Here is a 60,948-nt window from a genome sequence, read left to right as displayed (position 1 = left end):
CTTTATTAGCCGGAGTAGCCCTTTTAACCAGCTGACAATTGCGGGAATGGGAAGAGCAGCCATTTCAAAAGGCTAATATTAAATAGAGCACGCTAGGGAGCAGCAAGGAGGGAGACTACCAATGATGAATTATAAACCGGGGTGGGGGGTGGGGGGTAGGGGGTAGGGTGTGTTCTGTTTGACAGTGAGAGTTAATATTTCTGATTAATTTCCCTGGAAAGAATATATTTCTCTATTTCAAACTCTAAACTCATTTGAAAGCTAAACCCTTCTATAACTAGGATGCTGGCTAAAAATTGTGGACCAAACCCATGCAGTTTCTTCAGGACGGGTTTGCATAAAATATTTGAGCATGTATCTGCCATAATCAGGATTAGCAACATTCTTTAAAAGTACTGAAAACTGAGGTTACCTAACAGTATGAAACCTGCGATAAAAATCACAAGTAGTAGTAATACTGTTTTTTTTATTTTTTCAGAAGATTACGGGAAACCAGCATCTTTTACAGCAAGTCCAAATAAATGCCCCCTGAAAATAGCTGTGCTGGCAGGTAAGTTTACAAAACTGGATCTCCCAGAAGAGATTCTGCAATAATTAATGGAAGATTGAAAAGTTAGTTGTTTTATCAAAATAGACTAGTTCATTTCCATCTGCACAAGTTTTGTTTGGAAGGTATGTCAGGACTCTCTGATATTCCTATACTTCAGTTCTCAGCTATTTTTTCATGTCTTTGGCATTAAGAGTGTCATAGGATAGGAATATATATCTAGCAATCTTTTGCAAAACGATCTGCAAAGAGCTTTTCAGTTTGGGAGTCTATGAAAGGTCTGAAGCTTAAAAACATAACAGACTTTCCTCTTTAGGAGGATCTTCTAGAGGTCTTCAAGATCCATTAATGCTGCTTTCACAGGGACTAGTCAGATTGTGACCTGATTTTACCCACATTTGATTTGCAGCACAGCTCTGTTGTTTCTGGTAGGAATACTGCTTTGAGTTCCTGGTTGGTGCTCCAGGTCCAATTTTCACAATAGTTAACATCGAAGATTGCGAAGAATCAATACAGGAAACTTTCCTGGGAGTTTGGACATTTCAATTCATATGAGTTACCTCTAAAGAGGGACCAACCTCCTGGATCAAGATGTGGCCTGGACACCTCTGTGGGCAGAAGGAGGGGGACTGGGGCACACAGTGGCTAGTCCCTAATTTGGGTGCTTCAGTGACCAGGCTGGCGAGGTGCAACACATGTTAGCAGCTCAGTGCACATGCAGCCATAGTTACTGGAGGAAATGTGCAGAGATTTCTGAGAACAGTGTCATTTATCTTCGTGCAGTGAAAACACTTCTTCGGTATCAAAAAGAGCAGAAATACTATTAGGAATGGATGGCAATTCTAAATATTATTTCTAGTTCACAAGTTTCTGTAAGTGGCAGTCAAATCCTCTGAATCTGATTTTCTTCTTGCCTACAGCAGTTTAATTCTATGGATTCAACAGTTTCAGGGTAGAAATGAAATCAAGAGAATCAGGCTCTTGATCAGAAATGTTCTCCTTTTCTTCTGATCTGTAATGGGAGAAGAGATCTGCAGCAAGAGGTGTCTTGTATTTATCCCAGTTTAATTGATGAGTAATTCCAAGTAAGTCAGAGGAATTGGGCTGGTAAGAGATGGAAAATAAAGGTTGGGAGTGGGGGTTCACACTTGTTGTGAAAAAGGAAAATTTTTATTACCTTTCTACCAAGGAACACAGCTCTTACTTATGATCTATCCCCCCCAAAAATTAAGGCTTAATCCAAGTGCAATGAAAAGCAGGTCGATCGAACATTTGGCAACATCCTTTCCAGGAATTCAGGCTGTAGTTTCCTCCAGGGAAGATCTCCTGTGAATGATTTACACTGGGAAGGAAATAAAAGCAGAAATCAGATATACTCCTTTTCTCTTATGGGAATTTCTCTCTCTCTCTCTCTCTCTCTCTCCCCCCCCCCCATATATGTAGTATAGTATATATACACACACATACGCACATACACATGCACACATACACACACTCACACACTTTCTCCAAAGCAACTTTAAATGTGTTAAAATTTTAATGATAAATGAAACAGAGAGAAGCCTTTCCAAACACCAGCTGGGTGCCATGACCAGATGTTCTCCCTTTTTATCAGGGTGATGCCTGGTTTTCTGTATAAAGTCCTTGTGCCTTGGGTATATATTCCTAGATAACTGAAATGATTGAGGGTTTCACTTCACTATTCAAGGTTTTTGCCATTTTTGAAGCATTTGCTCAACATTGATTCTGATGAAAACAGAGCAAGTTCTTGTCTTTGTAGCAACCTGGTAGAGTTAAAATTAGCGTGATGAGGAAAAGTTGGAGTGGTGAAGAAATGTGAATAAAGGAATGTACCCAGTATCACCGATGATTTTTACTGTGCAAAAAAGTTTTTGACACTGGTTCAATGTTATGATAAACTCATTTGGAACATCAGGTTGCCAGGACAGAAATTTCCTCCAGTGATATGCAAACGCTGATGTTCAGGCACAAGCTGGTGATCTTGATACCAACATGAATAATTTTTCAAAATTACGTTTTTGTGAATAGTTGAAACCTAAAAATGTTACCATAAAAATAAAGCCACCTTACATATTGTATATGCCCATATTTAAAGCTACATTTTATGCCAAGGCATGGAAGGAAGAAACATATGTGTCAAAAGAATAATACAGAAAAAAAAAATCACCTGAAGTTAGGATTGGAATTTTGAATCCTAACATGAGGAGTTACACATCATAAGAAATTTCAAGTTGCCACAAGTCTTGATACTAAGAAGATATAACAAGATACCTCTCTACTACACACACACAAAATCTGTTTTAATTAAGTGAAGGGGTGTGAAGGCAGATTCAGTGAAATCAAAACAATTCTGAAAAATTTCCCCATTTGAGGATTTTCTCGAGAGAATTCTTGCAGGTTAGATTACAGAAACATCACTGTTACATTTACATTGTATGTTTTTGTTGTAGACAAATGCCCAATCTTAGAACATTGTCTTTGCTAAAAAAAATGTGAAAAGAAGGATTAAGTTCTTCTACTTTCAATACCATGGAAAAAAGATGAAATAGAGTGTTTATTTCTAAAGCAATTGGTTGTGAAAATGAAAAAAAAAAGTGGCATATTGGACAAATTTAAAAGGTTCTTGCCATAATCTAAATACATAGATCTTTGGTTCTTTGTGAGATAGTGTTAAGTATGTCTGAATATATTCCTTATTTAATATCATTATTTCTTTCTTCTCTATCTTGGATAGAGAATTATCAAATACAATTTACCTCAGAATATTTTTCTACTTCAAACGTGTGTAAAGTTTTCTATGTAAACAGCCATGATTACTAGTATCTTCAGCCAGATTCATAGACAGCAGAAGGAAAAGCTCCTGGCTTTTTTCAGCTAGAGTTATCCTCAGATACTATGTTAACATGATGTTAGTTCAAATATTTTATTTATTTTTTGTTAATATTTGAGATGAGCCTGAGCTAGACCACGAATCTTTACATGATAATCTATTTTTAGCCTTTCAGGAAGCCCAGGTTTGGACAAAGGTGTTTTGAGTTCCCTGCTGGTTCTGTTTGTGTTTGGCATGTAACAGAGAAATGCTCAAGAAAAGGAAAACAATTCAGCGGCATTAAAATATTCATTTCTTTAAAAGATGCAGGTTCATGGAAAGCAGGTGCCTAAGAAAAAAAGCCAAATACAAAAAATAAAATTAGGCTTTCAGAGAATATGTGAGCTCCCTAAATTATGCTGACAGAAGGATAAAGAGTTCCTCAATACCTGGTGAAGAGTTGCTGGCAGCATTCAACTAGCTCTGTGCTGTTGACAGGGAAATCTGTGGAGTTGAAGGCATTTCCTAACAAGATGTGGCAAGGAACTTCCAGATCAGGGACAGTCAGCATTCCTGTGAAGTAAGTAACAATTTTCTTAATGAGTAAAGAAAAGGAAGACAAGATTTGGGGATGTCAGTCACTGGGGCATGGTCAGATGAAACATTCTGGCTGATACGAAATCAACCCTCCGAGATGGTTTTGTAAAGGTGCAAGATTAAAACCCTTGAACTGTGTGATTTTTAAAAAATCCAAATCATTTTACTGAACTGGATTAAGGAGTGACCACAAACATTTTTTTATATATATAGAAATTAAACTACGGTAGCCTGTTACACATCATAGAACAGTTTGTTTTTCTGCCCCTTTTAAGGCTACTAGAATGGTATGCTAATAGCTTTCTCACTGCTGGGTCAGTGTGCTTTCATTATCTAAAATGGAGCTATGGTGCGTTAGGAGTGCATGTAAATACAGGACCTTTTCTTTTGTTTTAAATTGAGATAGTTATGGTTTATTTATCTTTGCCTTGCTAGATGTTCTCCAAAATTTCCCATAAAATTTCCATTACTGTATTCATTGCAGTAATGAAGACACAAAAATATCACAGTGGCAGCTCCTTCTTGTACATAGTGTTGTGGAACCCGGACACATTTTTAATATGTTCTTATCTTAATTGGGGTAGTAGAAATTGCTTGGCTCTTTTACCTTCTTCTGGGCATAAGGAAAGCATTTGTCATGGCAGGAGCGGGTGGAATGTAATTTTCTTTCCAAAACAGATTTTATTGTTTTGGAACGATTTCCCAGTGGCTGTTCACAATTTTATTCTTAAGGCCAGGATTGTGAAATGACACATTTTAGTAAGACTTCCTGATTCCTCAGTTATACAGACTAGTGTCATGTATTAAAATATTATGGAGGGCTGAGAGACTAATGACATTTCAAGTGTACTAATGCTATAACCTTCAGAAAATAGTGTGGGCTTATCCTTAAAATGTGTATGTTTCTGTTGCTGCAGTGAACCCAAAGGGATAGGGAAGGTGTGGTTAGAAACAGACACGCTGTTTTCAGCTACATGAAGCACCAAGATCTTTCTTCATTGGAGGAATACGAGTGCTTTAACCTTCATCGTGCAATTCTGCACATCACAATCTCAGAAAAGAAAGCTGGGAAATACTGGGGGTAAATTTTACTTGCTGAATCATATCTGGTCAATTAATTAATCTTTTGAATCATTAATATTATGTTCTTTTTAATTTCTTCCCTAAAATGGCTATTGCATTGTGACTTTTTACTCTCTCTTGAAGGTGAGACTTTGAAAATGAGGATCTGCTGTTGGGTCCCACCTTAGGACAGTTTCATTAACTTAAATGTTCTATGGGAATACTATCAGCCCAAAATATCAATTTAACATTAAGGCAAAAAGTTGTTCAGCTTCCCTCTCGCTCCTTCTCTGTTACACCCTCCTTTCATTCCACTTCTCTGTTTCTGCTCCATAATTACTTCTGTATTTCTGTAGCCAGCGGTGTGGAGGAGGGACTGTAACTCATCTATAACTTGTTCATGAGTCATGTATTACACACAGACTAACAAAAAAAGAAATAAGACATAATGGAAGAAATAAAATAAATCTTTTCATATCCCAGTTTTCAGGAACATTTCATCGCATATTGACTTTTAATTCGGCCAAACCCGAAAACACTAGCGTGTGAGTGACAGGAGCTGCCCAGACGCGTCTCTTGCACCGACGCACTGCCATCCTGTGGTCACTGGCTGTAAGACACCAAACTTGGGTACGGTACCTGCAACACACGCTGTCATGAAACAGGTGACAGTTCCCGCAATCATTGCTCTGAAAGCACCACCAGCTATCTCTTTTTTTCTTGAGGGAGCAATGCTTGCTAGGAAGAAAATTAAAGTGTGTGTCAAACATACATACATACAGATATAAGGAAGATGAACTTGCCAGCTCTCCCACCACAAGAGGAAATTCCCACCCTGCAGTTTGAACCAGGAGAAACAAGGAGGGAAAGTGAGACATTTTTAGTGGGCTTGCAGGCTACCAATGTTGGCTCTTTCTGTTAAGAAGGTGGCTTGTGTATAAAATGTTGACTTCTGTTTGCTTTGGCAGTTTGCACATCTGTGCTGGCCGATGGTGGCTTTCAGATGCAAACCTCAGGCACAGCACCGGGTCTGGCCCCACGGCTGGGTCCTGCTCCTCCATGTTGCCCCACTGCTGACACCTCAGAGCCCACCTGGGCTACAGGGTGAAGGTGTCCGCCAGCAATTCTGGCCACCCAGTGAGGAACCCAGATGGTGTTTCAATTTTTTTTTTTCCCTTGAGAACTGAAAAGCGTTTTGTTTTTTTTGTCCCCCCTTTCCCTATAAGCCTACTGCATATATGTGACCTTTTTACAGGAAACAGCCAACTGGTCTTTCAAACCAGCAGGCTACAGGTTTGCTCCCCCTGAAGCCTGAGTGCTGTAGTGGCTCAGGCTCACAGTGTGAGGGCTGGACAGGGAGGCCTATTGGCTGGGCTTGGTCCCCTCCCATTGCCCTCAGCCCCTCTCCCAGTACCTCCACGCCAAAGCCTGCGCTCCTCTGGGAGCCCTTCCATGCACAGCTGGATGCTGGGTGTTGGCAGAGCAGGTGCTCAGCCCCTAACGCTGCTAAGCTTCACCCACAGCCTATTCCTTTGGGTGTTTTCTTTGGTATTTGCTTGCCAAATAAATTGTCCATGAGAGGTGTTCTTACTCAGGCCTCCTATTACCAGTCCCAGAGAGCCAAAGTTGGCAAACCCACAAAGAGCATAGGTGGCAATAACTTCAGAGCGAACCTGGAAAACAAACACACACCCTGTTGAGTGGTTTGAGACAGCCCGTCCTGATTTAGAAGTCTGAAAACATGGCATTGTATAGCTCAGGGCTCCGAGTACTGAAATTGCTGTTTTGCTTGGTGGCTGGCCCAGTGTGCAGCTTTCAGCAACGTAAGCTCATTCTCTTGCTGAAAGGTGCAGGCTTTCATACCCACTACCCATATGAGGACTCATAAACCATGTGATGGTTTTATTTTTCATGTGTATTGCTGTGCCTTGTTGAATTGAGTACAAGTAATTAAAGACAAAAAATAATTCTTATCTTACTAGTGGCAATTTAGCTGCTGTTTTTTGAAGGTATGAGTCAGAGAGCTTTAACTCAGCTTGTTGTTCATAGCTGGACTGCCTCTATAACACTTGGTTGAAATCTCAAGTTTTGTATGTATCCCTTACTACTTTGTCCCTGAACAAGCAGAGGGCTCCATGTGCAAAGCTGCTCTGTGTGTGCTCCACCCTGTGCACAGAGGAAGAAAAGGGACATGGGTCTCCCAGAGAGTGGGTGCTTTGATGTGATAACAGGCAGAGGGTCATTATGATTTTGGAATCCCCATTAGCGGCTTATTTCTTTCCTGGCTTCAGCCACCATCCTCCCCTTGGGCAACACCAGCTCAGTCTGGACCTCAGAGCAGCGACAAGGCTGGATTGGCCTTTGCCCCCATGGAGGGACCCCTCACAGGACAAAAAATTACTTTGGGTGAAGTCCAAGGCTACAAACCTTGCAAACCTTGAGACAAATGTAGTTCAAACATTTTGGGAAAGGGGGCAACATGTCTCAGCAAATGGATTTTTGCCCCCATGGCAGCTCTGAACTCCTATTTACTGTGTTTTAGGCTTAAGCTGAAGACACTTGAGTGAGTGTTCTAGCAGGTTTCCTGTTTATTAGAAGTTTCTCTGTTTCCATTTCTGTTTTATGAAAACCAATTTGTAGATATTTTCAATCACTCTGCACATATGCAGGAAAATGCTTTTCAACTACCCACTTTACCTGCTTTTCCTAGAAAAGGCTTTGTGTACTGTGATTTCCCTGCTTTCATTTGCACTTTCCTAGCTCTGAAAACAGGAAGCCTTGTTATTACTGACTCAGGTGAGGGAGTTCATAAGACTGCTTGTTTGCTTGCTCTGACTGAATATCTGTGCCTGGATGTATTAGAGAGTTCTGAAGCTGAAGAGGAATTAAAAGTGGAAGTCAAGCGCACTCTCACCTGAACTGTTGTGCCATAATTAAAATCGTTACTGGGCAATTTTTACTGATGTTATGAATCAAAATTATTTTTATATCTCAGAGTTTTTTACCATGGAAGCTTACACAGCTCTATATAGGTATTAGAAGTTAAAATGAAAGTTTTATACGACATCTAAAAAAAAAAAAAAAAGAAAAAAGGTGAAATACAGTTGATGGGATCTGAATTTTAAAGTTGACTTCCAGATTTAAAAAAAAAAAATCACTCATTCAGGAGTTTAGAGCCATATTGCCCTTGTAGAATGTAGTGTGACTATAGAAGGTCCATCTAGCCCAGGATCCTATTTCCAGGATCCAGGAACTCTGGATGCTTAGGCAAGTGTGTGAGTATTTGATCAGAGCACTTGGCTTTCTACCTCCACTTGTGAGATATGTTCTGGTAATAAGGAATGCAAGTGGTCAGGAACATGTTTTTGGTTTTGTATGTAAAGCAAGTATCCACAGCATCACACCAGATCAAATGAAGATTAAAAGCTGTACAAAAGGATGTTTCCTAATTAAGGGTCCTCTATAGTGACAGTTTGTATTGATTTGAAGAAGAAAGGCCAGCGCAGGTGTAAAGCCAGATATCATGGGTTTTGTTGCCTGTACTTAGAATGAGGACAAATTCAGCATAAGCTTGCAAGTGGATGCCAGATGAGGGAGCAATCATGGCTGCAAAAGTCAGCCTCCATCCCTGCATGCACTTTGCCCCTGTGCATACACCCAGCATGCCCTTTGTACTGCCATCCTCTAGGTTTCTTCCTCAGTGAATTGTGGTAGGAATTATGTATCCTGTTGGGTGAATCTGGGTGGATGTGTGAATGACAGGTGGGCCCAGGCTTTGGCTGGAAATCCTCGTGCAAACTAACTTTCATTAGCAATTGAAAAAAACTGGTTGGACTCCGTGCTGCAAGGGAGGTATATGCCATGTAATACATGTTTTGTGTTACTGCCCTCTGCACAGGGGACAATAACTTCCAGGAGAGGTGTGCCAGTAATATCTTAAATGCCATCAGCTAAAGCTTGCTGGATGCCTCTCTTGAAGCTTAATGCTTGGCTAAACCTCTGCAGGCAGGAGGATCCTGCAGTTCTTGCCCAGGATTTTCCTGGGAGAGTATCTCATAGAGAAGTGCTGCCTAAGAATGAGGTAAGAAGAAACTCACTTTGAAGACAGCCTTGGAGTACGCACACTCTCCTGTTCCCCAAAACTATGCCTTTCTTTTGGTATGTTTGAGATAGCTAGTGTGATGACAGTCATGGCAGCCTTACAAAGCAATGCTGCATTTTCATAATTGAACTCTGTCACTGAAAAACACACTTTAGAGTAATATGCCATGATTATCCCTTTGTGGGATTAAAAAATAAAATGAGTTTCAGCAGAAAAGTATTAGATCCAATAGATCTGTAGAATAGAAAATGTTACTTACAGTCATATATTGTTTCACACCATTAATGTACATGCTCCCACCCTTTTGTCGGTTGTGAATCAGTTTTGAGAGGCGCTCATAAGCCACAAATTCATTGAAGAACGTTTTGTAACCTAGTAGTCCACCGACAATAAAACTGTCTTCCCAGTCTACCCCCATCATGAAAGAGAATGGCATAAAGACATAAGCACAAATGTTCTGCAAAATATATAAGACAAAGCAGGTCAAAAGATATGGTTGGTCAAAGAAAAATGGCATGTGATAAGTTCTCTAAACTTAAAATAAGGATGGTTTCATTTCAGCAGAGGAAAATTGCCCTTGAATTCTTACTGCCAACATGTCTGGGAGACTGAGGGTTTTTAATAGTAAGGTATGCTTGAATAATTTTTAAAAGACTAACCCAAAATCGAGATATAACAAAGTAATTAGGTATGTCCCTAATTTTACACCTAAATTTACCTAAAGTAAACCAAAAGTTTCTATGCCTTTTTTCCGCAGCAATAGTTTCAGATTGGGCATAGCGTTTGAAGCAAAGGAGGGTTCAGTTAAAAGAGCTGGTGAGAGAATTGAGAAGTCTGGTTCTTCCGCTGACTAAATAAGGTGTGTTAATGAACATGTTTAATTACAAGGTTATTGGACTCCAACTGATGTAAACAAAAGACTTGTCTCTGCATAAAGCTGTGCATCTGACATAATTAAAGCTGTACCTTTTTTCCTAGCATTAAAGTTTTTATGTAAATTAAAAAAAAATCCCATATCACAGAATAGCTTATTTTTATAGAAGAGAGAAAATAGCTCCAGCTGTGAAAGGGTTTGAATGTTTAGTGAATGTAACTGAGGTGTTTAAGCAATTACTATTCCTGTTTGGTTTCTCTGCCCATAAAAGGCTAGAGGTTAGTGTCTCTCAAAAGTGATGAATGGCTGAATGCAGCTTGTCTGTGGGTCTCAGCTCCTTGTGGGCTATCTATCTGTCTGGGCTATCTATCTATCTATAACTCCATCCAGCAGTTACTAAAATACCAGCCCCTGCATGAGTGTGGCTGAGGTATCTGTACTTGTGCCTTTGCTCTGCTGTGGGTTTCTGTGCAGTGGGGTAATCTGTCAAAGCTGTGCAGGGTAATATCTTAATTTTGCTGAAGCCACATCTGCTATGAGTGTCTATTCACTTCTGCAGCACCTTTATCACGATATTATATCCGTGTTTCACAAGGCACTTTTATTAGGAGCTTGCAAAACAAAAATCCCAAAACCATTCAACCAAGATTGTTGCATTGGGTCAAAAATGATGTACTGACCTCGGTTAAAAAAGAAGTCCTGTTTAAAACCTGTTTGCTCAGTTGAGTGATTTGGGTGCAGTTTTAGAATTTAATTGTGTTGAGAACTAAGTGGTATTGAGTGTGCGTGGGTTCCTGGCGAGTCCGGCCTTGCCTCAGTGTCCTTATCTAAGTGAAGCTAGTGACCATTAAGGACTTGATGGGGCTCTCTGGAGCTAAAGCCACTTTAATGTTTGCACTGAAGGAGATGTTAATGTTAATGTAACCGACAGATTTGCTGCACTGCCAAGTCAGAGGAGGCAGGTATTAGCATACAATGCTCTGCTGGTTAGCAAGAGCACCACGGAGGGAAACTATGCATGGACTAATGGGTACAGAAATATTTACATGGCAACAATTTTCCTTTGGCTGTAAAGATATTTTTCAGGAACATGTACATAAAAATATATATTTTTAGGTCACATAAAAAAAAAAACCCATAACAAAACTTAATTTGAGAAAGACAAATTATGCATGTATATAAGCTGCATGAAGGACCTGAAGACCATACCTCAAAGTTCAGCTGTGGGTAGTTGAACAGATTTCCCACCCAAGAGAGGGCTGAGTCAAAAAAAGCCAGCAGGGCAAGGAAGGAGATCAGATTCACGGCGATGTTCGCCACCAGCAGGATGGAGGTAGAGGCACCTTGACTGGCTGCTTCCAGCAGGTTCTTTGATTCACTTTATCAATGGAAAGAAAACCAGAATGTGAGCATTTTTTCATGTCATTTTTTGGATGTCATGCCAACATATGCAGGATGAATTCTGGCACATTGGGGGTTGGGCAAGCTCTGGATCAGGTCTCAGTACTGTGACTGCCTGTGGCACCACTGGGATGGGGGAGTGGGCACTGCTCTTCTTGTAGGCAGCCCTTGCAGCAATGCCTGGGCTGTTCAGGAACATCTCCTTACAAGCCTTTTTGCTTTGCCTGTCATTCTCAAGTCAAGTGAGTGTCTCTGCAGATGTGCAACAAGTTCGCTGCTGTCATTGTTGAAATGATTGCTCCACCTTTGCTTTTGTATGTTTGCATTTACAGATTCGTTACAAAGCAAAGACAGCAACAGAGCGAATGGGAAGACCTCTTGGTGGCTCACCTCAGGTAGGCATTTCCCTCTTTCTTTGGAGGGTTTATTGTCCGGCCCAGGTCCTTGGCATCTCTGTGCCTGTCCCAATGGGTAGCGATACCTCCATACATCGTAATGGGGGGCACTGCACCTGAATTCACAAACTACTAATTTGGGGTATATTGGTGTGTAATTAATTTATTGCTTGCACATCTACCATGTACTAACCCTAAAGCTTATGTGTGAGGAATTATTTTTCCAAATCTCATTTTTGCATAAGTATTACTATTAACTAGAGCCTAGGTCAGCTTACCCTTTTGCCATTTGTAGGCCACTCCTCAGAATTACTGTAGGCTTTTCAGTTTCAGGCCAGAATAGTTTGGAGGTGGCTAATGATGCTGGTGCTGACATCACAGAAGCAGTCAGCAGGTGGGAAGCAGAAACCTAGAATGCCAGGTAACAGAAAATATACTGTGATAAACACATCATACACAAACATGGAGGAAAGCAATTAAAATTGTTAGAAGCTTGGATGATTTTTCTACAGGAGGTCATTAAAAAGTTCACATTGCTCCTAAGGAAGAGAAGAGAATGAGCAATACAAGAGAAAGCCAACTGGAGACAGGAAAAGTCTAAGTAGTGAAAAGTATGGAGTAATTTTTTCAAGAGGCAAACTGCTTCACTCCTCTCTAGTGGCAAACCAAAAGGCAAAAGAAACAAAAAGAACCCCAAGTCCATCGAGTGCAGCTGGGTGTAGCAATAGCAGAGCAGGTGAGTGTGAGCCAGCCTTCCTTAACACTCCCTCTATGCCTTGCAATGGCAGAAAATTGTTTTTGTCCCTTGACCCTGTATTTAAAAAAAAATTTTACATGGCCTAACATAAATTTTTCTATTCCCCTTTCACCCCTTCTTCCACAAATTTCAACACAAAAGAACTTCTTTGCTAACTTCTGCAGTATTTCCATCTCTCCTTTTCTTCTCTTACTCTCTCAATCTTTTTGGCCAGTCCTCCCTTCTTGCCTCTGCCTCTCCACTGTATTTTATTCAGATACAGAACTAACATATTTATCAACGATCCTCCAATGACTCTGATCATAAATCACATCTTCAGCCCTGTTTTTCTGGCTTTGTGCTGCCAGGCCCTTAGCAGATGAGACGTTTACTACCCGTATTTGTACAGCATCACTAGGACCTCAGTTGCAAGTCAACTCAGCCAAGCTCACATGGCTACCAACAGTTCCTGAAGGACTTTATCTATATCACTGCCACAGAAGTGGGAGGGTTGATCAGCTAGTATACTCCACATGTCAGTTCATCTGGACTGCAGGAAAGTATACAAATCATTCATTTCCTTGCAGCTATGGCAGGAAGTCTCTCTGTAAAATTTAGGTAGACGTTTGTGCTACTTAACAATACCTCCAAGATCAGATCATGGTATCCTTTTTACTGTTGGAAGACAGGGGATTTTTGTGGTTAATTCCTTCAGAAAAAAAAAAAGATGACAATGATTCAGGTATACTTCCAAAGCATTTTACCTGGGCTTCTATACTTAGGTGATTTCAGATAAACAGTATATTTTCCAGTACTCTCTCCCCATCTTACCCCCAAAGAAATATATGCTCCTAAGACACTTCCAGCAATAGTTGAGAATCCGGCTGTCATGACTGCATGGAGTTCAGATCTGGTGATGTATGGTAAGTAGGGCCGAACCAGGAGAGGAGACTCTGTCTGGAAGTGAAAAACAACTACCAAATTAAGAACTTCCTAATAAACCCTCAGAGATTTCTTTTATTAACAGGACAGAAAAATAAGTGGCTGCATCACACTTTCTTAGGTGACTTTGACTAGTTAATCTTAGTGCTAATGAGTGCTCTGAATATTAATAGGTTGGGGTTTCTTTACTCCAAGAAGGAAAATTGAACCAACATCTGTCTTGTTTGAAGACAATTCTTGCCGGTTTACCATCTCCCCCAAAGGCCCAACGAAATTGCCAAGAAATCTTAATCCAGTTCTGAGTGAGTTGGGGACAGCCACAGGTCTGAGGTGCAGGTAAGCCTGTGCATCAGGTGAAACATGCATACCAGCCACTATGGACAGCCTAAAGCTCTCAGCCGCTCTGGCATGTGTGTGAGCACATCCTGGAGGCAGTGACATGCAGAGGTGCTAGTTTAAAACTTGAAGCGGTGCGATACAGTGATGCACCACTGCTAAATAACTGATCAGCTAATGTTGCTTTTGGGCTTGGATGCTACTTGGTGATCCTTCCACATTGCTTTGAAGCCTGGGACAGACGCTGCTGTAGTGTGAGTTTAATGGTTTTCCCATTAAAGTGGACTGTTAGACTCTGTCCCATGCTTTTTTGGCTAAGGCCTTGGACAGCCAGCCCTGGATTTTTGTTTTCTGCATTGTCTGTCTCTCCTGACCTTGCCTGCCTCATGTGCCCTCTTTTCACCCTATTTGCCTTTTCAATTGAAAAAAACTTGAAATTGTTATTTCTTCATAGCCTTGGAGTAGTCTGGTAGTCAGTGTAAGGGAGATCTATCACCTACATTTATGCTTGACTTCCCACTGGAAAAACATATGGTTCCCAAAACCCACCCCATTTTGCATCACTGCCAACATATGAATGTACTGGAATTCTGGAAATCAACCACCAGTTCTGCTGTACAGGAGTCCTAGCTTCATATGAAATGATGATTTTTTTATACACAGGTGCTCGCTGAGCAGCAATATTTCACAATATTCAGTAATCCTGTGCTAGCATGTTTTTCTATGCTCCAACTCACCTGTCCCACAAATATGTTACCTGCCGCTACCAGAGACTCAACAGGAGTTGTCCCCATGAAAATTTGCATTATCCAACCAACCTAAAATGATTAAAAAAGAGGAAAAAAAAAAACCAAACCACATTGGTCTGCTCATTCCATGCACTTCTTGAATTAATCATGTCAATATAAGAGTTCTGAGACACCTTACAATATTTCCTGAGTTAATTATTTCATCTTCAAGATATGGCACATTCATTTAATAGCAGCATGTTAAAATAAGCCAGAGGAGGAATAATTTAACAGAATTGAAAGTGCCTCAGCCTCCTGGGGACTAAATTGTTAAACTAAATTAATCAAAGCAGATATTTTGATGTGTCCTTATTACTTATGTACCTGTCCAAAGGGACCTGGATCATATGAAGTGAAAAAAATGTGAAATTTAGATTAAGGCTAAAAATGCCTTGTAGAAATTTTAGCACACTATTTCAGCTACATGAGGTTTGTGGTGCTTATATAACAATCCTGTGAATGAGAAGGACAAAGGACTTTTTAAGGGTATCTTCAAATGAGCTTTAACTACCACCATGCAGGAAGATCTTTTCCCTCATATGAGAAGTTCATTGGGTGGATAGGGCAGGAAGTGGACTTTCTGTGGATTTGCTTTTATCTTAGTGGACACTGGCACTGGACCTAGGACCTGACAGAAATGAGCATGAGGTGAGGAACCAGCCTCTGATCTTATTCTGGGGATCTGTGATAGAAAGGTATATGCAATTGTTACTGCAATGTTTACTAGAAAGCAGAAATCCACTGTCTGTGGTGTAACCTCCATCCTGCACTTTGGGAGCTGGGAGAGGGGCAGGCAGAAAGGAAGATTTAAGGAAGTATGGCATCTGAGAAACGCTAAAGCTAGCCAGGCAAATCTAACAATTACTGTGACATTAGCAATAAAACCACATTGGGGGGACGAAAGTGTGCTATGTGATGCCAATTAGGATTTTGCAAGTGGTAACATTTGGAACTATTTCCAGGTTAAAAATAAACAACTACTTTTCATATGTCTACCCCTGAGCAGCTTGGTCAGGGCCAATGCTGCAGTTTGGCTGCATGTGTTCAAGAAGTGTCCCGTACTAGGCAAATGAGTACCTACTGGCAAAAATCCATACCTTTCCAACGAGCCACTGCATGAATCCAACGTGGTAAAGCATAGACATCACTGTACTGAAGAAAACCACAATTGGCAGGACCTGATTTGGACACACAAAATCACGAACATTTCTAGAGTGGTTTTCCTTTCCTGGATTCTGTAGGCCATTTGATTTTTGAAAAAGAGCCTCATGTTTTTGGAGATACACTTAAAGGTATTGAAAACACGTCATTAAGTTTACATTCATGTTGTAAAATTTTTAACCTTCTAGACTCGTTATTTATGTTTGTGCTGGGATTAACTATTTTTCATGTATCCATATAGTTTTCTAACAGGACGGCAATAGTTTTGAAACCGTCTGGTTTAACATGATATACATTAGTTTATAGCCATGTTTAAGTCAGCTCAGACATTTACTAGGCAATGGCATCTATGAAGACTTGGATACGTACATCTGTAGACTTTGAAAACCATGAACAGAAATATATACAATGGGACTGTGGTGTAGAATTCAGAGCTCAACTTCTCTGTGTCTATATTTAAAAAAACACAGTTTAGACTGCTATATAAGCAGAAGTTGAAGAGATTTTGATTGGGATTGTAGCTGACTGGATTTCACAGATCAAGGACAGCTTCCTTGGAAAGCCCATACTGTGTAGCTGCCTTTTAATAACACACTATAGAAAAATCCTCTTTCATCCTGCTCTATTTATAGCATTGATTATAATGCCAATGTGGAGTATTCAAGAGCTTTGTAACCGTATGGAGCGACAGAATCTGCTTAAAAACAAATTCACAGATGTATACTTATTAAATCCAAGAAGTGAATATGTCTCTTTCAGTGGAGACTGAAGGAAAAATATTTTCCTTAAACATATAATTTAGAAGAATTGCATGAATGCCTAACCCACTGTCTGATGGGTTATTGAATGTGTTGTTTTTTCATCCTGAATAAAACTAGTATCACTTGATTCTCAAGTATGTTAAACACACAGGGTCTCAGCATTTCTATGCTAGTATACAGCAGGAAGAAAAATCCCCCCAAAAGGTCCAAAATCAGGCAGACAGATTACTTACAGTTAAAAGAGTACCACTAACACTAGAAAGATTTTATGTGTGTTCAACTGAGGGCATAATGCATTATATATAAAAGCAAGGAACAGAATGAAAAAGAGCAAAACACTTCGTTAGTTCAGACCTTTTGAGTAAATAGAAGCTGTGCCTTTCTAGAGGAGAGCTAGTGCGATCAGCAATTTTGATAAAGGTTTGGAAACTCAGATGATCAGAACCTTTTACTGAAAGGAGAGAGCGCAATTCACAGATATCATTGTGCTCTTCAAAAAGTTAATACACGGCTGTTTTCTCTGGTCCTTTTAGTGATCCTCCAGGGGTGGTTTGCCATGCAGTGATAGCAGAAAGTTAAGTCCAGTAAAAGTAACAACTTTCTGCCCTGCCATTTCCCCTCCCTGTTCCTAAGCATACCAGAGAGGCATCTGGCTCCCAGCCGACTCCATACCCTGGCACAAGTAGAGGCCGCCGTGATGCCTGTAGGGAAACAGGTCTGGAGAGGCAGTGGGCAGACAGGCAAAGGTCAACTGTCTGTACTGGGTGGTAAAAACCATAAGCTAATGTCCTCCCATCCTTCATTCCAAATGGATGAGAAGAGCTCTCAGATTTGAGAACTATGGTTTGGTTTTAGTTGAAGGAGCAAGAAGACAATGTTCTGCCTACACTGGGTGACTGCTGGCACTCTTCAGCCTGTTTCTTGTGCACATTCCTCTGAAAATACCTTAAACAACTTTAAAAAATGCTTCTCCATTTTTGCAGTTGTAGGCATTTGTGGATGAAGCATTCATCTTTACAAAACAGGGAATTTGTTTTCCAGTTGTGATCATTTGTGCCTTGACTGCATAAAGAAGTTGGGGACTATTTTATGACTAAACCCTTCTGCTTAAAACCCCAGTGACTTAATGTGGTACCTATTATGTTATGTCTTCATCAGAAAAGTGTAGCAACCATTTAATAGGTAAGTAATTGTAATGATTTGTCCAGGCTAGCTTTTATCTAAGGCATAACAAAATCACATGGAAAACACTGGCAAATTATTACTCTAAAATAAGCAGAAGGTAAATAAGCTACTTTCAGGACATCGCGTTGGGTTTTCACTCACGTTGTCTGCAGAGGTAAACGCAATGAAAAACACTTAGCCTGAAATAACTAGTTCAACTGAAAAAACCAGAACTCTTTTACAGAAAGGCTCCCCACGGTGTTAATACACTTAAGTCTGTGGTTTTGAAACTTGGGAGAGAGGAGAGAACAGCCTCAGGAAAACTCCTTCTGTCCCATGTCTATATGGAGTGGCCACCTCCTCTCCACCAGCCCTTTGCCTTTGCGCTGGGCCCACGTGGGGTTGCATGTTGCAGGTGGGGTAAGAGTGGGAAAACTGATGCAGGAGCGACTTCTCCTGTTCCCCATCCTCTCCGTCCTCCTCTTTGTGGTGCCAAAACCAGGGGAGTAGGTGGCACAGGGTCAACAACGTTAGAGAGTTCCCTTTGAGGGTCTTAGGGCTTGGGCAGCAGGGCATGCGTGTCTGGGCAGCACCTCAATGGCAAAGAGCTGTGCAGAGGCATGGGAGAGGGAGGGGAAAGTTCTGGTGGTGCTCCAGGGTCGGGCACCTGGCGAAGCACCCAGAGGGCGAAGGGAGCCCAGGCTAGGAGCAGGTCTGGGGAAAGTGGAAGGAGCCCAGCCTTGCCGGAGCTGTGGGTACAGGACCTGGGGAAGTGAGGAGAGGAATAGACCATGCAAACCTTTGTATTTGAGGAGGGGTCTGCAGGGCTAGGGAATTAGGGGAGACAGGAATATGTACATGCAGGCAGGACTGTTAGGAAAAAAGGAGGCACACGGACGATCCAAGTAGTCTGAGAACAGCTTTCCTCTGTAACTATGGGGCTGTCGCACACCCTGTGTGTGCAGGAATATATGCACAGCAGGGGGAAGTCATGGTGGAACATCAGCCTTCCTTTGTTGATTAAATGTGAAATTATTTGGAAATAAAAGGTCAAGAGTTCCCCCTTTTCTTTTTCAAAAAACATGCACTGATTGCATGAAATTGCTTTTAAGGAAAGAAAAGCTCTTGAAACTCATTCTTCTGTCCCATGGACACCCAGTTCTCTCTTTCTGCTGTAGTGCCCTTATTCTCTGAGCGCAAGGTACTCAGATGCGGGTACTCTGAACAGGGGGTGACAAAGAGATTGTCTCCACCTTGCTTCTGCCATTAAAAAATTCACCAGTTTAATCTGGATACACATACATCATAGCAGCCTGTAGGTGGAGACAGCTGTCAACTCTGACAAAAGTGGAAAGAGAACCACAAAAGGAAATATGACCGGTAAATCAGATGGACCTCAGGTGTAGCAGAAGCCTACTCCTCAAAAAGAGCTGGCGTGTTTCCATATGGGAGGAGTGGATGGGTCCTGCAGTGTAGTTATACCTGCACAGTTAAACTATTAGAATTATATGTCTCTCTGTGGACAAACTGGTGTAGAATTTTAGTCTCCAATACGTATAGCTCCTGATACCTACTACATACCTTTAAATAGTCAAGTTTTAACTGATGAATAAATTTAATGAGTACTCTGAAAAATCCTGCAACATTTAATGGAGAATTGGCATGAAAGAGCTCTTTAGAATTACATTTATGTGACTTACAAACATTGCAGTTAATGCTTCCCATAATAAAACCTCTAAGAAAAGAAATTATTTAATTGATTTTTTTTATAGACTGGGTTATTTCATATGTATGATTAATTCTGCAATATGATTTGACCTTACTGAAGAGTTACTTTCCCGATCATGGTTATTGCCTATGCTACATGCAGAGCAGGGAGTTGAAATTGTTGGCTGCTCACAACTCCTCTCCCATTTGTGGCTTGATATTCAGCTTTTTCCATATGTTCCTTTAAAGGAGAAGTTGCTATTGATGTTTAAGGAACATCCTGGTTTCAGACACTCTTAAAGCCTGACCTTCAAAGCAAAGCCTTTCTCAGGGAGCCTTAATCCTCCTGGCATAGAAAGGAAGATACTGATGTAACAAAAGTCTAATTTCCTGCTTGCTCGAAGCAAACTTTGCCTTTCGTAGTCAACAGGATAGATGACTTAGTACTAAGATTTTTTTTCCAACTACTTAAGTACTTGGGCATGCTTGTTTATGTGGGCAAGTGTTTTTTCCAGAACTCTGAAACTTTGCATCTGCATACACAAATACGCATTTAAAATAACCCAGTTAATGCGTGCAAATGCATGTATTTATGACTAATCACTGCTTCCAAGGCTATGTGCCCAAAGGCTGTAGTGGGACTGGTCCAAACGCACAGTGGGTGCATACAAGGGATGTGTCTGCTCTGGTGACTGTGTTCGTCTAAGTTACCAGAAAACTGAGGTGTCCCTGCATACTGCTACATGCAGTGTGGATACAATTGGGCTCTGACCGTTTTCTGCGAAGACATACCCTATCACTTGTCTACTCTCTTTCAAGATCTAAGTCGAGATGGAGAGGTTTCTCTTTTAGAGGGTGCTTTGAAATATCTTGGGGCAAGATTTGGACAGCTCAGAGCTGCATGCAAACCTCATAAAATATCTGAAAGACACAAAAAACCACTTTTGACCATCTTAATCTCTAAATAAATGACAAGTGTTTCAGGAAGGAATAGGCTGACTGTCACTCACTGACATTGGAAGAGAGAAATCTCTTTCTACAGGAAGAGCAGATGGAGCATGTCTGGCATTGCTGTGCACTTGTCTGCCACTCTGTTTACCATATATATTCCTATACCAAGACATATGCAGCTCTGAAAATCAACTCATGAGTTTTGCTTTCTTGATTTCCAGTGTGAAAACAACCTAATTGTCCCTGTTATACTCTTCTAGAAATTCCACATGTCTTTTGCTGGCTTATCCCATAGAATAAAGCTGATGATAGGTGTATGCATACACAGAAGCAAACTTTTGGCTGTCTGGTCCCTAGTTATGGCTTTAGTCAGCAAAGTATTTTGCATTACCACTAAGACATTAAAAAATCACCTTGAAAAAATCATATTCGTAAGGCATTCTGGAAAAACACAGGAAAAATAGCATTGGGGGCGGGAATTAAACCATTTCACTCCCAAAATATGTAATTGTGAATGAAATTGTTATTTGAGTGGTCAATAGAGTAAAGGTGAGAGGGAGACTGGAAAAGTGAAACAAAAGGTACAAAAATACTGCAATTAAAATATGATTTATATTTCTTTCTGAAATGGTTCATTTTTTTCCCCCTCTAGGATGTTCTGACTATTCTTAGTAGAGCATATTTTACAGGTTACATTTTCTTTCTTAAGTACTGAAAGAGCTAAGTGTGAAGAATATCCAGTTTGCAATACCACCTCCAGAAAAAAAAGAAGATAAAAGGTGTGTAAGCCCATGGTCAGGTGTCTGAAATACCAGACAGAAGAACGGTCTCTGACAAAGTCCTGATACATTTCTCATGGTTGCTTTTTTTTTTTTTTTTTTTTGCTTTATATGTTCTTGATTCCAACCTAAGCGGGTATTACGGCATGGGCTACGTGTGGGAGCAAAACCAGACAGGGTGCTGGTGCGGGTTAGAGAGCACAGAGCACATAAGCTGTATTCCAGCAGTTTCCCAACAAGGTCTCCTAAGGGAGCTGGGAAATCTCGCTGGGAGCTTATTAATGTAATAATAATGTAATGTAATTCTTCCTGCTTATGCATGGGCAGCTCCGACCTCTTCTACCTAGTATAAGTATGCATCTAGGATTTCCACTTCTACAGGGGCAATGTCTGTGAGGCAGTGGTCTGCACAGCACTTTAGGATAGAACAGCATAGCATGGTATAACGCCTTTACTTGTTGAGAGGTGGGTAAGATAGTTGGAGGTAATATTTCTTTCAGTGACCAGGTAGGAACCTTTTAACCTGTTCTTTGTATCCCAAAGTTCTGTCTACTTGTCATATATGTTGTTATAATTAGACTAAATAAGTATAACCTAACTCAGTGTATGGGCTTTATGAGGTTCCCAAATTTTCTGTTTGGAGTGTCACACAGTAAGGAATAGTTTACCTCTTAGCTGATTTTTCTGGTGACTGCACTGGTATCACAAGACATGCAATGCATTTACTTCCCAGCCATACTGTTCCTTTTTCTGTTGTCTATATCTGCCACATACAGTATGTATAAAACCTGTCTTACCTTAAAAGCAAAAAAATGATCCGTATATTTCTCACCGAACACAAACTTAGCACCTGTGTCAGAATACTCCAGAAAAGTCTAGGGACAGAAAGCAGAGAAAGTTAGCCATAAGCTCTGTGACAAAAACTAAGCAAATACTGCTAGTTGTCTTGCAGAGATCTGGTGAGGTCCAAGGAGCTTGTGCTCTGCTGTGTATGGGTCCAGGCTTCACTGACTGTGTCTGGCTGAACTGAGGGTCTCTGGTCTGCTCTGCCAAGAGGGCAGGCTGCTTCAGAGTATGTAGATAAACAGCAAGGGCATAGGGCACATTTTCCTGCAGTACCCAACATGATAAAGGCCAAAAGCCATACTAAAAGAAGAATTTATTTTTTAATCCTGATACTATGGTGCATTTCTACACTCCCTCTCATGCAAATACGTGCAACGAAAGATACAATTTAAAATGGAGCTTTAATGGTTGAAGTAATGAGTTTTGAAAGGAGTAGCCAAAAGCTAGTCTAAAAAAATCTTCTGCTTTTTAATTCTGATATGATGGTGCATTTTTACACTCCTGATGCCAACATATGCAATTAATGATAGTTTAAAATGGAGATGTAATAGCTAAAGTAATGAGTTATGACAGCAGTGACCATAAGCCATACGGAGCTAACAAAAGGGGGCACCAGACCCACTTCAGTCGGAGACAAAAGGGGAGGCTGAGAACCTGGTGACAAAACCCAGATGACTCCCACTGCTTGCAGATTAGCAGCCAGACAGACGTCAGACCTGTGCCTTTGCTCCCGCGCAGAGACAGTACATTCTGCACTGTCTTGTTTTAAATGCGCTTAATTATCTGTACTGTGAAGAACAGCTGTGTGAATAGTATCCCTGCGGTGAAAAGTCTGAATGTCCTTCAGTGGGTACTCTCTGATCTACATTTTGGATTTCTCTTATTTATTACGTTACAGTAATGGACTTTTTAAAAAAACTTTGTGACTGCAGACTGCCTGCAGGGGTACGTAAGGATGGATCCTGTCCCCTCTCTAGAGATCCTTTGCTGCTTGCAGCTGTGGATTTTGCCATCTGTAGTTGAATTCATTTTCTTATATGTTGTGAGAACTATGAAATACCCCTGGGGCCAGGACTGTGGCTACTCTGAAGACAAAGGTGGTTCTGCCTTACTAAATCCCAAGGCTTTTCAGCATATCAGGTTAATTGGAAGGATACTTTGGAGTTGGGCCAGGTCTAAGAGTTTCTGTGAGTGCCCTGGCACAATAGCGGTTTTGTGTTTGGAGGGTGCAAGTTTTAATTCCAGCCCAAGGATGGTAAAGCCATTAAGAAACAGAGTCATTCTGGCCATTATTCATCATCCTGTTCCACATGGTCTTGTATTAACTGGACAAAAAAGAAATGAGAAAATTGAATTCAGGAAGTCAATTACCCTTCTGAGAATCCAGTTTTTCTCAAGAGGGGAAAACATCTGGGGGCAAATGGGCCCTTGAACTGCCTGGCTGTTATGTAAGAGTCTCAAGACAGAAAATGAAAAAAAAAAAATTTTTTTTTGCCCAGTAGCTTACCTGAATCTGAATGCCTAGCCAGTTAAATATATCAAACCCCACTTTGGTCCTCAGAATAAGAAGACCAAGAATAAACTGCATTCCTGTTCCTGAAAATACTGGTCTCCAAGCAACCTAGATGGACAGAAAAATAAAAAAACCAAAACAATTGTTATTTAAATAAATAATAATGTACTTCAGATGTTTGTTAAAATAATGTAAGGGGATTGTCGGACTATACTGCAGGATAGGAGCAGCTGCCAAAACAGGTTGTAGGAGACTTGGAGTCTGAATCACCTCTCCTAATTTGAGAGCTCTGCGATGTGCATGTCTCCATCAGAGCTAGCTGCTGAAAGCCTGGCTAGGTAAGTATGGACATGCCCATTTCACCATCACAGACTGCAAGTAATCAAGTAGTAGGAAAAGGAAAGATCTTCCTGTGTTACAGCTTAAGATGAAATAGACATATGAGGGTAGCAGACATTATACTTTTTTTTTTTTTTTAACTGGAATGGAAACATCCAAAAAAAAAAAGTAACTGAGTATGTGGATTCTTCATATGGACTGGGAATAAGGAGATTTTGCTACAGTTGTTTTTGCATGCTTGGGTAATTTCAAGTCTGTTTCTGTTCCCCAGCTTTGATACTTGAGAACTACTGACAGATATTGCAATTCATATGACAGAAAGATAGTTGTAGGAAAAACTGCGACTGCCTGTGAGTAGTCCCTCTTCACTGCACTGCAGATTTCTGCTCTGCTGCCTCAGAAAACATCTTTGTTTTGTGAAAATTGAATCTGATTATTTACAAGACAAAGAGTTGAGATGGCACTCTCTAATTTATTCAGATGATATTTGAATAACACAAGCCAATTAGGTGTAATGAGGACACATGGGAGAACACAAAACATTTGGAGTACATGAGTTTTCACCTCAGTTGGAGACAGCAGCAGTCGCAAAAAATGGGGAGTGGCAAGTCCACTAATCCCTGATGAGGAGACTTTTTCTGTTAAGAAAGTCTAAGCACTGATGCAGGAGTGTTGAAAAAGTGTTGGTGAAATTTTGTGACCTGGACAATGGATTAATATATGACTGATGAAAGTATGTGCTATATGCTAGGCATGCACACAGGGGTAAAAGCTGAGGTGGGAGTTGTGGTAGCTGAAGTAACCCCTTTGTAATATCACAGCACTACAGAGTGGACATCTCAGCTGGAAAATTAAAATAAATGGCATTGACAAGCCTATGGGAGTGGGTTAGTGAAAAGTGAGGACCTCAGCTTGGCTTCAGCTGCTCTATTTGCAGTGGGAATCAAACTTGTGAGGGATTAAGCTACATCAGCAAAGCACGTCTCCAGTTCCATGTGATTTGTGTTGATGTGATGACAGTGTCCTCAAATAAGTGCCTGTGATGTCCTGAGGACTGCAGTGAGCCTCCTGTGAGTGGAAAGCATGGAGCAGGCCTGCCTCAGTTTGCACTGATGTTGCAGGAGCAAATGCATTCCAATCTGCATCAGGGCTGGAACAAAGGATGGGCAGTGACCTCCCAAAATAGTGAGAGCCAGATGCTGGTACAGCCCCACACATGCTTCCCAAGATGTCAGAGCAAAATGACTTTCCTCAGAAATGAAATACATCACTGGGTTTTGGCAAGCCTAAATTTTGACGTTCATGGGTTTTCTGTTACTCTTACTGAACTTGGTGCTAGGTAAAGGAATAGCTTTTGAGACACTGAACAAAAAAACCCCAAAAGATCCAACATGGACTAATACTCACTCTGGTTGGATATTTGGAAAAGGTAAACATCAAGAGAACATACATCACAAGACCACCAAAGGAGATCAGCTGGCGGGATCCCCGTTTTGCTGTGTCAAAGATGAGCCAGCAGATGATAGTTATAATAAGAGCTGCACACAACACCCTAGGAAAAAAGGTGTCAGGCATGACATCCTGAAGACAACCAGATATTCCTTCCCCTTCCCCTCCCCACAACATTTACATCTCTGTCTGTGAATGAACTCTCTGAGCAATGTATTAAGCTGAAAGAGCTGTGTAGCTCTACACAAGCAGGAACCTGCCTTTGCTGATATAACTCTGAAAACAACATCCCTTGGTGGCATCCAGAAGAAATGTCCTCCAACCACATCCCCAAAGTCAGAGTGTGGAGGAACCCAATAAAGCATGAGTGACTCTTGTCTGGGTGTTATTTCTATTAAATGAAGTGTGAGATGATACCCTCCTTTCTCACTCCATTGTCCTTTTCCTTTCCTGTCTTCTATATTGAATCTTTTCTTACCTCTGGGCAAGACAGGCTATGGTTTTCATAAATTGCACTGTGCTGTTTAACTGGTGGGCCCATGAAACACACGCTATTGAGGGGCAAGTTATAAACTGTTTACTTCTTTGTAACCATCTGTAGTCTGTTTAGAAAAATAGCTGTTAATCACAACAATTTTAGCTGTCTCAGAAACAATGACAACAGCCATGTGTTACATTTGTGTTCAGTGTTTCTATGGTCTCCACTATCACAGAACAGTGTTCAGCTTGCATATTGAAGGTAATTAACAACAGCCTGAGAGGCACGAAAATACATCATCCCATTTCCAGAGGGGAAAACTGAACATTGTTCCAGTTCTTTAAAGTTACTTGTGTCTAACAGTTGTTTAGCTTCCACTTTTAGAAGAATTCCATTTTTAGACCTGGATCAAAAATATTGCAGGCCAACTCCACAAAATAGCTTGGCCATTGCAATGCTGAGTAACACTTTCTACACCTGAGAGGCTTTCTGTCTCTTGGAGGAATCTCTGACCTACAGTTAAGCACTTAATCTATGATATGTACAATTTAAGGATTGCAGCCCAGGTAATACAGCACTTACTACCTCTGGCTTGTTCCCTCTGCTCATCAAGGCTCTCCTGTTCTGTTTGCTTCTTCCCCCAAAGAGGCTGCCAGATCGTTTAATGGAGATGCCTGTGTGTGACTGCTCTTTAATGTGGCTCCTGAGCAAAAGGACCACAATATTTATAACATCTTCCTTAGAAATTCCTGCTCCTGTGGCAAAACCATTTCAAAACCTTAAGAATAAGTTGGGACATTTTCCTAAACCCAGAACGACTCCTCCTTAGAGCTCTTTCTCTCTCAGATAGAAAGTGACCTTGCTGAGATAGAAGGCAGCTGGCCATTTTCCTTTTCCTTTTTAATGAGATTTCCTTTGATCTTTTCTTTGGTCTATGAGCCTCCTTTGGCTCCCCATTTTTCCACGAATACTTGGAATAACACCCTGCTCAGGAATACTTGGAAAAACTATCTATCAGATCTAAGTATCTACCATTTATCTACCAGATGAATGCCTACCATCCCAAATAATGTTGTACGATCTTATTATGACACTAAATGTGGCTGCGTGCTTTGATTCCTGAAGGTCAAGTAAAAATTACTATGGGGGTATATGAACAAGTATTGTCTAGATAACATACTTCAGTTTTTAGCAGTTTGCATATGTTAGAGTTAAGGTTTTTACAAATCTTACAGCTCTCTGAACACGTGACAGTGAAGCAGTTTCTGGCTTGCAGAATGAATGCAGAAGACTACAACACACCTGAACTTCTGTGAACATGTTATCTTACAACCACAAACTCATCCTATCTCAATTTAAGGAATTTTTTTAGACTTTCTATCAAGATTTTTGATACTTAGCTACTGTATTGCAATTTTAAAGGTGTACCTGACATCTATAAACTAGAAAATATTGAATTACGCTGTATGTATTCATTGCTCTTATTGCAATTTGTGTGACTGATCATCTATCTCCCTGTGCTTATGGGGGTGTAAGTTGAAATAAAACTATAGGGGTAAATTGACTAATGCTTTGTCCTTCTGCATAAATAGGAAGTAATTAATATTTACCATTTCAGCCAAAACCACTGTTTCTCCAGATACCTTTCTCCAGGAAAAAAGAATGCAGCAATTCTGTCTTCATACTTAGCTATTAAAAAATCCCAGCAGATGAAGAAGATGGCTAGGATAGTGATGATAAAGAGTGGCAAGGCTCTCTGAAAATTCAAGCTGCAGGCTGCAATAACTACTGCCAAGTATGCTGTCGCAGAAACAAGAAGATACATGTCAGTTATGTTGGTCTTTTTAAGAACAGAATCAAATCTTAAATTTAAAGGATGCAGTTAAAGTGAGGCCCGTGTTTATCTTTTTATCTTTATCTGTTTTATCTGTTTATCTTTATCTAGTGTTGTTACTTACAATATGTTCATTGATACGAGAGGTGGCTTTCATTCTGTGAAAGCAGGTTATATGCTTGGCCAAGCCAAGTTCATATCGTATCACTTGGGAAAATTAAACATGTCTACAGAACTGCTTTTGCCTATGTAAAAACGTGAATTAAGAACAATGGGTCTTGTTCCTTCTTTCACAGGAGGATGAGTTTATCCAATAAAATAGAAGAAACACTCAGAAACATTTGCCAATTGCCTGATTTCATGGCCCTCTCAAGTAATTGGGAAGCTTAGAAATAGTTGAACTGATTTGTCATTTGGCAGGTTCATTGCTAAGATGTGCTGGCCAATGAAATATTCAGTTCTTGTAAATAATAATCTGATTTTGTCTATGGCAAATAAGGAAGAAGAACTACTGATTTTTGTAAGGCAAGTTGTTTTTTATGGAATTAATGTATGAAACCCAAACATATCCTTAGAACTCACTCACTTTCTTGAGCCAGGATATGTCTGTTCTATGACAAAGCAAGATGAGCTGATGCTAGGAAGGCAGGATATTCAGCATGCAAGCGGCCCTTTTATAACCACTTTATGGTATGCTGACATATATTTTAGGTCTATGTGCTCTCAGTGTCAAGTAGGAGGATCTCAAAAAGAAACGTGGTGAAGTGGAAGGAGACAAACCAACCTACTGGCTATTTAGGAAAGGGACAAAGAAGAATATCTGAATGACTTTGCAGCACATGCTGACATAAAACACATTTCCTCTAGCAAACATTTGGTGTGGGTATTGAGTGATATGGGTCAGAACAGAAAACTTTTATTTCTAGCCTGCCAACTCAAGTTCAGTCCAAGTTGGTGCCTGACTCTTTTTAATGTTTTTCATGGTTTTGGGCAAGTTCCTAAAACTGTAATTTAACGGGCCTCTTGGAGGGAGCTGGTAATGGAGTAGACACAAAGACTGAATTATCCTTTTATCCCAAATGTAATTGCTTGTCAGAGTTGAAACATGCTGGAGGAGCGGTGTAGCAAGATCTGTGCTTCTGTTAAGTTTGGGAATGAGTGGAGGTTTTGCGATCTGGAGCTTTCTCTGGGATTAAATACATTTTCACCTGCTTTCAAATGCATTCTTATAGACAGTCAAGAGTTTTTATGTCAGATAGAAGACAGGCACAGTCTGTAATCTCATATAGGCAAATAAATAAGGCTTCAGCAGCCCTGGGTGTAATATACTGTACCTGTTATTAAAATTCCATAGATCAGATATTGAATTCTGGTTTTATGTTTCTTGTAAAATTCACAGGTTTTATCATATTTCTTTTCTAAATGCCTAGGAAAATGCAAAAAACAAACAGAAACTTAAGCTGTAGATAAGAAGTAGTATTTTGCACAGGAAGATCAGTTTAAATTGATCAAAATTTCTCAGCTGGAGTATGCTGGAATTGGTAAGAGTTAAATCTGGATCCCAAAGTACCAAAGAAAATTGTACCAACATCTGCAGAGCTTTTGGGGGGACTTCTTTGGTTTGATGTTGGGTAAGTAAAAAAGAAAATCTGGTAGGTATCTAATGGGCCAATCTGTCAACTATCTAACAGGCCGAAGTTAGCAGGCCAGTTCTGCTAGCCTCTGAAGTACAGCTCTTCTGTGAGGAGGTCTGTTAACAGGGTTAGTGCAAACTGGGTAGGTAGTTAAAGATTCAGTGCCCATTACTAGACCCACAAAAATTGTTAATACAGCCAGCCCAGCATTGCTATGTGGAGCAGTAGTGTTGCTATAGTTGTGAAGGCCTAAGGCTGCATTTGTGCATGCAAAGTAACCGATATCCATCCAAAACCTTATTATAGTGTGCATAGATGTTTCTGTATATTTGAAAATTTGGTTGTTAATTACATTAATTTTCATCTAAGACTCATCAGTTCATGGAAGCTAAAATGATTTGTATTTGAATGTCCTATTTTAGTATCTGTTTTTCCAATTATTACATACTTCACTTTTGTTCTTTTCTCATCTCACTAAGTGTAACACAGAGTGATTTCACGAGGGAGGCTGAAATTTAAGGAAATAGCAGTTAAGGGAGTTAATTCAACACAGATTTCCAATGTTAAATATGCTGGTAATGCAGACGTATTTCAGTTACAAAAACTGTAGCTAAATAAACACCCTCATATTGTGCAAGCTGAAAAAGAAATCACAACTAAAGCAGTGCCTCACACCCTACAGTCTATACAGACAACTTTATATTTAGAGATGCTAATTATCCACATTGTACTTGTTTGGAAACTAGATGCAGCTGGAGTCAGATGCACACTGAAGTTCAGCACGAATACCCTTCTTTTCTGCACTAAAAAGAACCAATTAATTTGAAAGAAAATGGAAAGAAACAAGGAATATTAACTTAATTCATATCACACTCAGAACAGCAGAGCAGGAACATACTCTTTCACCAGTACAAAGAGTAACAGGGTCCCTCAGAAATCTTGATTGCTTTTGATATTTCAGGTTTACTTCTGGGAATTCCTGTTGCCTCACAAATCACAGCTCTTTTTTTCACTTGTAAGAACATTAGGTTATCTACCCAATCTCAGCAGACAGATACAGGAAAAGAAAGAAAAGGAGAAATGAGAGACAGATGCATGAATAAGCCAGTTACTTTATCAAATTTATGGTTCATCCGTCAGCCAAAAAAAGGAAAAAATATTATCTACTATCTGTTACTGCTACTTATGAGTCCTTTGGGATTTAAAATTGTTATTTTAAGATTACAATTCCTTGTAATCTCTTCTTTGCTCTAACATCTCTCTCTCCCTTGTTATTTTATTAATTTAGGTGATTATCACTTTGGTACTAAGATATCTTAAATGTTTAGGCATATATGGCATAAATATGCAGCTCTGTTCTGCAAGGTGGCAGAAAAAACATCTTCCTTATGAAAACTGGTTAATTTACTAAGGAAACATATTTTCTAAAAGCTGATCCTATATGCTTAAAGTACAGCACGTTGCTGATGGCTTTTACTTAACCAAAGATGATGAAAAAGCAGATATCACTTAAGCACATTTAAAGGAGAACTTGAATGTGAAACATTTTATATGCCAAAACTATTCTTGCTTGCATTTTGCAACTCACAAATCCTTTTTCTGGTCTGCATGTACTCTGTAAGTGAATGTTAACATCTTGCACATGTAGTGAATCCTTGTTATCAACAGACTGATCTTTCAAACGGGTTGTGTCTCAGACCACAGGCTCTTCAGTACCATCTGTCCAAAGAAATCGATGGCACATCTGAAATTGAGGCAGGTGTTGTGAATGCCCCTTGTGAGCAGATACAAGGAAGATATTAAATCACATTAATGCCTGCTTTTAGGAGCTAATTTACAAAAAATAACTTGGTAGAGATACCATTGTCCTTGTCAGGTGCTCAACATAAAAATAAACCTAGACAAAGTACAAAACCAAGTACAAAACCACAGAGCACACAACAAGCCGTAGCCTGAATGTAATCAGAACAGACCAAAGTGCTCTCCAGCTTCCAGCTTATGAGGAGCTTTCACAGCTCCGGGCAATGGAAGAACCAGGGGACCTCGGGAACAGTAAGCCCTGTGAATCAAACCTTATTTATCCCTCGGCTCTCCATGGGAGTAAAAATGAACAAGAATGAATAAAAAACATACAGGCTTCATCTCTGCCCCAACTCTGCAGAGATGCCTCTTGTCGAGAGACTCCTGTGGGCCCAGGTTTGAGGGGGAGAGAACCTTGCTAACCTTGTACAGCCATTTGCGTGCCAACACTTCCCTGTGCTCAATTCTGGAGAGACGTTGGATACCTGCTACTGGAGAGGCTTGTCAAACTTGGATGTTGGATCTATCAAATCTCAGCTTTTGTTTTTGCTAGACAAGACCCTAAATGTTTTAAACAAGAAAGTGTTTCATGTTATGTACTGCTAAAGGAATGACAAATCTCCAAAGAACAGAGAGGAGAAATGAGAGAATACTTAAGTGACTTCTAAATACTTTTACTAGATTTTTGAACCAGTATTTTAGTATGATGGCATCAGTAAACCTGATCATATTAACAAGTCTTTAAATTATCTATGTTCAACTCAAAAGCATAACTAAAATCTTCACAACTGCTTCTGTATATAAGCGTATCATTTGTAGGCATGAGACTTTTCCACTCAATTTGAGTGAGACAAACTCCTATTTGAGATATCCAGTAAGTGAGTTGCTAGAATCTGCTGAGAGAAAGACAGGTTCAAAGCTGAAATGGTGTACTGTATAACAGAATGCAGTCATAGAAATCAGGACAGTATTTCTTCTGTATCTGTTAAGGTTTATATGAAGATTCAATATGACTGAAAAATACTAAGACATTAAAATATAATTTTAAGTATTGTATCTTAATTTTTTTAATGTCATACAGGGTTTGTAGTTTTCACCAAAAAACCTAATCCTCAAGTAAAATGTAGATGTGTGATCACTTGGCACCAGTGCTAACGAAGTGTGAAAATTCTGCTCCATCAAAATGTTTTTTTTTACAGCTATTCTATTCTTATTTTACACTGGGGTAAATAGCTATGCGAACTGAAGGACAATAGTGAATCTTTAACTTCCTAAAAGAGATCACTGTTTAAGACCTCTCTTTAAAAAAGGCTGTTACGGAAATATTGGGAAAGTACTTAATTTACAAAACGAAAAAATACTGCTCTTTTAATTTGCAAGGCTTTAGAAGGGTAGTTGCACGATCACACGTGTCAGTTGAAAGGTATAATAATTTTAAATACAATGTGTTTCTGTATTACACAAATTGCTAGGCAGTAGAAAGGTCTGTGTAGCATAGGGATATGGCAGTGAAATTTAGAGCTGTTCCTCCAGAAGCAGAAACACTGACAGCTTATTGCTTAGGCAAGGCTGAAGTGCATGGAAAACTTACTCATCCAAAAGACATTACCCTTTCAGGCGTGGCTGTTCATCATCTACTGAGTCATGTTTGTTTTCATGCAGATCACTCTCAATATTGATGTATTCATCCTCCTGGAAAACAGATCGGTGCCGAGGCTGTGAGAGAGGTGCATGCTTGTTAAGTAAGGTGCGAAAAAACAGATCCCTGCTGGCAGATGGCTGAAGCAGTCTCAAGACTTTCCTGTCTGTACTGAATGCACAGCTCCAACTCTCCTGTCTGCCACCAGTGCTGCGATCAGTATCAGACAAACCCAGTGGTTAGACCGTGGCTGTGAACTTTCCCAAGCCATCCACACCATTTTGAAAGGGGAAATAAAGGGGAACAAAAGTACCAGTGTTACTCAGGGCTGAAGAGGGCCCCATACAGAGTACCACTGCATACACGCCGGAAAGTGAGAGCTGCAGCAGGGATGGTAAAGCTGCTAATTAGCCAGCTTGCCCAGCACCTCCTGCTGACAACCCCGTTTTTGTTGCTTCTCTCTTTGCAGAGCTGTAATATGGTGGAAATTTTATGCATGGAGAATGGTTAAATTGGGGAGGGGCTTATTGTTTTAAAAATTTAACTAAGCCAATAAATTTATTCTTAAGAAAAGCTGCTGAGAAAAAGTAACAGGTAACAATCCTTTAAAGAGAGCTAGCATCCATGGGCTTTGTAACAGAGACTTGAAATTTGCCCAGATAGCACATTTTCATCAGGAACACACCTTTTTGCTACCTGAATCCACATAAGCTTGGCTGCATTAAAGATTTTGAACCACCACAGTCTGACCTCCACCATGCCTGAGGACTGTCCTTGAGGCGGCTGGGAGCGGCACAGCCCCCCGAAGCTGCTGGGTGTACCCGTGGGGGTTGCCGTGCCCACCCCGCGTTACTTCCCCCGGCCCGGTCCGGAGGGGCAGAGGGGAAGTGCCTGTCCCATGGGTACCTACCTCCATGCTCATGGCGGGGCCTGCAGAGGGGCCAGCGACCCGGGGCAGGCAACAGTTGGGTTCAAAGGCAGCACAGGTGGCCCTCACGCCGCGCTCGCCCCTCCTCGTTTGAAGGCCGTGCCAGGGCGGCGTGGCTGGTCGCCTGCCCTTGGGGGTCCGGCCAGGACCACGGTGAAGGTAGTGTTTTCTTGAGCTGGTGGCCGTGTCCTCCTCTCTCGAGAGGAGCTGGCCCGCTGTGCCCAGCCACTTGGAGCGGTGGCAGGCTGCAGGTGAATTTACCTTTTTTTTTTGTCTCACTATTATTTGTGCTAGCGGCGTTCCCCAAACTGCTGTGTGAAGCAAGGCCCACCGCAGACCTTGGCCTGGCCCCTGCCTTCTGTCTGGCTTTCCTGCTGCAGGCGCTGCCGAAAGTTCTGGAAGCCTGCAGTCAGTTCCTAGTGAGAGGCTTGAACCAGCCCAAAGGCAAAATGAACACGCGGCCGGCAATTAGAACGGTGTGGCAGAGCACGTATGTAGAAGCTGCTATTCATTCCCCTAGGAGAAGGCTCAGCGTGACACGGACAGGAGTCTCTCAGTCCTCTTGATTGCAGTTGTCGGAGGGGGGTGGTGATGGGAGTCGTGTGGCTCTGTGGAGCTGCACTGTAACTTACGGCCACATTTTTGCGAAACTAAATTTCTTTCTCCCTTTTGGCCTTGACTATGAAATAAAGCAAACCTGAAAAATACAGATGCTGCCACCTACCAAGTTGCTATTATTTTTGGTAACTGGGAGCACTCTTAGTGGCTGTAGGAGGTGGGCTTCTCACCTGAGGACGCTGAGTGCTGATAGTATTGAAACACCACTTATTCCTGGGCTTAAATTTGGGGAATATTGCATGACAGTGCTTCTCACAGATTTTTGAACCTACGTTACAAATCAGCAGAGTCCAGCCCTTTGGGTCGAAGAGCCATACTTTCACATTTGCAGGTGGCTGCCCTCCCCGTGGCACCGTGTCCTCTCTCCTGGTCACAGCTCGAAGCCCATGTCCCACACCTCCTGTCTCCATCCCTACCACCAGCCCCAGTGCCTCTACTTCATGTGCTGCTCAGGCCAGACCGTGCTCCCCCATCGCTTTCCGCCATGCCACAGCATCCTCCCCGGGCCAGGAGCTCACCTGGATCACCTACAGCCTGGGCTCTGCCTCTTTGAATTTCTGAAATATACTGTTTGTCTTGAGAATATAACCTATTTTTTCTTTTGAGTATTTCAATACAAAAAGCATCAATCCACATCTTTTCACATTGTCTACAATGTATTTAAATACGCTCAGAGCATTGTTATGTCGCTATTTTATTGTCACAAATGCTTTCCTACATCTTCATTAAAAGGAATTAAGAAAATCTAAAATCAAAGATCACTTTGTGTCTAACTCTGTGCAGATACACAAGGAAAAGGGAGAATGGATCCAAACCCCTTTTCTTCTTTTTTCATGGCCAAACGTGATATCAGACCTGGCTCTTGGGGAGTGTTGGCCCTTGCTGAGGCTAACCCAAGGGCTGCGTGGAACACGTGGACTTCTGCCAGCAGGGGCACAGCAAAGTCCGTACTCTGCAGAGCCTCAAAATAAACTCTTCTGCCTCAGTCATGGTGTGCCTGCGCAAGTATTGGTGTGGGTATATGCATCTCTACTACAGTTGCACATAGTGGCTGAACGCTTTCAGCTGAACCTTTTCAGTGGGAAACTGGTTTCTTTGATTAAAATCAAGCTTTCATTGACCGCCACTACTTCTCTCCATTTTTCAACAGTTTCAATCAGTTCTGAATGTCCTTTTATTCTTTTTGTTTTGACATTTTCCTTTTTGCTGGCTTTTTTGAAGAGGAAGGTATAGGCACTGTCTACCATCTTCCTCTCCCAGGATCTCAGATCCCGGTCTAGTTCCCAGCAGTGCATATCAGAACAGTCCAAGTGATCCTTTCCATCACTGTAAATCTGGAATCACTTCACCTTTGAGAGCAGAGGCATTTCTTCAGCAGCATGCTTTTGCTGCCTCTGATCATATCCAAAAACCATTGGAAGATAGAAAATAATATCCACAGCATCAGGAAACCTCTATTTCTTACGTGCTGCTTCAGGTACCGCCACCAAACTTGGCAAATAGATATGCCTACATCACAGGAAAGTACTAGAAGTTTTTAATGGAACTTTTAGAGTAGCAGATTATTTCTGAAGTGTGGATGTGAAAGTATTAACACATGACACTAGTAAAATATCTGTGGTTTTTTTTAACCTGACTCTCATGCCTTCATAGTGAGCTACTCACTGTGTGGGCTTAAACAAACACACATTCAAAAGAAGTCAAAATGGGTGTGTTTATTATGAAGTCATCTGTATTGTACCCTCCTCTTCTTTCTCTGGTCAGTTGTATGTCAGAGCTGTTGCCTCCAGTTCGTGTTTGTCTGAAATCTCCCCTATTTTGGATGAGTAGGTATTTAATAATATGTATGCCTTGTCTGACTGAAAGATTAGATCACTAAACTAAATGTTTCCAGCTTCTCTTTTTCCAGCTTCTCAGGAGAAAATGTTTCTGTATCAACTCCTCATCCATAGCATTCCCTCTGATCACCATTTCTGATGCCTCTTTTTTATCTTGTATGAAGCCATTATGACATTAGAAAACATTTTTCTGAATCCTACATGTCCTGTCAATTTTCTGTGTTTTTTCCTTAATGTATTTCTGAGAACAGAACTCACTTCCCTGTCAGTTTATGAATTTTAAATCAAATTCAGGTTTTGTTAAAATATCTGTCTTGGATGTATTATCACAGCCAATTACTGACACTGAATTTGATGTTTATGAATTTACATAATGTTATTCAAAAGAAAAAAAAGAAAAAAGCATACCTCATTAGTATGTACAATTTTCTTATTTTGTGAATTCTTGATTCTCTGTGAATTGTCTCTGAGATCTTTCAGATTTATAGCATCCACACCTTCACTGTCGTTCTGCAGCACAAGAAGATCAGAAATTGTACCGGTTCAAATTGAAAGTTGAAAGCCTTTCTCATGTGTGGTAAGAACTGATTTATACTCTGATGCCTACGCTTCCATGTCTGTCTTTACTAGTACAGGGAGCCCGAAACTCAGTGTGTAGAGTTTGGGTGTTCAAGTCTCTGCAGTATTACACAAAGCTGCGTCGGTCATGGATGGTGCTTGACTAATGTGAATCTGCTGTTTTCTTGACCCAACTCACATGTCCTCTCAGTGCTGCCCTTCACCTCAGGACTGGTTCAATAAGTTTACAAAGATCCAGCCCTTCTCCCCGCCATGGGCAAAACAGTCTATTTGGGCCGTTAGTTAGTACTTGTTAGTACCTTTGCTCTGGTATATATGCCCCTCATGCATTTGCAGTAAATGCATTTTTTTTAAAAATACCGTACTTCTATTGCTCTTGGAATAAAACACTCAGAGTATCTTTAAAGACAGCCGTTAGCTTTACTACATTGCTACTCTTTTATCAGGGTGTACTAAGAGTTGAAGACAGCCATAACCAGCTCCACTATTTCTACTTTTTTTTTTTATTCTGAAGCTGAGTTTTCTTGTTTCTTAATGTTTTGAAGGGTACATTATTTCTTTTTAATGATCCTTGAAGGGCTGGTTCTTATTTTGGTTTCGTAAGAAAGCTGCTTAAACAAAATGTCGGGTAACTTATATCGGCAATTGATATAAATGTTTTATATTTCGGGGGTTTCTTATGGCAACAGTTACGGTATGGTCATTTCACTGTGTTTTATTGCACGAAGTATCTCATTATTTACATGGTAATAAAACCAGTAAATTAGTATCTACATTTAACCTTCTAAGCAAAGGATTATTTCCAAATGAACAATACAAAATAAGCTTAATCATAGTAAATTATGATAAAGGCAGGAATAAGCAATACTACTAGACATAAATTAAATTTTGCCTTTCAGCAGAAACATGACCTTAGAAGCAACCAGAACACTTTTCAGTAATGTATTTTCCTTAAAGACACTCTGCCTCTAAACTTCACAAAAATAAAAGTGCTTCTGGAACCTTGTGTGTCTGGGGGAAGAGGAGGGAGTTGCAAGGGGCTGCTGATTCACCTGCTGTGGCCCTGATAAACCAGATGCCAATATATCAGTTCCCTTCCTTCTACGAGAAGAGTATCTTTGCATTCCCTTAAGAGGGAGGTATTTCTTTGTCAAAAAGCACCTCTGTTACTCGTTTGCTTGCTAACCATGCTGTCTTAGGAGTTTGCCATAGCTGCCCCCGCAGTCGACAATGAGAGCCTCTACAGAACACTCCATACAGTGCCAAAAAAAATTATTACAGGAAGCAGTGCTTAACTGTAGCACTGAGATATAATACATTAAAAATACTATACAGGACAGCATAGTGAAGTTGACGTGGTACAGTTCGGTAATTGACACACACACATGCCTGAAGATAGTCTCCCTGAAGATTTCTATACTTGTTGCTGAATAAAAAAAGCAGAGATTTCTTAGGACTTTTGCCAGCGAACATGTGAAAAACAGTACGCATGTGAGTTGCTGTCTACAAGCAACAGAAGTACAGAATAATTTGCATTGGAAGAAACCTCTAGAAGACACTTTGTCCAGCCCACTGCTCAGCTGCAATAATTACATAAGAGTTTCATTTATAGACTAATTAAAATATATGAATGTAAGAGTAATGTAACAAAAAACTACTAAGAGCATCACATGATTGCTGGAACTCCAAATAACCTACACTGCAGAATGATAGATTTGTGTTATTTTCTACAAGCATAAAGAGCACTCATTTCAACTGATCATATCACATTTCTGGCACATTCCAAATTCAGTAGAACTGGTTAATTACTATGGATAACAAGTTTACTTCAGTAAGAGACTACTTCTGTTGACTAAAACAATCTTTGAATAAGTGCCATGAAGCTGGGTAATTTTCTTATATTTCATAGCTGATTTTTCAAGTACAATCTCTTCATCCTCCCCTTTAAACAATTTTTTTATTTTGTTTGGTGAAAAAGCATGTTATTTAACCTTTCCCCTTGAAGAAAAAGAATTCTTTTAAATTTCTCATAAGAATAGCAATATTCAAGTGACAAATAAAACTGCCTATTCCTTTTTCCTGTTTGCTTAGAGTCTTTCTGAGTTTGCTGAAGGAACTTCTGACCAAAATGTCAATCTGTCTGTGCTTATCACCTGCTGTTGCAGATTGCTACCTGAGTACCCAGCACGGAGCAGAAAAGCTTCCACCTCATTTGCTCAGTATACTTTTCCACCTCCCTGGAAACGTCTGCAGAACAAAACATTGCAGCAGAAAATGGGAGTTCAAACCAGATCCAACAATATGCCAAGTCACTTCTGAACCTACTCAATCTGTAGTCACATAGGGAAGCAGGAAGTTAAAACCAAATTAGAGAAGCTTGGATGGGAAAATTCTCTTCTCTTTAGGCCAAACTTGAAGGATTACAGAATTGATCTATCTACTTTGTATGTTGACAATAGGAAAAGTGTTACGCAGTTACACTTCTGCTTTCACACTGCTGTACTTTTACTGATTAGAATTTCCTGCTTATAAAATACTTGATGAAACGTCAAGGGCGTGGAGCTATCTACTTGTAAGTGAAGTGCTTTTTCAATGTTTGTTTAGTTAATTTGCCAAGTCTTTTTGCATAACCACATTCTTTGACCTTCCCTCCTATCTTCTCCCTGACCTTCGAGGGAGGATTGGTTTTGTGAAGAGCAGAAGAGTGCTTCTATCAGTGGTGCTTTTAACGACAGCACACACACTAGAGTAGATGGTTTTCAGCCCCTGCCAGTTAGTGATGAAAACAGATTTGCTATCAGAACATCCAGGCAACCGTTTATGGTTTTAGGGCGGGTCACTACATTAGCTTTGGAGATTAGAATCAGAGTACTTAAGGAACTCAGTGGAAAACAGATGCTTTGAAAGCAAATGTTTTAAGCTACTGTGTTGGATTTCATTGGATTTTGGATTGCATTCAGTCAGCTGAAACCAAGCCATCTGATTTACAGTTCAAAATTTTGCTATTCTTTTAATATTCACCATTCATCTAAGTTCTTCCCCATGTACTACCTTTTGCTAGCCAGAGTATCATGATTCTGAAGGAGTTAAAATACATTTTAAATATTAAGTAAGATTTTTTTTGATCAATAATCAGAACATTCATAAATTCCTGTCAAATGATAAAATTCAGTGTACAGGGCAGGAGGGATGAATGTTCATTATCTATGTGTTAAACTATAGTAAATGAGCTGTAGAGACAGCAGATAAGAAACATGTACTGCCAGATTTAAATTCAGCTGGCTAAATCTTCATGAGGTTTTTGAAATGGGTTGTAAATTAGGCTCACCCACTTCTGAGTACATTAGTGTTTTCTTTAAAAGCTTAAGTTGTCAGTCTCGAGTAGGATAGTTGGATAGTATCCTGAAATGCAGGCTAAACAAGTTAAAATGATAGACTGGCACAAGCTGGCAACAGAAAAAGAAATAGGAAATCAGTTTGCTCTCAGAGCAAGTAAAATGCATGAGAGGCAGAAAGCAAAATCCAGAAAAACCGAAACAGGAAAAAAGATCTGCACATTCCTGAGAAGATAACAAGGTGCACATGACGCCTGCAATTATGGCATTCAAAACATCTGTTGATGGCAAGCAGGAACACAATGAGGATGACAGGGACAAGAATCCTAAAAATGGCTTTCGCAAGGAATATTCACTTAGCCTGAGAAGAAAATAGACTAAAAGTATAACTAACTTTCACTATTTCCTGTAAGAGACAGGGTAGTATGTCACAGTTAAGATTTTATTTTAAAACAAGCATGGCTTTGGAAAGCAAGTTTTGAAAATGTGGAAAAGGACTGCATAATTTCATGGCTGGATCTGATGGAGGTGTGCAGTGCAATGCCTTCATAATTTCAAGGGAAATTACAACAACAATGCCCATAAAATGTAAATTCTTAATAGTGCCTATAGTATCAATTAACTAACCAGACAAGAGTGTCTAGGAAGCTATGGAGAATGGTGATAAACACAGAAATAAATAGTGTATTTTGAGGTATGTTATGAGCCTGTTTGAATGGAGTAAGAAAGCTGCATGTTACGGCAGTACCAATGTCCTTATGTAGCATGAGTATAAGGCAGAATTTTAAAGGAGATCCTTCCTCAAATCAACTTCTTAAGAGCGCAGTGTGCTCTGCTACAGAAAAAGGTACTGACTGCTTAATGTATCATAACACTGACAATAGGAAGCCAGTGAAAAACAAATATTTATTAGCTGTTATCTTCCCTTTGCCTTGTATTTATTTTACGTCTACCTCTGAATTCCTTTTAAAAGTCAAGGAGTTTTTTGGTCCCACCTACCATTCCTTTTGTGAGCCAGGTCTTATAATTCCTTGAGGTATAAGTGTGACTTCTTGTTTAATGTCATCATTAGCAGAGATCTGAATCATCAGAACTGATTAGGTAAAACCTTTGCTTCTTAAATGAGGGCTAAATACAAGCTAGGAAAATCCAATCTCAGTTTTAGGGTTACTGTTAGTGTTGCAGGATTTCTGAGCAGGAAATTCTGTGAGCAATGGTAGCGATCCTCCAGCGGGTGCCATCAGAGAGAACTTAACTGAACCACATTGAATGCAAGAGACACAGTAGTGTTTCTATACATTGTGTATGACATTATTGTAGCTATAGATACAGAATGTATTACATTGGCATGTAGACACTTAACATGGACAACCTTTTGAATAGCGATGAGACTATGAGGATAATGATTTAAGTTCCTTAAATTGCATGACATATTTAAGGGGGAAAAAATATTAAAAACCTGAATGTCTCGGTATAAACTGTGTGGCAATCTGTTGATTCTAGCTGTGAGGTAGCACCCAAAGCAGGTAACTTTAGCATGTAGGTCTTAACAATTCCATTGTGGTTTTGTTAAGGTTACGTTGCACTGAAGGGTAGGAGCATGCTTGGGAAGACTGGCAGTGTAGGTAAAGCTGTGTGTCTTTTTAAAACCAGTACAAGAAATTTACTCATTTTAATACATCCAAATGGCTTTTAGTAACTGAGATGTTCCTAATATCAAAGAGAGAGAGAGAACGAGAGATACAGTGGAGCTGGACATTTGGGTTTTGTTGTCTGTTTCCTTTTGACACCGTTTTGAGCTGTTAATGAAGTAAAAAGTTGCATCTGGGTCTCCCAGGTACTGGCATTTTCACAAGGCAATAACGCAGGACCTGCAGTTTTTGACGCTATGCCTATAAACCGTTCAAGTGGAATCTGCATAGTGTACAAAAGAAATAGGTGATATTTTGCAGGATCGTGCATTTTTTTGAATGTAATTGATGGTGTTAATAGAACTTTACGCTACATGGATGCACGCCCTCTCTGAAAGTTAACATTGGTAAACTGATTTCTGAGGGTCTACTACCGTACAGTTGAAAAAGTTTTATTTTTCTGTGATGCAGTGAAAATCCTAATGTAGTACAGAAGTGCATGTTTAAATATCAACAGCCAATGCGAAATTGAGAAGAGCTCAAATAGTTATCCCTCTTTGACCATTTGTATGACTAGTCGAAAGGCAGATTACTCTATATTACATCATCTTCAGCCCGTTAGAGTCCCTCCACAACAGAAAGCACAATGCCCTTCATTCTTGATATAATAAAGCTCTGATATGATCCTTCATCCATCACTTGCTAGCCTTGAGCTGCTTTGTATTACATTGAGAGCTGTTTTCCCAACTTATTTACTTTATGAAACAAACTACCTAACCTCAGTTTACTTTGTCCCTGTCTTATTTTTCTATCCCTTTGTGTGTTAATCATCAAATGGGTCAGGTACATCTGAAGGTACTTATGGAGTACAATCCCACACTGATACTTAAAATGGCTTAGATTAATGCCTTTCCAGAACACTTTTATGTTTCGTCATTTAGGGAAAGATACTCATTGCTTAATACTAGAAGACACTACATCTTGGAGGTAGAAATCATTCACTCTTTGTGCAAGAAAAGCTGAAATATAAGAAAATAGGAAAAAATTATGAGATTGTTTTCTTCTCAGTGGCTTCTACTGCAAAGTGATTGATTTTTCTATATGCAGAAGTTTACCTATTTCCTTCTGTGCCTTATTTTCTTTAGGGAGTGACTTATACATTGAGTCAGAGATATACAGTATAAATGTAAATGTGAATACCTTCTGATGTTCCAGGAAAAAAAAGGTAACCAGAAAACCTGACTCAGGCCCCAGGTTTCATTGCTGGACGGTCTCCGTAATTTGACATTTGAATTATTTAAATCAGAAAGGATTTGCAGGCTCTTGCAAACCTCTGCAATGGACAGGAAAGGAAGCACCTGGGTTCCCTGCACATTGCCCAGGTGAGCTAGCTGCGTAAGGCAGAGTATTATCCTGAGTCACTGTACTGTTCTCCACAGAGACTGCTGAGGAAAGAGGCGATTTTCAGCTTAGGTCGTTCAAGAGCATTCAGCACCGAGCTTCTGCAGCTAGGGAGGGACTTCTCTCTTCCATGGGTTTGTAGGCACCGACTTTGGAAGCTGACCACACTATCTTAGGCATGCATTTTATGTGAAAATGCAGCCAGGATGAAGCTGTCTCTTATCTCATTCACTTGAACTGAGGGAGGCCCAAGTTCAAATTGCTTGTCTATCTGCTCTGAAGCACAGATGTGTGGAGGGTGCTCTGATTACCCAGGAGAATGCCCTAACCATTGGGCTATCACGTTTTAAGAGAGTTATCTCTCTGTCTTCTCTTGAAGCTATCCCACTTAGCGTGAATTATTAACTATTAACTGGAGTAGGGACTTGACCCTAACTCCCTTACATTCCACAAATATTCCCTGACCGGCAGACTATCAAATCAATCTATTGCTTGTCTGTCTCTATAGCCCAATGAATAAATATGCAGAGTGGCTGGATGTCACTGCTGTTACATAATATTGGACATGCTTGGCTTCTACAAAGACCTTTCTGTGCTATTTGAATAGTGTCGGCTGATATTCACACCCACTATCGCTGCCCTTCCTCCTAGCTGAGCTCAAGGGCAGCATAAGGATCAGAAGCTGCAGAGGAAAGGAAGGGGTACTTTGCTAACACAGCACTCCTTAGAGCCACTGTCTCTCCCCGACCTGTTCTACCTTCAGTAAGAGGTACAGTGAACTGGTCTGGCTGTGGGTTCGCAAATTTCTCTTTGTCCCTGCTCTAATTCCTATGAAAGCACAGGGATGCTGGGCACTGAGAAAAAATATCTAACTGGTCAGCAGTTTTTTTGGTGCTTCCGCTTTTGAAATCTGCATTTTTTAAATGGCCGTTAACATTATTTTATGTGCATAATATGCAGAACCTTCTGGGTTGGCTCCTTACCTCTTCTCTGTGCTCTTCTTGGGAGCAGAACAAGACAATTGCACTTATTTTATGCATGGGAGAAAGAAGATATGCCCCTCTGTGACTACACAATTATTTTTCTCATATTGTTAATATACATTGCTGCATAATGTCTGCTGCATAATGATGACCTCCTCTTCAACAGAACTGTGAATTACTTATCCTCAGGAAAAAGCAGCAACTGATACAGCAGATGGGAGAGGTGGATGAGATAGTTGTGATATCCATCAGCCTGTGAAATATTACTGAGCCAGGAGACTTTTCACAGATACCAGTATACCAGGCGGCAGATGAAGGTGATAAGCATAGCCTACTTCTGAATGCGTCGATTGTGCTCCAGCTTTTTATACAAGAGCCTTGTACTTTGGCAGGGTATCAGTGCAAAGCATGTGGAGTATTGTAAAATAACTGCAGGCAGAGAACAGAAATTGCTTTTTCTTTGTTCAGGGACTGAAGTAAGCATTGTTCATTGTTTTTAAGTCCCTCCTCTTCCTCACAAAACAAAAGAAACCACACTTACCTGGAAGGCCAAATTGTGCACTCCTGAGGGATCACGGGCGGTCTCCTTCAGATCCATGTGCCTAGCATGGGCAGGAGAGTTTTGGCTGAATGTTGAAAGCTACGTGCAGCACAGGGCAACAGCAGCCAGCACCTGGTTAATCCATCCACAGGGTCGGGGAGTATCACCTGAAGTCTAGTTAGCTGGAGGCACGCTCAGGTTGCTCTTGCTCACTCATAGCTCCACCTTCTGGCTCCCCTGGCACAGCCCCTTTTGGCCAGCGTGGGAAACGGTATTCACTGTTTCTTGAGCAAGAAGGGAGGATTCCTGTGGGCCCAAGAGGCCGACATATCTCTGGGTGATCCCAAAGGCAAATGTGTGTACTTATATGACTTCTGGCTTTCCTCACTTGCTTGGGGGAAAATCTTCCCCACCCAAATCTTTGAGAGGTCAACACAGTTTTTGTCTTTTTTACAGCTATTCTCAAGTCACTGTTTCTGCAATGTTATCGTGGCTCTATTTTCATAGTGATTAGGGACTTCATCTAGCAAGAGAAAACAAGGGAAGATGAGCAAGTCCCAAACCTCCAACAAATACCGGTTATGCATTTGGGTGGTATGCCAAATCTTATGGCACGGGGTCATTTGCTTATCTGTCCTCAGATTACTCACCTTTAACTGACAAATTTTCTTTTGATAAATACTTTTCAGGCTTGCTATTTACAGTCTGGCAGAGTTATATTCTTAGAACTGTGTCTCTTACCTATGTTTTTGTTGCCTATGGACTTTGTATTTACAGCTTGTTCTGTGTAAGTTCACCGAAAATAATAGCACTATAGTGCTAATCCTGTCCTGTCAGACAGGATTTGAATGAATATAATTTTTGTCTTTAAGGACAACAAAAATGAGGGAGTGTTCTGTTTCTTTGAAATACAGCAATGTATATTTATGTACTCATTAGGTGCCTAAATTCGTAACTTTCTACACGGGGATTGAAAATGTAATGAGTTTTGCCTCATACTGTGAAAAACCAAAAAATGATGTCCTGTTTTAGGAATAAAGACAGAATGGACTAGCATGACTGAATATATTCTTGGAAATAAAGAAAAATAAGATGATACATCTTTCCAACTATGTTTTAATTATATTATAAATCATACAGTTGCAAAATACGCTCTCTGAATCTCGTAAATATTGCTTAAAAAGGAGGACTAGTTGTTTTTTCTTTTTTTCAGTAAGAAGCACATGACTTTTAATGATATATTCTGGTTTTCAGTGTTCAGAATCTTTTTGGATGCCCCAGGTTTTGAAATCAACACATTTGTTGCTATTTGCATTTGCCCTGTGAGTAGAGCAATTTCTGTGACTAATTGCTTCTCTCCACACACTACTCACCAGCAAAAATAGCTGCAAATATCTTTAACAAGTTTGATACAATTGCCTGCTGATTACTGCATACCTCAGCTGTTTCTCTCTTCCTTTTTTCCTTCTCTCCTCCTGCCAGCTTTGGACATGCTTTTTCTATCAGAGGGAAGAGGGCGGAGGAAACAAGGCAGTGAACCATTTTCAAATCCAGCCCATGCAATCCTAAAATCTGTAGTCTGCACTTGCATGGTTGGAAGAAGTTCTACCCTGGTAACTATGCCAAGACACAAGTATTTTCTGCTACTGTTCCTCTTCTTCTGGCAACTCATTAGATGATGTTTAAAACTGGTTTTCTCATTGAAAAATATCAGAATAACATTGACTTGATCATTTCAGTGCAAAGTTTCCTCCTCTGAATTATATTTTATGTTAGAAAACTTACAGGATACTGAAAGCACATTCAGGACAAATCCTGAACCCATGAATATGAAATATGCCATTTCCCTTGGACAAAGGACCATGTAGTGAAACAAAAGGTGAGAACTCACTGATATTTTTTGTCAGGATCAGCCAGCAGTTCACTTAATGTTTGATTTATAGCAAACCCCTTCCTGTTTCTGGTTAGTTTAAATACTTACAGGAAGATATGTTCATAAAGAAATGTTATGTGTCTCAAGGATATCAGAACCTGCCATTTCAATTGATAACAAGCCTGGACATTTGTTTTCCACTTATGTGATTTCTCCAGCTACAAGAAGGTATTAAAGACTCACGCTTTTAATTCTTAGGGTGTTTTTACAACATTAGACTAACAGTGCTAAACTCAAGAAAATTCGTGTTGCCAAAATTCTACTGACTAATAACAGAGAGAAAAATTTACAATAACTGAAGAGTTGCTTCCTAAGAAGCACTAAGAAACTTTATGTGCCATCCCAGTATTTCTACATGAACTCTGGACTCTCTCTTAGTGGAAGACCAATCAAAAAGCCTAATTCTTTCACTGAGTTTCACATATAAATGCTATTTATATTTTTCCTAGTGTGAATAATACATGGAAGAAGTTCATTCTCATTTGAAGACATAAATGTAATATTCCTGGGTCCTTCTCACTTCTTTTTTTAACAGTAGAACTTTATGAATTTATTGAAAGAATGCTGCTGTTTTGGTTAGCAGGCCTGAGAAATTAGGAAAGGAAAGCATTTTATTGTATTAAAACAGCAATCTGGGAAAGGAGCAATAGCATGATAAGTATGCAAAACTACTTTTGTGATATGGACTAAAGAAAATTTCGTTTCAATGTATCGTGTATCTTTACAACTTTGCAGACAGCTGGCACAATGAACCACTGTTATCACACATATGATTGAAACCTAGAAAATGAATAAACTTGAGAAATGAACATTTTTTAAAAAGTTTTGTATATAAGTTATTTTCTTGGACCCTTTCCTCAAAACACATGAGAGGTGTTTCCAGTCATTCCCCAGAACTTTATTAAGGAAGCTGAAAGCTCGAACATCACCCTCTCAAAGTGTTTTCCTTGCAGTCTAATACAGGTAAAGGAAACCAGAGGACTTGCTAGCAGGAGAGGCTTTCAGCTGAGCTTTATACTTTGTGATATAGAAAAATGTTCCTAGCTGTAGCATAAAGTAATATGGATTGGTATAAATGGGTATCTTATAGACAGTGGTAGTTTTGTGCTGACACCAGACATTAGTATTTCCCATGGAATATACACAGAGGTCTGAGTAGTAAAAAAATGGAGTACTATGGCAAATATATAGAACTTTTGCTTAGCAAAAAAAATCTTCCCACACTAGTGCTAAGTAACTTTGCCATAAAATCGTAGTCACAAGGCGTAACATTCAGAGTCTTTTTGTGCTTCAAGTAACAGCAGCAATGTTCAATCTGCACTGAAATTGTCATGTAGCCTAGCTAGGCCAGAAAGGGTTTTTTGGGTACTATAAAAATATTAATCAACAGCACTGCTTACTGTATAGATAGCAGGAAAATACGTAGCAATATTATTCTTAATAATTTGCTAGGTACATAGAGAAGATAAGCAGGACTATGAAGAAACAGGTGAGGTATCTAAAAAGAGTAAAATCATTCTGTTTTTTTCATTGCTGAACTGCAAGAAGCAACTTCAAAATTCAGTTTTTTTACATCTTAATTGATCATATTCAGTATTTATAGTTGTGCTAATTTTACTCAGCTGTGGTTTCTAGAACATTTTGGTAAAAATTTCAAAAGCTTTGAGATAATAAAATCTCAAACAATGTCTCTTACGTCCTCTGGGTAAACTGTGACTTCAAACAAAAAAAAAGCTAGGCCATGAGGCAGGCAGAGCAGCTTAAATCCCGACCTAATGACAAAACACGGGTAGATTTTCCAGAGATGCTGTTATTCTGGCAATCAGTGACCATGTTTTCCTGTGCAAATTTTTGCCAAAGCTGCTGAGACCTCCATGATGAAAGCCAGAAAAAAAGAAACAAAAAAAGAGTTGTGGGAAGAGTCAGAGTGAAACTGTAGACGGGCAAATATTTTTATGATTATTCCATATTATGGCTTAGATTTTGCTCCTCAAAGGAAAGGTGAATGAAAGAAAAGCATGGTTATCATTCACAAATGGTTGGCAAGTAGAAGATTAGTTGCTTTACTTTTTACTATATATTTTTTATATGTATATTTTTTATGTTTTTACTAAACATTTGTTTAGCCAGTCCTGCTTATCACTCTACTGACTTCTTTGAGTGAAAAAGGTCCTTTCCATATTTGAAAAAACTTGGACCAAAAAGACATTCTTTGTTAATATCTGTAATCTCCAAGCTGCAAGTGTTTGCACTATGGCCTATTCAGTTTGTAGAAACATTTTCATTGGATTACCAATGTAAAAGATAAACTCTAAAACTCCACAGTATCATCAGAATAAAGGATGAAGGGAAGAAATTACTGTCTTCTGGGAATGAAACACAATTTTACATGTGTAAAATCGTTCCTTAGCACACACTTTTTTATCTGACTTTGGGACTCATTTTTACGAAAGGGGAACATTTTTTTTTCAAAATTCCCACCAACTGGTCCTGCATTCTTCAGGGAAAAGCAGAAAGTAAAAAATTCTTACCAAGATAAAAACAGTTTTGAAAAAATCAGAACAGTGTCAAGTTTGATGAAATGTGAACACAAAACCCTGAGTCTCCATTTTTAAAAATCTTTTACATCTGTACAAAGCGACAGTAAATGCTATTAAAGAAACATTTTATGGTTTTGCAGCCATATTTGTAAAAACATATATTTTGCATACCTCATAAAGCATTGATATTGATCAAGCTGTTCTGTTCCTTCATCTGAAGTCTTTTGCTAAGAAAGAGAAGAAGTCATTAAACTTTTCGGAAAATTAAGTAAGCTAATGGTGGTAGTTGGGGGGGGGGGGGAGGGGCGGGGAGGAGAGAATGAAGGCTGGACAGTCCAGAGCATCTAATATTTGAGACATGACATCTAGCCTGTCTGGAATACTTTGAATTCTTTCACAACACGTGTTGGAGAATTTGTTTGCTACATAGATAAATGGTGGGGGAAAGCCATCAGCATTTTCAGAATAATTTTAACTTTTTGCCAGATGAACTTTATGAAAATATACTACTCCCACAGTTATGATATGGCTGAGTGGCCAGGTGCTGCCTTCTTCTCTCCCAGGTTCTGCTGTGAGTTCAGCCTTTGGTCCACACCAGTCACAGCCTCTTGCCCAGTAAATCTCCAGCTCCTACTCTGGCTCCTAGCCCTCCCTCTGAGATACTTTTGAAATCTGTGTGAATATTTGAGCAGACTAACTGCTGAGAAAATTATTCACTTCCTCGGTTTTCTGTGGCAGTAGAAATGAAACTTTTTCATGCTTCCCAGTTGTCCTAAAGCTGCCCCTTGACAAGAGGGAAACACTAATGTAAAAGAACTTCATGTTTAACAAACGCAATGAATTAGGGAGGAAAGACTTCTTGGAGGAAAGTCAAGGGCCGTTGAGGGCTATTGTGTTCTACCTTGTGACAAATAGCCGTGTAAGGCTAAGCAGCAGGAATCCTACAGCTGCTGATTCTCAGACATTAGCAGCAACTGCAGGAGAGTTCAAAGAGACCACCCCAAAGGGAGCAGGCTTTCCGAGAAACAGAGAAAAAGGATTTTATGTGATATCTTAATCATGTGGCACAGGCTAAGTAAAAGAAAATAACACTACATAGATGCTTCCAGCACATTCTTGTGGATACAGAATGAAAAAAAAACCCAAACAAAATCCAAATAAAAGAAGAAAGGTGTACACATAAAGGTAATAGGAAGGATTATTTCAAAGAATACTAATAGGGAAATTACTTAATTAGGGTAGAAATCTTATCTAAGTTCAATGACTGTGTTTCGGAAAGTGTTTGGCCATCGCAGGTGGGAACGTCTGTGTGAACGTAAGCTCAAAGACAGAAAAATGCAATTAGGCTTACAAGGCTGTCTTTTAATGTCTTATTAATCTAAAATTGTCTTATTAATCTAAAATATCTTCATAAATACACAGTATTTGGATATAATTATCTTAATCTAATTGAGGAAGAAAATATATCTATTGGTTATCTGTCACTTGGACTGTTTCTTCTAACCTTTTATGCATAGAAATATAACTGGCATCAACCTGTAAATGTCGTCACATGCAAAGATGAGCTGAAGAGTTAGCATACCATGTTTTCTTTCTGCAGTGCATTTGGTCTTTTTGGTTGGGGTTTTTTTTGTTTATTTGGTTGGTTGGTTGTTTTTTTTTTAAATTCTGCTTGCTACATTATACCTTTTTTATGCTAGAAATCTTTCCAGCACCACTTCTGGTCTTGCATAGACATTGAATAGAGCCTATAGATGGTGTAAAGACAACTTTGGTGGGACAATTGTGTCAATATGCTTCATGCAGGATGCAGTTTAGCTTTGGACATGTATGCAGACTCAGTTGATTTTTGCTTTGTAATAATTTCGCCTTTCTGTTCAGTGGGATGAAATGCTACAGAAAGTCAACAAGACAGCCAACCATGGCTGTTGTGAAAATTAGACCTCTGAGGTAGAAAGTGAATTAAAGGTAAGTAATACATGCATATTGCATTTTCTGTGAAGGCAGGTGTGGCAAAACCCATGGAAATTAATTTATAATTGTGATATAAGGAGGAAAGTCAAGTTCTTTTTGTAGTTATAGTTGTGGTGTGGCTGGCATGTGCAAGGGCTGTGTTTACAAAGGCTGTGCCTGTGTGCATACCTGGAGTGCTTAGTCACGGGAACTCCCCAGCTTGTCTCTGTACAGATGAGAGAGTGGACTCAATTGTGACAAATTACTTGACTGAATTCCTAGCTTGCTTTGTCTCAAACCAACTGCCTAATCGAATCGGTACCTCCATGTGCTGGATTCCCAGGCGCGCCAGGGCTTACCCAGCAGCCCCCCTGGGGCTGAGACTAGTAGATAGGCTCTATGAGCTTGTTGAGATGTGTCAATTAACACCCTGGGTGAAGAAGCTGACTAATCTTGGGGGCTCGCCCGGACAGTTCCTACTGGATTTGACCAAAATGTGCATAGATAAGGGAATTTGAATAGTCAGTAGAAACTGTTCCTGCATATGTAGGACTGGTAAGGTAGGATAGTCTTTTGTGCACAGCTAAGATAGTTAGAATATGTTTTGTAGGTACTTAAAAATAGCCCAGAGCAATGGATCATGCACTTGCTGGAGTAGTTGTCCTGCTACTAGGACTGAGCAGGACACTTATAATCCTTGTAGGATCACTAGGGCTGTAAGAATTCACGTCAACTACAGGGAGTCTCATCTGATCCAGCGAAGATGCTATTGCAACACTTGCAATGGGGAGTCCTGCGCCATCTGCATAGTGACTGACAGTCCTGTTTGAGAGATTCAGGTCCCCACGTAAGCGTTACCCTATCTATGCAAAAGATCACAATAAATTATTTTTGTAACTAGCACTCTGTCTGTGAATGTCTGTACAGCTCAGGGAGTCTTTTTCCTGAAGCAAAATCATCTGCTATAAAACAACGTCAATTATTTTTACTTGTTTAAAACTGGGGTCAGAATCTAACAAGTTTTGAATATTTCAGTGTTTATTATATGATTGTTTGTTCCTGTTACAACCCAAACAATGATACTTACCTACTTCCTGAAGTGCTTTTTACGTAAGTAAATAGAGGTGTCCTGCTCTGAACTGCCAATGTAATATAAGGTCGAATATGGTACCAATCTTTCAGCTCTAGCAGCACAAATAAATGTTTTTCTTATGACAAACTAATTCAAAAGGACTGAAAAGAGGTCAGTCATGGATCAGAAATCTGAAGAACGTGACCAAAAGTCCTGAAAGTATTTAGATGTCTGTCTACAAGGAAAAGCTATACACATAACACAACACTTATTCTTCTGTGTGATTATTATACACATAACACAACACTTATTCTTCTGTGTGATTATTGCTTCCTTGATGCACTTAACAGTGTTTCTGGAGCTTGGAACTGCAGAAGGACATAAGCAGGAGCTTAAACCAGCCAGTGGGAGTCCTCACTTACTGGGGAATGAAGAGGACATCGCAAAAAGCTCTGTGCTTACACTCCTTACGTTTAATGGTAAATCACTCATTGATATTATTGGGATCCAAGGTAATTTAGAAACAGCGTGAACATACAGTGCTCAGTGTGGTTCCCTGTGGAGACATTCATTATGCAGGCAATAAAGCTTCACTGCTCTAAAAATCACAACCAGCATAGCTTATGCTATTTACAGAGCTCTGCTGATTGTAGTCCCTGGGCTGGCACCGTCCTAGTGAGGTTAAACGTTTTTACACAGAACTGTAAATATACCTGCAGCCCAAGTTGCCTGAAAACCAGCAGCAGTGGTGAGAGGTTTAATCTTGATGTCTCTGTAAGACTGTCTTAACTGCCAACAAAAGGGCCTCTCTTTCCTTTTTTGTCCATCACCTGGTCCACACTGTCAGTTCAGCAGGCTTATATTTTCAAAATAATAGAGCTAAGGATTGTGCCCTAATTTATTGCTCTGATCAGAATCCCCAGCTTCCATTTCTCCAGCCTCAGAGCCTCCTTACTAACACAAGAAATGTGGTAGGAGGAAGAGGATTGGGGTGCCTGCTACCCTAAGTACCTGTCATCTAGTATACTAGTACTAGAAGTGCTTTTCATCTAGTACAGATAACAAGGCCTACCCAAGGATGTGAACTGTATGTGTGCTTTCAAGAGGAAGTAGAGAAAGAATTTGGACTTAATCAGGCTAAATGACTATAGTAATACAAGCTCTTCCTGGGCAAATTTCTTACTCATTAGCTTTGTCTTGGTGTTTTTTTTTGTTTGGCTGATATTGATACTTCCTCTGAGGGGATGGAAAATACACTACTCATACACCTTCGTTAAACAATCCTACTTTACTTACATATCTCAAGTTCGGTGGAATGAATGACTTTGAAGCAGGGCAAGCACATACTCTTTTGAATAAATATTCCACAGGTCTACAGCAAGAACAAAACTTCAAAAACGAGCCCAGTATGGACGATAAAGTCTTGAAGACAAATGACGTTGAATATAACCTATTAACTTGAAGTGACTGGGCTAAATCTCTCCCCCATGCTGGTTCCCTAGGTATACTCGAGATGATATAGCATCTCTCTGCTTGATGCAATGGCATCACCCAGTGTGATTCTATTAAAAGCCATCTCTCAAGTGCTGAATGCAACTTAAAAGAAATAGGAACAACAAAACCTTTTAAAAGAAAAAAAGAACTCTCCCCTTTGAATATTGGAAAGTCAGTTCATTGAAATACTTAGACATAATTAAGCACCCTTTGGTGTTTTCCATATCTGCGTATTTTACATTTATTGACCAGATGCAGAAGTTGAAGTGAAATATGCTTCAGAAGAGAAAATAACTCCTTGTGTTGTGAAATACAACAACAATCAAGGGCAACATATGCACTCAGTTTGAACTCCAGGGCATCTTTTTAAACACTGCCACCTGGGGAGGGAGAGGCACCATTTAAAACGGTCTTTTGAATTTTTAATGGGTATTTAGAAGTTCAGGCCTTTGCTACAGCTGAGGAGCCAACAGTGGCTAAACACCATTTTTAATATGCTGCTGTTAACACAGCTAAAAGCTGTGATCATCCTGATAGCTTTCAGGGAAGGCTTGGCCTAAAACACAGTTTGGGGCAGCTCTAGGTTGCCCCAGCATCACAGCAATGTTGCCCAGACCAGTTGTCCCAGCTGAAATGAACCCTATGTTGGAGCTCAGAGATGTTTGCGCCCTGTGTCACCCCAGTAGGACCGTTTCACCTATCCCCTGCATTAAGTTTTCTTTGCCTGGAAAACAGTTAAACTCGTCTTGCAAGACACTCAGCCGGGAATTATGCCTACGATTAAAAAATATGTGTTCCAAGCACAGTTTAGTATAAGGAGTTGCAACACCCCCTCCCCACCAAGGAATTCAGGACATACATCTTTAAGGTCCAAGCGACACAAAATTACAGCTTCTCTGTCAAGGCAAAGGATTTAACAGAATGTAAGTGGATTTGGACAACCAGTACCATAATCACCCAAAGGATTCCTCCTTCGGCAAACAGATCCTGTGTTCACACAACTAATCTGTTAGTGGGAGGTTTATATTTGCAGCCCCTGCTTTGCAGATCTTGTTTTACTATGCTTCAAAAAAATCCAAAGTTCCTACCTTGCATGTTTATTATAATGTTTCCTTACTGCAGGGTGTATGTACTGATGGTTCATTAGTACCCTTTCAGCTAAATATTTGCTGACTTAATGACCTTTTTGAATTTCTTAAATATACGGCTAGATAAAGCAACCTAATCATAAAAATGACACAACATAACCTGAAGACAATTTTTTCTTATGTTTCTGACAGACAAAGCCGTCATCTATCCCACTTCACCATATTACAAGTGTAATTTTTCTCCCAGCTTTTTCAACAACAGAGCTCCCTCTAGCTGATTTATGCCACCTAGATTCGAGGATGATGACACAACAATGTTGTTGCAGAAGAATTAGTACTCCGTGTTGATCTAGCTTACACTGGAAACAGTTTTGTAATTTGTTGATAGATATTGCACAAAACTTCTAGATAGAGAATTCTCCTGTTCCCTTTAGTCTTCTGATCCCCCATACTCACATAGTTTCTTTTAATCTTAATGGCATATATCATTACAGGTTGCAATTTCTCTGCATGTCTTTAAATTCTATATGTATGTTTTGGACTGTATAGGTCTATGGGATCCTTGAGGGTGAATAAATAAGACCTTTTGAAGAATTAGGAGAGGAAGGAGAGTACTGTAAAGAAAGGCAAACTCAAATCCTTCCAGGCTCCATTTCCAAGCCTGAACTGTGTACCCAAACACATCACAGTGGGGTGGGACAGAGGCATATTCCGTAGGTATGAGGAGTAACACCTTGCTTAAAAGAAGCAGTGGAGGAAAAATGGAATTATTTACCATTGGACTAAGAATTAAAGGATTAGTTTAAAGGCAGGAAGGAATTGTAAACATACAGCTGAGCAAGATGTTCTAGTTTATTATGGAACTGGGTGCAGAACATAATGAGATAAAAGATCTTGTGTGCCAGAAAACTAGCAAATGTCAGTTGAACAGTGAATGCCACATGAAAAAAAAAAGTAAATAGAATGTCACATCTCCCTATAACTACTGTAAAAATACTTGCTAATTCCTTTTCCATTCTTGCCATTCTTTGTGGCCTTTTCTTACATGAACAAATTGTCCATTGACACCCTCTGGAACTGCTAACTACCATCCAAGTTGGAGCCTCTATCAGAAAAGCTGACTCTTCAGGCCACACATAACCAGTAAGTTAAATGCATGACACATCTGTTTCTGACTGACTATCCAACTCCTCTAGGGGCAGCTCTAATTATTTGTGATGGATTATTCATTTTACAAAGCTTTACACTTAAGTACTTTAAAGCATATTTGAAAATTCCACTGGAAGGAAATTACGTTGCAGAGCTGCCCTGCACCAGCTGTACATGAGATTAATTGTTAGGCAGCACCAAACCACAGTGTGTGAGAATCGTATTACAATCCTAGGAGTGATTGATGTGGAGAACTATGAAAGGTCAGGTGCACTCCCTGCCCCCTTTCTTTCTTGGAAGGGGGAACAAGTTCCAATAAATTATCTCATTCTAAGCAGAGGAGTAACATTTGTTGGTAGCAGAAATTCAATATATGTGTGGTGTTCTCCAGATAGGCCACGTACCGGAGACTGTCAGAGCAGGAAGCCTCTGTTTATCCTAAAGTGACACTGTTAGTAAGCACTGGTCTTTTGAGCTTTCTTTGAGATCTGAAAAGTGAATATAAGCATTATTCTTCCTATTACTTGTATGTGATTATTCATACGTATGCCCTCATTCCCTGACTAAACAACAGAACAAAAATACCTGGTCCACGTGTACAGACAGATGCATTGCTTAGTGTACATTTGGATCAGTTTTCTTACCAAAAGTCAAAGTTTGACTTGAAAGATGGTGCTGGCTTCCCCTACTGCCTATGAGGGCACCAGTCGGAGAGGTCATCTCTGGTCCTAGATCCTCTGCCGAGGCACAGCAGCAGCCAAGTCCCTGCCCACCTCCTCCCCCGGCACCGAAATCCCCCCTTCTGTATTGTGCTCTGGTATCTCCTACTTGGGTTAACTGTAATCTTCCTCTTTTCAGCACTTCTATTAAATCACTCCTTAGCTTGTTCATATGTCTAGTCTTCCTGAGTAAGGATTTTCTCTCTTTGTCAGCATAAAGATCCCTAAGCTCAACTATGGCCAGTCATACTAACTACCATAATACTAATATTTTACACACACAGAATAATCTAACCCACTCCTGCCTGTAAAATTATCTTCTTGTTTAGTGTCTTGGATCACATTTAGAATCACCACATTGATTATCTGATTATCTTCCTACATCCTTTTAGTCTTCACCTCTAAGCTTCATACAATATTGAAGCTATTTATTCCATCTCATCTCTCCTACATTTTTACCTTGAGTGTCCCATACAGGCATGTTTCTGCTTTAATCTCCAGCTTTATTTATTGCAATTTTCTCCTAAATTCCTTTGGTTTCCCTAATCTTTTCATTTCACCCTTTCTTTCTTCTCTTTCTCTGCCTCTCAACTTCCTGTCTCCTGCCCTGGTGCTTCCTAAGCTTCAAGGAGTCTCACAATTTCTGTCCACAAGCAATTCCCTTCGAGTGTCTCTGAAGACTAGCCAGAAATCTTTTCTGCTCCTGCTTTTCTTACTGACGGTTGTTATTTGCACTCAGTTCCCTCAAAACTTTGGTTTATACTGCTGATACAGTCATTTACAGTGTTACAATTAACATGGCCAGAGGACACACATTTTTTGATGACTGGAAAGCACTCTGTACATTAACTGCTTAGAATAACACATAGTGAAAAATGCGAGCATAACTATTGATAATGAGAAGACGTCTGATCCCAATCCTTATCAACAATCAGCCGGCCTACAAGAATAATAAGAAAAAACCCAGCTAGGGTTTCCTTTTTTGCTGAAAATCACCAATTTCCAAAAAATATATACGCTCAGTTAGATTTAGTTGAAATTGGCCTGTAAGCTCAAAAATTAAGGAGGGGAAAGGTGTTTGGTGCCAGTGAGCCAGAAGGCAGTAAGCAGGCGGGAGAAGTGAGAAGGCCCAGGAGCTGGTGCCTGCCTTCGGTGGGCTGTGCCCTGGGGGTCACCAGTGGGCTGGGGGCTCCTCACAGGCGCTGTAGGGCCATGTTGCGCTGTGGTCAGGGCATCGACCGAGACGCCCACGTTAATGGCAGCCCGTGCGGATGCTGGCAACGATCCCGCGCGTTTGACTGTGCTTTGTCCTGAAGCCCTTGCCAGCACACCTAAGTGCTGAATTGAGAGAGAGGGTTTAACTTTAATTTTGGGGCGTGCCAGGAAATGGAATAGGCCTTGCGGTCACAGAAGCCAGGCCATGGGGAGAATGGTTTCCCCTCCTGGCTACACTTTTTAAACTCTAATGCAGCTCTGCCGTCTCCAGGAGGATGGTGGCATTTACCTGTATGTTCAGATTTGTTAACCGTTCGGCGCTGTGCCAGAGAGATTCGTGTATGAGCATCCACGACTGATGTACGCTGTGTATTGACATCCGCACCTCTGCACGGAGCTGTAGGTGGAAGAGTCTGCACTGCGAAGAGGCCTGTTGGGCACTTGATGGCAGTATTTGCATTGGGTTCTTGCACCAGTAACTCCAGTAGCTCTGTGCTTTCCAGTGCAGCCTCTGGAGAGCTACGAGCATTTTTGGGTTCCTGGGGAGGCGGGGTGGGGAGGGAAGGGAAAGAGAGAAACATAGAGGAAGAGGAGTGAAGGGACAGTAAACAGATTTACTCTTTTCAGTCCTACTGCCACAGTTGTCAGACACAATTTTGCTTTAAATATTTCATTTTCCTGGTTATTGTTGACTTTCTGCCTCAGGAGCTGTCACTGACCCTATCTGCTCAATCTCAGGACAAAAGTTAAGCGAACAGTTATTTGAAATCTATCACAGTGCAGCTGATAACATTGATCTGGGCTATACTGATTAAGAGTGAAGGTAGGATTGTTATGACAGCGTTAGCCTCCGATAATTATTGCCTTCAGGGGACTAGAATGTTTCAGCAGCAGCTGAAGCACTTGGCAACTTGCTGGTGCTGCAAAATATCTCTAAACAGGTGAGTAGGTGAGAGCGGTCCCCAAGCGCAGCGAGGGGCAGACTCCTGCACAGCTTACTGCTGACCTGCCACTGGTGATACCTTTGGAAATGGTTGTCTGAGGCTGCCTGGCCTGTACAGATGACTGAAGCCGTCCCCTGCTAATGCTGCACACAAATGGCAGAGGTATAAAGGTGGCAAGAAGCCATTTTCTGGGGGTTGGCAAGTGCACCCTAGCTCAATACAAGGACTGTGGCCAAGAAGAATACATAAAGCACTTTGGCATAGGTATACCAATATCTAAATTCAACCCCTTCTACATTCTGAAACTTGCAGGTTGTGGCATATTTTCAACCCTATTATCAAATGAGATTTGTGGAAATGCTTGGGATTTTTTTTTGCTAATATGAACACAGATGCAAGTGTGTGTGGTGCAAATAGTAAAAGCTATATTCTAGTGCTCTGGTAAAACTGTGAAATGCCAGGCATTTATTCTCGATAGATATTTTGTTTCCTTAATGCAATCAGCTTTTTGCAGTAGATTAGAACAAGAAAAATGTTTTATGGTTCACCCCGCCATCCCCCCTCCAATTTTGCTTCTCCTTTTCCTGCTTGTTTCAGAGAAGAGCATCTGTTGGTCTCATGAGATGATTTTCATAGCTTTGGGTGTGCAATAAAATCACGTTATAGTATGGCTTTCCTCATGATGCTCACAACTCTGGATTTTTGTTCTAAAAAATAATGTCAGGAAATAAAAGAAAATCACAGAAGAAAACAACTCAGTCCCCCTCAAATGCTAAGAGAGGTCGTCAGTTGATGTAAAGCAGTATAGATTTAATATTGCTTATTTTTACCAACTGTGGATCTGATCCACAGAGTAATTAATTTAGGGATGAAGTTGGGGAGTTTTCATGTCCAGTTGAGTCACCTTTCTACCTGTTTTCATTTGCAAACAGAAATTTTCCCCTCTTGCTACATGGAAGATTCACTCTCCTGTTGCAGTTGGTGTCTTTATCCAGCTGAATTATTCCTCTGTCCCCTTGAAATGCTCTGTAATAAATTAATAATTTATGCTAAGTGAAGCAATACTGCTGGGAGTTGAGAGTTGAACTAATCAAAATTCAGAAGTTGCAGGGTCCATTGAAAACATTTGCTGAAATCACTATGGCTCCAGGAGATATTATGATGCTTGTGCGTGTGTGTTTGGGGAGAGAGAGAGGAGAGCTTTGGCCCCTTTTACTTTCCCAAAGGAATGACTAGCAATGGCAGGATTTAGGAAGACAGCAATGCACTGAGCAATCTTGCTCAGCACCAGAACACTTTGGAAACTGAAATTCCCCTCCATGGAAATTTCTAAAATGTTCTCTACGCTTGGAAAAGGTAAATAGATTTTCCAGCATTTCCAGTGGGATGAAGAATTTGAGGACCTTTATTTAGTAGTGATTAAAGTAATTTGTTTAGGGTAGAGTTCTGGGGTTTTTTATTATTTCCTTTGGGAATCCTTGTTCTGAGCTTTTTGACCTGGCTATGTCTCTGCCAGGGAGAAGGTTAGCTGTCCTGAAGATTATAGTTAAGGCTCTCTCCAGCCCCAACTACCTAGAAGGATAATGGTACCACCCCAGAACTGCAGCTGATGGTGGCTCCAGCGCCTCAGGCGATCCCCTGAGCTGGCTGGAAGAGCCCAGAGAGAACACAACCCTGACTGTTTTGTTGTACTATGATCGTGCAGCATTTCAGTTTTCACAGGCTACAGTTTAAAATATTTTATGAAAAGCCATTTCAAATAGAAACTCCTAGCCAAGAGTTTTCAATAGGCAGGTCAAATATTGGAGACACTGGGAGGACAACATAGTAACAGTGGGCCCAGTTGTCTCCCCAGGCACCACTTCTGGAGAGTGGATTATTGCTTCATACTGCAGCTATAATGACAATGGCCATGGTGAGACAAACCTACATAGTTTATTAAGACCCCATTCCACATTTATTCTCTGGTATCTCATTTAATCTTTTCTTGCTGTCCTCCCAAGTGAGTCTACATAGCCCCGGGCTATGACCTGTTGCCCTGGGCTGCGTTTAAAGCTGGGTTGTTACAGCTTCTGAGCTGTCCTGTGCATTCTGAGATACAGGTGCATTATAAGGGCGAGCTGTAAAAAAAGGGATAGCTGCGTAATGCATATGCTGAGCGTGGCTGGAAATTCTATGAATCTTTTTGTGAAATGCAGTACTTTTTCTTGATTTAGTCAACTTCTTCACTTTCTATTAAAACATCAACTCCCCCCCCCCAACTCCACTCCCTCCCGAAGACTCCAAATCGCAGAAAATAAAAGCTGCTCACTAAGGAAAAAA

General features: G+C 40.3%; 1 protein-coding gene across 1 annotated transcript; it reads right to left on the bottom strand.

Annotated features, from left to right (window-relative positions):
* Nucleotides 1–446: 446 nt before the first annotated feature.
* On the bottom strand, nucleotides 447–44,576 carry SLC28A3 (solute carrier family 28 member 3). Its single transcript, XM_075136817.1, has 18 exons — nucleotides 44,520–44,576; nucleotides 36,458–36,559; nucleotides 32,636–32,718; nucleotides 28,927–29,018; nucleotides 27,369–27,558; nucleotides 25,239–25,383; nucleotides 23,487–23,600; nucleotides 21,931–22,008; nucleotides 15,708–15,788; nucleotides 14,560–14,640; nucleotides 13,376–13,501; nucleotides 12,087–12,217; nucleotides 11,222–11,390; nucleotides 9,398–9,595; nucleotides 6,628–6,709; nucleotides 5,676–5,774; nucleotides 3,827–3,950; nucleotides 447–1,889 (listed from the first exon to the last, which is right to left on the bottom strand). The coding sequence occupies exons 1-18, from the start codon at nucleotides 44,574–44,576 to the stop codon at nucleotides 1,775–1,777; spliced, it is 2,067 nt and encodes a 688-aa protein (XP_074992918.1). The 3' UTR covers nucleotides 447–1,774.
* Nucleotides 44,577–60,948: the final 16,372 nt, after the last annotated feature.

This window comes from Calonectris borealis, chromosome Z (genome assembly GCF_964195595.1).
Source record: "Calonectris borealis chromosome Z, bCalBor7.hap1.2, whole genome shotgun sequence".
In the NCBI taxonomy this organism is placed as follows: domain Eukaryota; kingdom Metazoa; phylum Chordata; class Aves; order Procellariiformes; family Procellariidae; genus Calonectris; species Calonectris borealis.
This window is presented reverse-complemented; position numbering and strand designations above follow the sequence as displayed.

Coding starts and splice junctions, on each gene's coding strand:
- SLC28A3 (XM_075136817.1), bottom strand. CDS start 44,576: ATGGATCTGAAGGAGACCGCCCGTGATCCCTCAGGAGTGCACAATTTG. Junction 29,019..32,635: donor GAACAGCCACGCCTGAAAGG/GTAATGTCTTTT, acceptor GCATTTTCCTAG/GCATTTAGAAAAGAAATATG. Junction 12,218..13,375: donor GAGCATATATTTCTTTGGGG/GTAAGATGGGGA, acceptor CTGGCATTCTAG/GTTTCTGCTTCCCACCTGCT.